Below are 71794 nucleotides of genomic sequence, written 5' to 3'. Positions count from 1 at the left end.
TTTGCACAACAGGAAGGAGATCTGTTTATACTGATTTGGGAGCATGTTGGGGTACTTCTCTGGGAACAAAGGAATTGGCAGGCACTGTGTTCCTCCCCCAACTTCCAGCACCAACACAGAGCCACCTGCAGGACGTGGCACTGCACAGACACTTGCTACCTAACCTGCTAGCACTGTGCCCCGCCCATGAATTCTTCTGAGGTTTGTTCACTCCAAGCCTACGGCCTCAGCCCTGCGCTCACCGCAATTTTTGTTAACACTGCACTTGCCCCACGCAATCACTGCCTCTCTATGCTGCACCCTTGCAGCCTTCCTGGGTCTCACTAACATCACATAGAGCAAGCACAGCCCACAACAAGCAAAGAGTCAGTGCATACATCTGTACTGAAAAGAAAAATGACTCAGACATAATAGCAAGATGTGAGCAATGCACATAAGAGACTTCCCTGAAGTGCCAGACTCTGGTGAACCGGGGGCATTGCACTGCAGGGCACTCCACAACCTCTTCATAAAGCCACTACTTTCGGGTGCCTGGGTGGCTCAGTTGGTTAAGCAACTGCCTTCAGCTCAGGTCATGATCCTGGAGTCCCAGGATCGAGTCCCGCATTGGGCTCCCTGCTCAGCAGGGGTCTGCTTCTCCCTCTGACCCTCCCCCCTCTCATGCTCTCTCTCTCTCTCTCATTCTCTCTCTCAAATAAATAAATAAAATCTTTTTAGAAAATAAATAAATAAAGCCACTCCTTTCAAGAGCGGAAGACCTAGCTGACTTTCCAAACACACAGAAACAGACACAAAGAGGTAGACAGAATGAAGAAACAGAAAAATATGTCCCAAATGAAAGAACAGGACAAATGTATAGCAGGATATCTAAGCAAAAGAGAAATAAATAATAAGCCTGATAAAGAATTTAAAATAATGATCACAAAGAGACTCACTGAACTTCAGAAAAGAGTGGAAGACATCAGTAAAACCCCTTGACAAAGAGATAAAAAATTACATATCAGAGGTGAAGAATTCAATAAATGAAATTACAAATACAATAGATGGAATAAATAATAGACTACAGGAAGCAGAGGAATGTATCAGTGACCTGAAGGATAGAGTAATGGAAAGCAATCAAGCTGAACAGGTGAGAGACCAATACTGCATTATGAGAATAGACTTAGAGAACACAGTGACACATCAAGCATAATAACATTTGCATTTTAGGGGTCCTAGAAGGTGAAGAGAGAGAAAGAGGGGCAGAAAATGTATTTGAAGAAATAATACCTGAAAACCTCCCAAACCTGAGGAGGGAAACAGAGATCCAGATTCAGGCGGCAGAGAGCTCCCCCAAGAAATTCAACCCAATGAGGCCCACACCAAGACACATAGTAATTAAAACAGCAAAAAATAGTGATAAAGAAGAAATTTTAAAGGTTACAAAAGAAGATAGTTACATACAAAGGAAAACCCATAGGATTATCAGCTGACTTTTTTAGCAGAAACTTTCAGGCCAGAAGAGAGTGGCATGACATACTCAAAATGCTGAAAGGGGAAACCTTACAGCCAAGAATACTTTACCCAGCAAGCCTATCACTCAGAATAGGAGAAATAGTTTTCCAGACAAACAAAAGTTAAAAGAATTCATGACCACTAAACCAGCCCTACAAGAAATGGTAAGGGAGACTCTGTGAGTGGGAAGAAAAAAAAAAACCCATAAATAAGAGTAAGGAAAACAGGAAGGACAAAATAAAAGGATGTAAAAGATGATACCAAATATCTAAAACATGAATGGGAGAGGAGTAAAGAATGAGTTCAAAATTAAGCAACCATTAGCTTAATATAGACTGCTATATGCAGAACATGCTATATATAAACTGGTAACCACAAATCAAAAAACAGTAATAGATATGCAAAAATTAAAGAGTAAGGAACCCAAGTATATCACTAAAGAAAACCAACAAATAATAAAAGAGAGACAATAAAGAATTAGAGAAAAAGTACAAAAACAACCACAAAACAAGTAAGAAAATGCCAATAAATACTTACCTATCAATAATTACTTTGAATTTATCTGGACTAAATGCTCCAATCAAAAGACATAGGCTGACAAAGTAGATTAAAAAAAAAAAAAAGACCCATCTATAATGCTGTCTATAAGAGACTCATTTTAGACCTAAAGACACCTGAAGATTGAAAGTGAGGTGATAGAGAAACATTTATCATGCAAATGGATGTCCAAAAAAGCCAGAGTAGCTATACTTATATCAGACAAAAGAAAGTTTAAAATAAAGTCTGTAAAAAGAGACAAAGAAGGACACTATATAATAATAAAGGGGAGAATCCAATGAGAAGATATAACAATTGTAAATATATAAGCACCGAACATGAGAGCACCCAAATACATAAAAGAGTTAATAACAAACATAAAGGAATTAATCAATAGTAGTACGATAATAGCAGAGGACTTTAACACCCCACTAACACTGATGGACAGATCACCCACACAGAAAATAAACAAGGAAACAGTGGTTTTGAATGACACACTGGACCAGATGTTAAATCCAGATACATTCCATCCTCAAATAGCAGAATACACATTCTCTTCAAGTGTACATGGAACATTCTCCACATTAGGTCACATATTAGGCCACAAAACAAGTCTCAATAAATTCAAAAAGATGGAAGTCATACCATGCGTCTTTTCCGACCACAATGCTATGAAATTAGAAATCAACCACAAGAAAAAAATATGGAAAGAACACAAATACACGGACATTAAATAACATGCTACTAAACAATGAATGGGTCAACCAAGAAATCAAAGAAGAAATCAAAAAGTACATGGAAACAAATGAAAATTAAAACACAATGGTCCAAAACCTTTGGGATGCAGCAAAAGCTATTCTAAATGGAAGTTTATAGCAATATAGGACTACCCCAAGAAGCAAGAAAATTTTCAAATAAACAACCTAACCCTGCACCTAACAGAGCTAGAAAAAGAACAACAAACAAAACCCAAAACCAGCAGAAGGAAGGAAATAATAAAGATTAAAGCAGAGGGGCACCTGGGTGGCTCAGTCTGTTGAGTGTCCAACTCTGGGTTTCAGCTCAGGTAGTGATCTCAGGGTCGTGGGATCAAGCCCTTAGTTGGGCTCCGTGCTCAGCATGGAATCTGCTTGGGATCTCTCTCTCCCTCTGCCCCTCCCCCCTGCTCATGCTCTAAATAAATAAATAAAAATGAAATCTTAAAAAAAAGGCAGTTTCTTCAAGGCAAGGTAAAATAAGGTATGGTCTTCATGGCATGACCTTCAAGGCATGGTATTACTGTCCATACACTGGCACCCATTTTGTAATCTAGAATGCAGTGGGGAAGCAGGGAGATGCTAGCATCCCTCCTCCAGGGCCTTTAACGGCAGGGTGGTGATCATAGCGATTTTGTTTGAGGGACAATTTGGGTCACTTTGACACCAGGAACCTCTGACATATCCTGTGTAGGACGCCACCTGGGAGTCGGGGGAGAATTTTTGGCAATGGACCTTCTCTCCAGTTCCCAAGGACTCTCCTTTGGGATATCTTTTAACCCACTGGAAACAATTCAGATTGCAAAATTTTAAAAAGGACTGATCTCCTGTAACATTGCATGGCCTCAGTAGGATCTATCAGTTAGATCTCTTCTGCAGGAAACAGGGCAAATGGATGGAGGTACCCCATGTCCAGGCTTTCAGGGCTCTAAATCAGGACCTGGACCTAAGGGCCTCTTGTAGAACCTGCTTGGTCAGTAACCAGGCCAGTAAACTCTCTCCTGACATATTGGATGAACATTATCTAAATAGACCTCCTCCTAACAGAACCAGGTTGCTGGAGAAAACACAGGCCATCTCTAATGAAGGGGACACCGACTCTCTCACTGTTCCTCCTCCTAATAGATGTGGGGGCCTCTTCCTCATTTCCTGGGTTAATGGCTAAAATTGGAGCCAACTGTGGTTAGTCTACCTTGGGACAGGGACTTTAAGGAATATTCTGAAGCAGCTGCTGAAACTTCTTTGTTCCAGGAAGTTCCCTGTCTTCTCCGGCCCGACACGGACTGCCTATTTCCACTTTGGTGGGGGGGGGGGAAAAAACCAAAAACCAAAAACATGGCGTGTGCTCATCTGTCTGAGCTGAGGAGGTTTAGAACCAGGAACCCTCTATCTCTGCCTTCTGGCAGCACCTCACCTCTTCTGCCTCCCTCTTCCTCTCCTCCTGTTTCTACACCACCTTGGGTGCGGCCTGCATAATTGCTTTCTGTACCGTCCTCTGTGCCTTTTTTTTTTTTTAAAGATTTTATTTATTTATTTGACAGAGACAGCAAGAGAGGGAACACAAGGAGGGGGAGTGGCAGAGGGAGAAGCAGGCTTCCCGTGGAGAAGGGAGCCCGACGTGGGGCTCGATCCCAGGATCCCGGGATCATGACCTGAGCTGAAGGCAGACGCTTAACGACTGAGCCACCTAGGCGCCCCCGTCCTCTGTGCCTTTGGCACCATGGCCCCTCCTCCCACCCTCACCGTCAAGGAGCGAAGAGCACCCTCTCAGACTTAACACAGCCCACTTGAGAGTTCCCCACCAGTGCCCCAGGTAAAAACTGACAGTGAGAAACAAATTGATTGACTTTTGAGTGGACCCAGGTGGAACATAATTCAGTATTTAAACTAATTTAAGTTTGTTGGTTTAAGATACACATGTCTTTCGAGTTATAAGCATTAAATATGAAACCTTTATTCTATCAAGGTTTAGTATAGCTCAAATAAGCTCATGTTATCTCTGTTGCGATTTGTTAGCAAAAAGATGATTTAAAATAATGGTTAATTTTGTCTGTCTCCAAGTTCTCATGGGTAACTGTTAAAATAGCTTTCGACGTCTTTGGTAACCTGAAACTTTAGTGTTTTGTTTGGATGATAAGTTGTATTGAATTCATTGGACATCTAGGTCTTTTCCAAATAGGTTAAAGTACTAAGGCATTGATTACTGAATGTAGGTTTGTGCTTTTGACTTCTTACTGCAAAGAAACTAAGGATATTTGGGTCTGTTGGAAAATATGTTTTGTGCTTAACTGATTCATAAATTTGTCATCTAAAGAATTCTGGTGTGGGGACACCTGGGTGGCTCAGTCCATTAAGCATCTGCCTTCGGCTCAGGTCATGATCCCAGGGTCCTGGGATCAAGTCCCGCATCGGGCTCCTTGCTCAGCAGGGAGCCTGCTTCTCCCTCTCCTGCTCCCCCTGCTTGTGCTCTCTCTCTGACAAATAAATAAAATATTTTTAAAAAATAAATAATTAATTTTTAAAAATTAAAAAAAGAATTCTGGTGTGACAGTTCACAGTTGGTTACTACTTAGTTTTCACTGGAGACTAAGGTTTCTGAGAGTTAAAATCCTGCTAAATGTAATTAAGACTGACAGTAATAAGAGAAATCTTTGGAAAGGAATTTTATGTATGGTCAGGATGGACTAAGGTTGAAATGAATGGATTTTTAAAATACACTGATATTCTGTTTTCTCTCTGTTAAAAAGATGAGTTTTCTTGAATTGTTGGTCTGATCTTGATAAGAAAATGTAAACAAATTTGTTTTCTCTTCTCTTTGCCCAGAAAAAACAGTTTCTATGTTTGCCTTTATCAGGGTTTTGATGATCTTTAATCCTATTTAGGCATGTGCTTTAAAACTTTCTACGGTTTTAACAAACTCCCCCCAAATTTAAATCATAAATGAAGTCTCTCTGACTAATTAGGCTTGTTTATTTGGTATGTTGCATTCTGGTATAAGGTCATCACATGATGTTCTGATTATTGAAGTGTTATGTGTCAGAAATAACTGAATTTCCTCGGCAATTGCATCATAATGAACTCCCATATCAGATCATGAACAATGTCCATTTCAGAGTTTTTGTCATTTATAGTAATTGTTCTGATGCTCTTACAAAAGAGTTTCATCTTCAAAGAAATTCATAAAAAGGACTTTTGACAAATACAGGTATTTGATATCTTTACGATCAAAACTAAAGTGGGTAGAATTTCCAGAACTAAAAAGCTGCATTCAAACTGAACAAGAATTAGTAACAGGGGACTAAATGGACTAAAAAAGAGGATTATAGTTTTGTGATCTTGTTTGAAACATTGCTGATTCTCTAATGTGTTTTCTTCCAGATTAAAGAAACTTTCTCTTAAGATAATCTATGACTTACAGAAATGTGATAAAGTATTCATTTGTGAACAAATTGAAGCATTTAACTTTTCTCTCTAACTTGAACCTTCTGAAATTCAAAATGTCTCAGTAAGTATTCTTTCTCCTATGGCAATCAGTCATTTGCATAAGTTCAATAAGAATCTGTTCTCCTTTTAACAGGACACCATTGGAAACATCAGTTATTTTACCAAGGCTTTGATTGGAAGGCCCTATTTAAGAGACACACGCATGGATTCGGATATGACCAAACAGCTTTAAGGAATTAAGGATGACTTTATGAAACATGGAGCCTAAAGCCCCTTGGAAATGTTGGCCTGATACCTTGCTTAAAGAGTTCCCAGCAGCCTTACCAGGTGAGTAAAGATTGTCATTTCAGGGCAGGTGCAGGAACCCCAGGATACTTTCGGGACCTCATGAAGAGGAATCCACCCACATGTACAGATATTGCAGGCATGTCTGATGGCAAGTACTTGGCTTGGCTTCTGTCCTTGAGAAGCTACTAAAAGTTCAATCCAGATTCCTTATAAAAGTTCCAGCAAAGCAGATTTTAAAAGATCTATATAGTCAATCACTATTCTTGCTGAGCTTATGTAAATAATTAGGCCAAATTTGTTAAAATTGGACTTGTTTTGCAAATGAATTAGTCTTAATCTAGCTATCTCTGGAAATATGGGTGATTTTAGAGAGAAAAAATACATTTCAATAACACACCTTTGCAGATGTTAAATTCTAGTTATGATTGTCTTTGAAAGTTGTTTGCCTAAGCTAGACAACATGAGGTAGACTTCACAGAAATTGCCACAATAGTTCATGTATAGACAATCTTCATACTTATTATTCTGTGGGGATAATAACAGGACCCCATGGGCATATGATTATTTGAAAAACTGGAAAATGGGATTGATTCCCCAACAATTATTTAACTCAGCTATCACCTTAACCAATTCTGTGTGACTGGGAAGACAAAATCACTCCTTAAAAGCTGGAATGTACCCCACTCCGTGGGGTAAACTATGGACTTGAGGAGATAATGGATGGCCCCACTCTCCCTATGATTGGATTAGATGATGCATTTGGGGATGCCATTATCTCTTTTATTATTATGTTAATCACCATACATTACATCATTAGTTTTTGATGTAGTGTTCCATGATTCATTGTTTGCATATAACACCCAGTGCTCCATTCAATACATGCCCTCTTTAATACCCATCACCGGGCTAACCCATCCCCGACGCCCCTGCCCTTATCTCTTGAGACAAGTCTTCTCCCACTTGCCAGTGATTCTTCATAACTAGGATATTATTAAGGCTAGACCTCAAACAAAGAAGGCTTCTTGATGGTTTTATTCTTTAATCATATTTGTCCTAGGAACTACCTCTATTGATGTAAAATTGAAAATAGAGGCTTTAGCCAAGCATACAACAGCCACCTTTAACCAGACCCAACTCATAGTCACCCACAAATTCGAAAGGTGGCCCTCCAGAACTGAACAGCCCTTGATATCCTGACTGCAGGCCCAAAATTAGATGACTGACTCCGAATGGGACCCAATGGCTATGCAGCTCTAATTTGTGGCCATGGCTTCCCCCAGGCTGGATAGGCTGCTGTACTCTGGGTACACAGATACACAGACGCATTATTAAAACCATTACAAGCCGAGCCAACCTTCCTAATTTAAAACAGAGGTGGACACATTCTGTGTTTCATTGCTATGAACATCTAGCATCCATCTCTGTTCCCTCTTTGGGACTGGAGGATGTTGTTTGGCACATGGAAGCTCTTAATAAGTACACGGTCAAAGCCCTAAATGACCCTCAAAATAGCGTTTCTCTACTAAATACTGAAGTAACAGAGATGCATAAAGCAGTTATAAAATTAGAATAGCATTAGATGTCCTAACTTCTGCACAAGGTGGAACTTGTGCTATCATAAAAACAGAATGCTGTGTATATGTTCCAGGTTACCACAAAATATTTCTAGGTTTCTAATTGACATGAATACTCAAATTGGAACTTTAGAAGACCCTTCTCTTTCCTTTAATAATTGGTTAAACTACTGGACTGGAGGAGGATTTTTGTCAACTATCAAAGGACTCTTATTTGGGCTTCTTTTTCTTTTGTAATTCTAATCATGTTTTTCTGTTTTCTCCCATGTCTCTCCACCTGATACCAAGACTCCTTCACTGACATAACTTCAAGCCAACAGATGATCCTTTCCACTTGGGAAGATCCATACATGTGGTCTCCCTTGGATTCACCTGCCTCTGCCTTTCATAACTCCTATATATAAGCTCCCAACTGACCAGTGTTCACCCATACGTAGAGACATCTCTACATCCTTATTCAGCAGGAAGAAATTACAGAAGATGAGATCTTCCACCCTCAGCAACCTTAAAGACTTAAGGGTCAAAACTGTTCAGGGGGGAATGATGTGGGAAACAAAGGCAAAAGAAAAGAATTAAATTTCCTTAGTACCCACAGCCCACTGACAAGTCCTTGAAACAGGCTGAGTGACATTCCTCTAGGAACACAGCTACCTCCATGTTGACACTTTGCTAAGGGCAAAAGGCAATCTTAGCTTATCATTATCCCACCCACCCCCCCACCCCCCCCCCAGGATCCTGTAAGTCTTCTTTAACATAAAAATCCCTTTGGAAACTTCCTGGGGTGCCTGGGTGGCTCAGTCATTAAGCATCTGCCTTCGGCTCAGGTCACGATCCCAGGGTCCTGGGATCGAGCCCCATATCGGGCTCCCTGCGATGCTGGAAGCCTGCTTCTCCCTCTCGCACTCCCCCCTGCTTGTGTTCCCTCTCTCGCTGTGTCTCTCTCTGTCAAATAAATAAATAAAATCTTAAAAAAAAAAAAAATCCCTTTGGAAACTTCCTTTATGTCTACCCTCCAAGATACATATTGGCAATCATCATCCCCCAAGCATATGGCCCACTGATATACATCTGAAGGGTCTCATGACTAACGTTTTAGTAGACCGTAATACATGTCCTTTTCCTAACAATAGCTAGTCCCTCAAGGTCCTGGAAACCTTGCTTCCAAAATTCCTTAGAGACTTATGCTATCCCTAACCCCCTCCCAGCTAGAAAGTATATGATCAGTCACCTCTCACAACCCCAGTGCAGCTCTTTTTGCCCATGGGTCCCATCCCTGTGCTCTAATAAAACCACCTTTTTTGCACCAAAGATGTCTGAAGAATTCTTTCTTGGCCATCGGCTCTGAACCCCAACATTTCCTACATCAAGAGAACTCAAACAAAATCACCAATGAAAGAGGAGAATTAACAACCAACACCACAGAAATACAAACAATAATAAGAGAATATTATGAAAAACTATATTCCAACAAATTAAACAACATAGAATGGATAAATTCCTAGAAATATATAACCTACTAAAACTGAAGTAGGAAGAAATAGAAAATTTGAACAGACTGATTACCAGCAGTAAAAAACTCCCAACAAACAAAAGTCCAGAACAAGAATTCACAGGTGAATTCTACCAAACATTTAAAGAAGAGTTAAAACCTATTCTACTCAAAGTATTCCAAAAAATAGAAGAAGAAGAAGAAAAACTTCCAAATTCATTCTATGAGGTATCACCCTGATACAAAAACCAATTAAAAATACCACAAAAAAGGAGAACTAGAGGCCAATATCTCTGATGAATATTGATGCAAAAATCCTCAACAAAATACTAGCAAACAGAATCCAACAATACATAAAAAAAATAATTCACTACAATCAGGTGGGATTTATTCCGGGGATGCAAGTGTGGTTTAATATTAGCAAATCAATCAACATGATAGAGCACATCAATAAGAGAAAAGGTAAAAACCATATGATCATGTCAGTGAATGCAGAAAAAGCATTTGACAAAATACGACATCCATTCATGATAAAAAACCCTCAATAATGTAGGTTTAGAGAAAACATACCTCAACATAATAAAGGCCATAGATGAAAAATCCACAGCCAACATCATCCTCAATGGAGAAAAACTGAGAGCTTTTCCCCTAAGGTCAGGGACACAACAGGGATGTTCACTCTCACCACTTTTATTCAACATAGTACTGGAATTCCTAGCCTCAGCACTCAGACAACAAAAAGAAATAAAAGGCATCTAAATTAGTAAGGAAGAAGTAAAACTTTCACTATTTGCAGATGACATGATACTATATTTAGAAAACCCTAAAGATTCCACCAAAAAAATACTAGAACTGATACATGAATTCAGGAAAGTCACAGGATATAAAGTCAATGTATGGAAATCTATTGCATTTCTATACATTAATAATGAAGCAGCAAAAAGAGAAATTAGGAAAACAATCCCATTTACAACTACACCAAAAATAATAAGATACCTAGGAATAAAACTACCAAAGAGGTGAAAGACATGAACTCTGAAAACTATAAAACACTAATAAAAAAAATTGAAGACAACACAAAGAAATGGAAAGACATTCCATGCTCATGGATTGGAAGAACAAATATTGTGAAAATGTCTATACTACCTAGAGCAATCTACTCATTTGATGCAATCCCTATCAAAATACCAACAGCATTTTCGCAGAACTGGAACAAAAATATCCAACATTTACATGGAACCACAAAAGACCCTGAATAGCAAAGCAATTTTGAAAAAGAAAAGCAAAGCTGGTGGTATCACAATTCCAGACTTCAAGTTATATTACAAAGCAGTAGTGATCAAAACAGTACAGTACTGGGTGCCTGGGTGGCTCGGTTGGTTAAGCGACTGCCTTCGGCTCAGGTCATGATCCTGGAGTCCCTGGATCAAGTCCCACATCGGGCTCCCTGCTCAGCAGGGAGTCTGCTTCTCCCTCTGCCCTCTTCCCTCTCGTGCTCTCTGTCTCTCATTCTCTCTCTCTCAAATAAATAAATAAAATCTTTAAAAAAAAAAAAAACAGTACAGTACTGGCACAAAAACAGACACATGGATCAACAGAACAGAATATAAAACCCAGAAATAAACTCACATATGGTCAATTAATCTTCTAGAAAATAGGAAAGAATATCAAATGGAAAAAAGACTCTCACACAAATGTGTTGGGAAAACTGGACGGCAACATGCAAAAGAATGAAACTGGACCATTTTCTTTCACCATACACAAAAATAAATTCGAGATGGATTAAAGACCTAAATGTGAGACCTGAAACCATAAAAATCCTAGAAGAGAGCACAGGCAGTAGTTTCTCTGACACCAGCTCTAGCAATATTTTTCTAGATATGTCTCCGGAGGCAAGGGAAATAAAAGCAAAAATAAACTATTGGGACTACATCAAAATAAAAAGCTTCTGCACAGCAAAGGAAAAAATCAGCAAAACTAAAAGGCAACCTATGGAATGGGAGAAGATATTTGCAAGTGATATATCCAGTAAAGGGTTAGTATCCAAAATATATAAAGAACTTATAAACTCAAAACCCAAAAAAACAAAGAATTCAATTTAAAAAATGGGCAGAAGACATGAACAGACATTTCTCCAAAGAAGACATCCAGATGGCCAAGACAGGTGAAAAGATGCTCAACATCACTCATCATCAGGGGAATGCAAATCAAAACTACAAAAGGGGGTGCCTGGCTGGTTCAGTTGGTAGAGCATGCAACTCTTGATCTGAATTCAAGCCCCATGTTGCAGGTACAGTTTACTTTAAAAATAAATAAATAAAACAAAAGATAACACCAAAAGTTACTATTTAAACAAACAACAACAAGAAAGTACACTGGGATATGACCTCACACCTGTCAGAATGGCTAAAATCAAAAACAGAAGAAACAACAGGTGTTGGCGAGGATGTGGAGAAAAAAGAACACTCTCACACTGTTGGTGGGAATGCAAACTGGTGCAGCCACTCTGGAAAACAGTATGGAGGTCCCTCAAAAAAGCTAAAAATAAAGCTACCCTATGATTCAGTAATCACACTACGGGGTATTTATCCCAAAAATACAAAAAACACTAATATAAAGGGATAAATGCACCCCGATGTTTATAGCAGCATTATTTACAATAGCCAAATCATTCTAACAGCCTGTGTCCATCGATTGATGAATGTATAAAGAAGATGTGGTATATATATACATTGGAATATTATTCAGTCTTAAAAAAGAATGAAATCTTGCCATTTGCAATGACATGGATGGAGCTAGAGAGTATAAAGGTAAGCGAAATTAGTCAAAGAAAGATAAACACCATATGATTTCAACAAACAAGCAAAGGGGGAAAAAAGAGAGAGAGAGAAGACAAGACAAGAAACAGACTCTAACTAGAGAGAGCAAACTGATGGTCACCAGAGGGAAAGTAGATGGGGGGATGGATGAAACAGGTGATGGGGATTAAGGAGTGCACTTGTCGTGATGAGCCCTGGGTGATGTATGGAATTGTGGAATCACTATACTGTACAACTGAAACTAATATAACACTGTATATTAACTATACTGGGATTAAAATAAAATACAAAAACACTAATTCAAAGGGATACATGCACCCCAGTGTTTATAGCATCATTATTGACAACAGCCAAATTTTGGAAGTGCCCAAGTATTCACTGATAGATGAATAAAAAAGGTGTGGTATATATACACAATGAAATATTACTCAGCCATAAAAAAGAATGAGAGCTTGCCATTTGCAATGACATGGATGGAGCAGAGAATATAATGCTAAGCGAAATAAGTCAATCAGAGAAAAACAATAGCATATGATTTCACTCATGTGTGGAATTTAAGTGAAAAAAGCAAGCAAAGGAAAAAGAGAGAGAGAGAAACCAAGAAACTGACTCTTAAATATGGAGAACAAACAGATGGTTACCAGGGGAGGGGGACGTGAAATAGGTGATGGGGATTAAAGAGTGCATTTGTCGAGCATTTGTGATGTATGAAAGTGATGAATCACTATATTGTACACCTGAAACTAATATTACACTGTATGTTAACTATACTGGAATTTAAAATGTTGCAGGATTTTTCTTCTCCAGCGGTGCCCGTGGTTCTTGGTCATGCCACTTCAAAGAATGAAGAGGTAGACCAGACAGAGTGGTGGACAGCAAAGCAAAATTTATTGAGCGATAGCAAAGTGATAGTACAAAGCTCCCAAGGAGGGAGGGGACCCAAAGGGGTTGCCACTGGAGTTTATAAGTCTAGGGGTTTTTATGGGCTTGTTGGTGGGCTGTTTCAATCTGATTAACCCTCCCTGCACCTGTCATCCAATTAGGTTTGTCATCTATCTATCATATGGGAAAGGGTGGAGGGCCCCTTCCAGGGTGGTGTAAAATCCTTTTAAGGGTGGTTTCCTCTTGCGGGGGAAGGGGGGCCTTGTCCCTGCCTGCCTGCCTTCTAATTATCCTTCATCATAAAATAAATTTTTAAAGGGTTTCCTGGGTGCCTCAGTCGGTTAAGCATCTGCCTTCAGCTCAGGTCATGATCTCAGGGTCCTGGGATTGAGCCACACATTTGGTTTCACACTCAACAGGGATTCTGCTTCTCCTCTCCCTCTGCCCTCCCCCTGCCCCCGCGAATTGTGCTCTCTCTCTTTCTCTCAAATAAATAAATAATTTTTCTTAAAGATTTTTATTTATTTATTTGACAGAGAGAGACACAGCGAGAGAGGGAACACAAGCAGGGGGAGAGGGAGAGGGAGAAGCAGACTCCCCGCTGAGCAGGGAGCCCGATGCAGGGCTCGATCCCAGGACCCTGGGATCACGACCTGAGCCGAAGGCAGACGCTTAATGACTGAGCCACCCAGGCGCCCCAATAAATAATTTTTTTAAAAAAGCAAAAGCAAGAAAAAAAACAGGTAAATTGAACCTTATCAAAATTATAAACTTTTGTGGGGCGCCTGGGTGGCTCAGTTGGTTAAGCGACTGCCTTCGGCTCAGGTCATGATCCTGGAGTCCCGGGATCGAGTCCCGCATCGGGCTCCCTGCTTGGCAGGGAGTCTGCTTCTCCCTCTGACCCTCCCCCCTCTCATGCTCTCTGTCTCTCATTCTCTCTCTCTCTCAAATAAATAAATAAAATCTTTAAAAAAAAAAAAATTATAAACTTTTGTGCATCAAGGGACAGATAATGAAAGTGAAAAGACAATCTACAAAATGGGAGAAAATATTTGCAAATCATATATCCGATAAGGAATTAAGATCCAAAATATATAAAGAATTCCTAAAACTCAACAACAAAAAGACAAAGAACCTTATCAAAAAATGGACAAAGGGGGCGCCTGGGTGGCTCAGTTGTTAAGCGTCTGCCTTCGGCTCAGGTCATGATCCCAGGGTCCTGCGATTGAGCCCCACATTGGGCTCCCTGCTCAGCGGGAAGCCTGCTTCTCCCTCTCCCACTCCCCCTGCTTGTGTTCCCTCTCTCATGTTCTCTCTCTCTGTCACATAAATAAAATAAAATCTTAAAAATAAATGGACAAAGAATTTGAATAGACACGTCTCTGGAAATATACAAATGGCCAATAAGCACATGAAAAGATACTTGACATTCTTAGTCATTATGGAAATGCAAATGGCAACCACAATAAGATACCACTTCATGTCTATTAGGATATAAACAAATGAATAAATAAGTGAAAATAACGAGGTTGACAAAGATGGGGAGTTGGAACCCTCACACACTGGCAGTTGAAATGTACAAATGGTACAACTTCTATGGTAGTTTGGCAGTTCCTCAAAAAGCTAAATAGAACATTACCACATGACACAGCAATTTCACTCCTAGGTCTATACCCGAAAGAACTGAAAGCAAGGACTCGAAGAGATATTTGTATGCCAATGTTAATTGCAGCAATATTCAAAAGAGCTGTAAGGTGGAATCAAGCTAAGTGTCCACCAACAAATGAGTGGATAAACAAAATGTGGTATACACATGCAACAGAGTATTACTCATCCATAAAAAGGAATGAAGTTCTGATACATGCTACAACAGGAATACATAATGCTAAGTGAAATAAGCCAGACAAAAAAGAACAAATACTGCATGATTCCATTTGTGTGAAATATCTAGAGTAGGCAAATTCATGGAGACATAAAGCAGATTAGAGGTTACCGGGGGTGGCGGGCAGGGTGGGGGGATGGGCGAGAGCAGTTATTGCTTAATGATTGCAGAGTTTCCATTGGGATGATGAGAAAGTTTTGGAAACAATTAGTGGTGATGGTTGCACAACAGTGTCAATGTAATTAATGCCACTGAATTGTAGACTTAAAATGGTTAAAATGATAAATTATATATTTTACCATAATAAAAAGTTCTTTAAAAAGCAACAGAATAAAAAAACAGCAAAAAATAAATAATCCAATTATAACATGGGCAAAAGACATCATTTCACCAAGAAAGGTATACAAATGACAAGTACATGAAAAGATGTTCAACATCATTATCTATTAAGGAAATTCTAATTAAAACCATAATAAGATATCATACCTATCAGAATGGCTAAAGTAAAAAACAGTGACAATAACAAACGTTGGTGAGGATGCAGAGAAACTGGGTCACTCATGTTGCTGGTAAGAATGTAAAATAGGACAGTCACTCTGGAAAACATTTTTGCACTTTCTTAAAAAACTAAATATGCAAGTACCATATAATGCAGCAAATGCGGTCCTGGGCATTTATTCCACAGAAATGAAAACTTATATTCACACAAAAATCTGCACACAAATGTTTATAGCAGCTTTACTCATAATAGTCAAAAACCGGAAACAACCCAGACATCCTTGAACAGGTGGATGGTTAAAGAGTGTGTGGTACATCCATACCATGGAATACCACTCAGCAATAAAAAACAAAGAACTCTTGATGCTTGAAAGAACCTGGGTGACAAAAAAAAAAGTCAAGAAATGGGCAGAAGACATGAACAGACATTTCTCCAAAGAAGACATCCAAATGGCCAACAGACACATGAAAAAATGCTCAACATCATTTGGCATTGGCATCAGGGAAATCCAAATCAAAACCACAGTGAGATACCATCTCACACCAGTCAGAATGGCTAAAATCAACAAGTCAGGAAACAACAGATGTTGGTGAGAATGCAGAGAAAGGGGAACCCTCCTACACTGTTGGGTGGGAATGCAAACTGGTGCAGCCGCTCTGGAGAACAGTATGGAGGTTCCTCAGAAAGATAAAAATAGAACTACCCTATGACCCAGCAATTGCACTACTAGGTATTCATCCAAAGGAAACAAACATAGTGATTCAAAGGGGCACCTGCACCCCAATGTTTATAGCAGCAATGTCCACAATGGCCAAAATATGGAAAGAGTCCAGATGTCCATCAATAGACGAATGGATAAAGATGTGGTGTATATATATATATATATATATATATATATATATATACACCACATTATGGAATATTACTCAGCCATCAAAAAGAATGAAAGCTTGGGGCACCTGGGTGGCTCAGTTGTTAAGCGTCTGCCTTCAGCTCAGGTCATGGTCCCAGAGTCCTGGGATCGAGCCCCACATTGGGCTCCTTGCTTAGCGGGAAGCCTGCTTCTCCCTCTCTCACTCCCCCTGCTTGTGTTCACTCTCTCACTGTGTCTCTCTCTGTCAAATAAATAAATAAAATCTTTGAATGAAAGAAAGAGAGGAAGGAAGGAAGGGAGGGAGGGAGGGAGAGGAGGGAGGAAGGGAGGGAGAGGAGGGAGGAAGGACCTGAGTAAATCTCCAGACGATGATACTGAGTGAAAAAAACAATCCCAAAAGGTTATATACTATGTGATTCCATTTATACAACACTCTTGAAAGGATAAAATAATAGAAATGGAGAACAGATGAGTGGTTGCCAGGGATTAAGGAGAGTTTCAGAGTGCGAGAGAAATAGACATGCCTACAAAAGGGCAATAAGTGGAGTCCTTGCGGTGATAGAAATACTCTGTATTTTGACACCATAGAGGTCATATCCTGGCTGTAACTTTGTACTACAGCTTTGCAAAATGTTTTGGGCAAAGGATACATGGGATCTCTATATTATTTCTTACAATTGCATATTAATCTACAATTATCTCAAAATTTGAAGTTTAACATATATATTTACACTATATATTTAATATATTAATTATTAAATATCATTAAGTCATTAAAATACATCATTAATATATTTAATATCTGTATAATGTATATTCAATGCAGAGAGAGATTTATGTGTATATATTGAGAAACAATACAAATGTCCATCATTAGGAGAATGAATAAACAAATTGTGATTTATTCACTCAATAAATACTACTCAGCAATAAAAAGTAATGAACTGCCTGGACACCTGGGTGTCTCAGTCGGCCAAGCATCTGACTCAATTTCAGCTCAGGTCATGATCTCAGGGTCATGAGACTGAGCCGCGAGTTGGCACACTGGGCATGGAGCCTGCTTAAGATTCTCTCTCTCCCTCTCGCTCTGCCCTTCCGCCTGCTTGCTCTCTCAAAAAAAGAAAAAAGTAATGAACTGCTGATAATGCAATAACTTCAGTGAATCTAAAAACAAAAAAACAAAAACTTTATGTTGACCAAAAGAAGTCAGACACGAGAGAATGCATACTTTTCATTCCATCTATATGAAATTCTAGAACAAGCAGAACGAATCTTCAGTGATAGAAATCAGAAAGTGGTTACTTCTGGAAGATGGGTAAAGAAGGGTCTGGAAAGAGGTACTAGGGAACTCTCTGGGGTGATGGAAATATTGTTTATGTTATCTGGGGTGGCAGTTACACATATACATACAACTGTCAAAACTGATTAAACTGAACATTTAAAATCTGTGAATTTATGCATGTAAAGTATACAAATAAAACAGCTATAATTTCCTCAAAAAACTTTGAGAACTTCTGTTCATCAAAAGACACCCTTAATAGAGTGCCAAGACAAGCCAGACATAGAGTAAAAAAATGGATTTGAGTAACCAACTAAGGGCTCATATCCAGAATAGAGAACACCCACAAAACAGTAAGAAAAAGACAGATAATCCAATAGGAAAATAAGCAAGAGACTTGAATAAGTCCTTCACAAAACAGAACATTCCAATAAACAAAGGGAAAAAATAATTAGTAAGACTAGTCATCAGGGGCACCTGGGTGACTCAGTCGGTCAAGCGTCTGCCTTTGCCTCAGGTCATGACCTTGGGGTCCTGGGATTGGGCCCCACATCGGGCTCCCTGCTCAGCGGGGAGTCGGCTTCTCCCTCTCCCTCTGCCCCTCCCCTCCCCGCTCATTTTCTCTGTCTCTCTCTCTCCCTCAAATAAATATAATCTTAAAAAAAAAAGACTAATCATCAGAGAACTGCAGTCAAACCACAATGAGATACCACTACGGATCCACCAGAATAGTTAACATTAAGGACACTAACAACGCCAAGGGCTAGCAAGGATTTAGACCAACAGAAAGTCTCGCACGCTGCTAGAAGGAACGTAAATTGGTTCAATCACTTGAGAAAATTCAAGTTGAACGTGTGCATCTAGCAGGTCAACTCCCAGGTATATACCATCAGAAATGCAAACACTCTTGCAAGTAACGAAGGACATATATATGTATAAGAATGTTGCAGGGGCACCTGGGTGGCTCAGTCGTTAAGCGTCTGCCTTCGGCTCAGGTCATGATCCCAGGGTCCTGGGGTCGAGCCCTACATCGGGCTCCCTGCTCAGCAGGAAGCCTGCTTCTCCCTCTCCCACTCCTCCTGCTTGTGTTGCCTCTCTCACTGTGTCTCTCTCTGTCAAATAAATAAATAAAATCTTTAAAAAAAAAAAAAAGAATGTCGCAAACAGGGGCGCCTGGGTGGCTCAGTGGTTAAGCGTCTGCCTTCGGCTCAGGTCATGATCCCAAGGTCCTGGGATCGAGCCCCACATTGGGCTCCCTGCTCAGCAGGAAACCTGCTTCTCCCTCTCCCACTCCCCCTGCTTGGGTTCCTGCTCTCGCTATCTCTTTCTCTGTCAAATAAACAAATAAAATCTTTTTTTTTTTTTTTAAAGATTTTATTTGTTTATTTGAGAGAGAGAGAATGAGAGAGAGCGAGTACATGAGAGGGGGGAGGGTCAGAGGGAGAAGCAGACTCCCTGCCGAGCAGGGAGCCCGATGTGGGACTCGATCCAGGGACTCCAGGATCATGACCTGAGCCGAAGGCAGTCGCTTAACCAACTGAGCCACCCAGGCGCCCTAAACAAATAAAATCTTAAAAAAAAAAAAATGTTGCAAACAGTGCCATCCATAATAGTCTGCAACTGGAAATTACTCCAGTATCCATCGAGAGTAGACCAGAAAAGTATATTATGGTATACTTTTACAATAGAATCCCATAGAGCAATGAAAACAAATGAACATGTCGAATCTCACCATCATAATGTAGAATGAAAGCAATCAGTCACAAAAGAATATATACAATGCATATTGTAGGATTCAATTTATATAAAAGTCCACAACTGCCTAAATCACAGTGTTTAGGCATATGTACTTAGGGGATAAATCTAAAAAGAAAAGCAAAGTAGTAATTGCCACAAAGATCAAAATAATAGCTCCCTATGGAGAGAGGAAGAGGATAGTGATGAGAAAGGGGAGCTTGGGGGCTGGCAAAGTTCTATGTTTCTATCTGGGCAATTAGCTACACAAGCATCTGCTTTGTAATGATTTATTAAGCTGTATATTTGCTTGATGCATTTTCCTATAGTGTATTATGTTATATTCATAATAAAAGCAACTTTAAATGAAAAGAGAATATGGTTAGGGCCTAAGGGGCTAGAAACTTTGGATACTTCCTCTTTTCTGTAGCTCTTTTTCTCTAACAAGCAATTAGGATAAGAACAGGGTGTCTGGAGTCAGATCTTACCTGAACTCAAATCCCAGCTCTCTTTTATCAGCTATATGACCTCAGGCAAGTCCATTAACTCTGTAGGCTTCTGTTTCCTTATCTGTGAAATGGGGATAATAATAGTAACTACCTTATTGGGCTGGTGTGCACACACAGAACGGTGAGTGCCTGGCTCATCAGAAGCCCTAAGCGTCCGCTGTTATTGTAATAAGTCTAAATTACCTTTACCATGAAGAAGCAAAAGTGAAATCCAGTTTTTAGCCTTAATACTTCACTGTGATTTCTTAATTCATTTCTTCTCTGCCTGACAATGGGCACCATGGGGACAGAGACCGTACCTATCTTGACCTACTGTCATCCCTGGGGGGCAGCACAGGGTCCGACGAGAGGAACTCAGGTGTTTTGCTTTTAACACAACGCTCTGGTAATGGCAGAATGTGGACACCTGAGAGCGTACCCTGGCGCCCACGCCCTACCTCGGTCCTTGTTCCACTTCACATGCCTGAGCTCTCTGGGGTCCTGGGTCCCACTGCCTCTAGGCAAAATTTCTTAGGAATAGCCAGGGCAGGGTGGGAAGGACCCTTTGGCCTTGTTACAGGGAAAGGATGAGAATAGGGAACTGGGAATGGGGTTGGGAGGTTCCAAGCAAGCCCCATATGTCACCTAGCAGACCAAACATGCCTGGATGATTTGGGGTAAACCCTGCTGATAAGCTGCATGCCTCAAGGGAGCTGGGAAGGCAGTCCCGGTGATATGATTTTGGAATATAGGTGAGGTTCGGTGGGGTGAGGTCCGGAGCCAGTGACCAAGAAAAAATTCTTGAGATGTCTTTGGTGCAAAAAGGTGGTTTTATTAAAGCATTGGGACAGGACCTGTGGGCAGAAAGAGCTGCTGCACCGGGAGTTGTGAGAGGTGGGGCTGATTATATACTATGGGATTGAGGGAGGTAAGGAAAAGGGAGATTTCAAAAAGAACTTTTTTTTTTAAGATTATTATATATTTTTTTTTGAGAGAGAAAGCGCACGAGCAGGGGGAGGGGCAGAGGGAGAAGCAGACTCCCTGCTGAGCAAAGGAGCCCTGATGTGGGGCTCAATCCCAGGACCCTGAGATCAGGACCTGAGCCGAAGGCAGACGCTTAACTGACTGAGCCACCCAGGCGCCCTCAAAAGAACTTTCATTTATTAAGAACATAGTATATGCCAAGCATTATTGGAAACATAATAGATATTTTCTTCCTTCAAGTTACTCAGTGTAATGAGGGAAACAAACAAGGAATTAAATTTTTTTTTTTTAATTTTATTTATTTATTTGACAGAGAGAGACACAGCGAGAGAGGGAACACAAGCACGGGGAGTGGGAGAGGGAGAAGCAGGCTTCCCGCGGAGCAGGGAGCCCGATGCGGGGCTCGATCCCAGGACCCTGGGATCATGACCTGAGCCGAAGGCAGACGCTTAACGACTGAGCCACCCAGGCGCCCCAAGGAATTAAATATTTTTAATATTTTATATGGTGTGGTGTAATTAATCCTATACACAATACTGTGAAAGCAGTTAGCTTAGGCGGACAGAGCAAGGAGGGATGTAGGGATGTAGAGTGGTGCAGCCACTGTGGGGAACATTGTGGAGGCTCCTGAAAAGATTTAAAGGGCCACCATGTGATCTAGTAGCTCCGCTGCAGGTATGTATCTGAAAGAAATGAGATCACGGTCTCGAGGAGATATTTGCACCCCAGATTCACTGCAGTTTTTTTCACAGTAGCCAAGACATAGAAACAACCTACGTGTCCATCATTGGATGAATGGATAAAGAAAATATGGTAAACACACACACACACACAAACACACAGTGGAGTACTGTTTAACCACAAAATGAAGAGGGGAAAAAGAGAGAAGGAACCCCTGCCTTTTGTGATAACATGGATAGACCATGGGGGCATTATGCTAAGCGAACTAGATCAGACAGAAAGACAAATCCTGTACAAGCTCCCTTATATGGGGAATCTAAAAAAGTCAAACCCGTAGACAGAATACATTGGGGGTTACCAGGGGCTGGGGCTGGAGGAGGAGCTGTTGGCCAAAGGTACGAATTTCCAGTTATAAGATGAATAAGTTCTGGGGATCTAATGTATAAAATGTTGACTATAGTTAATAATACTGTATTGTATACTTGAAAGTCCCTAAGAGAGTAAATCTTTAAAAGTTCTCAACACACACACACACACACACACACACACACACACACACACAATAAAACTACATGAGGTGATGGAGGTGATAACTAACCTGATTATGGTAACATTCTATAATATATACTTGCATCAAAAAAAAAAAAAAGGTTCATATGCTAAAGAGGACCTACAAGATAACCAGATGCCTTGCCATTGTCAAGGTAAGGTTGTTTGTCCCTCTAGCAAGGTATTAACATTAAGATAGTTGGGAGCTTCCTGGAAGAATGTCACACATGTCCCACCCAGGAGTGGGGGGTGGGGGAAGGTTGCAGGCTGTCAGCTTATGCTTTGTCTTCAGCTAGCCTTCTGCTCCCTCATCACCAGGACTGTAGGGAGCTCCTGAGTGATACTTTCAAGCTCTCATTCCTTGGTGGTCCCAAGCCCTGAGCTGGCTCTTCCCTGGTGAGTGACGTGTTGGAAACTCCTCTCTCTACACAAAGTCCTTCCTCCAACATAAATCCATTTTCTTTTCCTGACAAACCTGTAAGCTACTCAACTGCCAATTTTACAAGGTAGGAGACTGATTTAAACATAAAGAGCTCAGACCAAGGTCATCCCGGCTTGACCTCATCCCACTCCTCTTTCCCCTCCACTTCTCCCCAGGTCTGTCTTCCTAGAAGGGCAGGTAGGTGCAATATGGGCCAGGTCATCTTAGCCCCAGCAAAGCCCAGGGCATTCAAGTTAGCCCTCAAGGCCCCAGGCCTTTTCTCACATCCAAAGGTATCAGGAAATGTGTTTGCCCTCTCCCTAGAGGCTGCAAAATGGGGAGGACTCAGCTTTAAAGTCAGGCCCGGAATGTTAATTCAACCCAGACCTGTCTGATTCCAGGGCCTACCACGGTTAGTAGTTCTAACCCACTGCAAGGCACTGTCTCCTTTAGAAGGGTCTCACATGGGAGTGCCATCCAACCCACATGCCACGGGGTGGCCTGGCAGAGAAGCAAGCACAAGGAACCCTATGAGAGGGATGTGCAAGAAGTAAAGGATTCCCAGAACATGCTGTCATTACCCAGCAGAGAAATGAGGCAGTTTGAGGGCTGCGACAAAAAGAAGCCTAGGGTTTTAAAGCGGGAGATATTAGGGTATCAGGGGGAGAAAAGCTTCCTAAGGAGCGGGGGCAGAGGAGTCTGAGACTCCTGAGGAGGGAGCCGGAAAAGAGGCAGGCTTAGAACTTAAGGCATAGAAGCTGCAGCTTACTGCTCCAAAATCAGGCTCCCTGAGTCACATCACCCAGACAGCAGGTCCCCACCACCGGCTTACTGAGATGGGAGTCAGAAATGACCCCAGGTCTCTTTGCAGAATCTGTCCCAGCAACTTCCTCCTCATGTCAAAGTAAAAACACAAGTGAAACGAATGGTGTCCACAGACTGACTTCTAACCTCAGGACAGCCTCCTTTCCCACTCCCTTGGAAGACATTAGGCCCTCAGAATACTTTTAACCCCTTGCACTTCTGCTAGGAGGGATGGAACTGCTCACCGCTGGACCCAGAAGGGAGGCAATCTATCTCACCAGCAGACCAGGCTGAGAGAAGGCAAAGTCAGCCAGAGAGAGAGAAAGAACTGGACACTTTGGGCAACTGCACCAGCAGTGGCCTCCTCCATCCCCTTGGCCTTCATGGACAGCAGCTGCTCTGATCAGAACCTGGGGTTTGGGGGAAGGGCTATTATGTGACGCCATGGAGGAATGTGGCTGTTGGGATAAAGCTGGCACGCCGCATCTGGGTTCTCCCGCACTGTGTGCGGTGCTGGGTCCCGAATGTCAGTAGTAGTATTAGACCATATGCCAACTGCGTGAGCCGGTGCTGTGCCTCATTTGTCTTGGTTTTCTTCTTACCTAATTTCACAAACACATCCCTGAACAATTTCAAGGGGCCTAGTAGGAGCAAGGCAGGGCTGAATATGGGGCCAGAGATGAGTAAGAGCCAGTCTTCCGTTCTCAAGCTGACGTTCTGGGGCAAACTATAGAGAGGGCCGCCCCCTGCACATGTTCTACAGAGACTGCGCTCACCCTCATGAGATCACATCCAAAATCAAAACCCCAGTCAAGACATTCCCGCCGGAACAAATTCAGTTTCCATCTGCCTCACCAGTTTCAAAACATTCCTTTTCAGGTAAGACACAAAAACAGAACCAAAAGGTAATCTATTATGCCATTAGTTCCCACATTTGGTGCAGAGCACCTCATCTACCCAGAATGGCATTGAGAGAAGGGAGCAGACAGCACACGGAGGTCGGCTACACTGGTGCTCCAAGACTCAAGTGCGGGTCTCCTCTGCGCCACTGGGTCCTATGTCTGCCTCCTCTGCCTCATGTAACCCAACAGATTCCAAAACAGAAATGTTCATCACATAGAAATAGAACCAAAAATTGGAAACCACCTAAACACTCAACAGGAAAATACCTAAATAAACAATGTAGCTATTAAATGTTTTTAAAGAGTATTAATGATGTGGAAAATATTCATGATTTGTTAGGTAAAAAGCAAGATACAAAACTCTTGGGATCAAATTCACTTAAAAATTATAATGTATACCTCTATGTCTGAATTATATACATATTTATAACCCAGAAGCACAGGTGCCTCTGTTAAGACTTGGACAGCTTTTTTTTTTTTTTTAATATTTTATTTATTTATTTGTCAGAGAGAGAGACAGAACACAAGCAGGGGGAGAGGCAGGCAGAGGGAGAAGCAGGCTCCCCGCTGAGCAAGGAGCCAGATGTGGGACTTGATCCCAGGACTCTGGGATCATGACCTGAACCGAAGGCAGCCGCTTAACCGACTGAGCCACCCAGACGTCCCGACTTGGGCAGCTTTTTAAGATTTATGTTTTTTAGGGGCACCTTGGGTGGCTCAGTCGGTTAAGCGTCTGCCTTCAGCTCAGGTCATGATCCCAGGGTCCTCGAATCGAGCCCCAAGTCCCAAGTCGGGCTCCCTGCTCAGCAGAGAGTCGCCTGAGATCCTCTCTCCTCCTTCTGCCCCTCCCCCACTTGTGCATGCACACTCTTATAAATAAAATCTTTAAAAAAAATAAGATTTATGTTTTTTAAGTAATCTCCACACCCAACATGGGGCTCAAACTCACAACCCCAAGATCAAGAGTCAGATGCTCCACCAACTGAGCCAGTCAGGCATCCCACTGGCATCAACGTATGATGTGACGCTCCAAAAGTCAAAGACTACTTGATTGCAGCACTGGGTGTGGAACACAAAGACTGTGCCATCAGGAAAAGCCCAAGAACCCTAGATCCACTAAGGGGGTATGAGCTTCCTGATAGGGGAACCTTCAACAGGGAGACAACAGGGAGGCCAGAATGCTAGGAAGTATTAGAAAGTATAGTATAGAAAGTAGAAAGATTTAGCTGCTTTACTTTTCTTTGCAATCCTACTTTGCCAGTTTTCAATAAACTTCAGTACCTAGCAGAAAACTGGACCTGAAGTAGGGTTTAGAAATCTGAGAGGATTCATAGAGACAGAGTACTACTGCTAAAAGGAACAAAAACAAGCTAGTCGGTTTAGCTTCCTCCCAACAAAACATAACCCCTCTATCACCACCCAAAGGAAGGACTCCATGCCATCATTAAATGAAACACACTTATAAAATCATAGATTTATATCTTTGCCATTTATTTTTAAAATCTTATTCAAAATATTAAATAATACAATTTCAGATATGAAAAACTACTGCAATAAAACAGTTCAGGTGTATTTCCACTGTGCTCCCCTTCCTTATCAGGACAGTACGTTGTCCACCTGAAAGAAATGGTGGATTGCCCTACTTCTTCCATCTTTACGCAAAGCACATGCCCACTGGCTCACCCAGGCTTTCCGAGTAGGTGTTTTAACATAAATATTAAGGGCTATGTTTTCTAAAAAGCTGCAGTGACATTTGTAAGTCAACCATGGTTCAAATCACATATTTACATACTCATCAACTCTTTATTATATAAAGACAGGCTAAAATGAAATACAGTAAATAATTTCCAGTTGCTGTGAAAAACAAAACAGAAGAAAATAAAACAAGTACGGGGGGAGAAAAAGTCAGTGTACACATTTGTCCTTTATGTATACAAACAACTTCATTCAGGTATAATTTTAATTTGAAAGGCCTACATACAGTATTATTTTTTTTTTTTTTTTAAGATTTTATTTATTTATTTGACAGAGAGAGACAGTGAGAGAGGGAACACAGCAGGGGGGAGTGGGAGAGGGAGAAGCAGGCTTCCCGCTGAGCAGGGAGCCCGATGTGGGGCTCGATCCCAGGACCCTGGGATCATGACCTGAGCCGAAGGCAGACGCTTAACGACTGAGCCACCCAGGCGCCCCGTATACAGTATTATTTAAGTGATAATGGCCCCTAAGATTTACTCAAACTTACTATGAAGTAATAAAGTGAACAAATCTGATACAATTTTAAACTCTGCTCCTTACTTGAAAGCTTGGAGGAACCCATGCTACAATCAATTGCTAACTAAAAGCAATTGTATGTATATTTAGTATTTTCCCACAACTTCTACCTCTAAATTTAATTCAGTAATTCAAGCCAAAATATGGTATCTCTGTAACATTTTATCTACGTCCACTGCAAACTAGTCTCTCTACTGCCAGAATTTCTAGAGACATTTATTAATGTGTTGCCTAAAATTGTGGTCAGATTGAGCAATATCATTATCTTAAATTATATTTAAATTATCCAAAAATATCCAAAGTAATTTTCCTGGAAGAAAAAAATGTTACTCTTATGCCAAGCACTATTACACACATCCTTGTAGATTACAGTTTGGGAGCACAAAATGTGGCTTAAAAAATAGTACTTGGATGGCAGAAAGAGAATCTGAGCCAGCAGTACCAGATATGTTAGGATTTAGTTAAAGGCTGGGATCTTTTAAAACTAGTATTACTAATACTTCCAGAAGAAGTACAATAAAGAAATCTAAAACAAAACTAACAGATAATGCTTAGCTCCACATTCTGAACACCTGATTAAATTTACCTCTAAAAGTGTAGATAAAAAATTATATATTCCTTGTTTGTGACATTTCATTTCCAAAGCACCAAGGCAAAATAAAGAGAGACCCATCTCTCATTTAAGTACCAACTGCCTATGGCAAACATCTGCACAATATTATATAAAAAAGTCAAGCAAATAAAATTACATAATAAGCAAACTCAAATCACAGTGCTTTAAAAAATATAATCATTGGTAATCTTCAGAGAAGGCATTGCCTCATTAACATTCTGGTCTAGACGATGATATTCCACTGTTTTGGAGCAAAGACCATCACGCCATTTCCTGCTTTGAACCAGAAGGAAAATCTGGAAAAAAACAAAATAAATTAGATATGCAAAAAAAGCAAATAGAGGATATGCTAAAAGTATAACAAGTGCACTATCTCTCTCCTAGATTCCCAAATTCAAAAAGTAAAAAGACAACAACAAAAGGGCTTTATTTTCCATCATATAAACAAAGTTAAACAGTGCTACTCAAATTTTAATGTACAGAGTGCTTGCTGAAGACTGATTCTGGGTTCTATCTGCAGAGATGAATTAGTAGATTGCAGTGGAGCCCAGGAGCCTGCCTATTTAACAAGTCCCTTAGGTGTTTAGATCAGAGATAGCCCAATGTTTCAACACTGGGAGAGAATATCACTGGCAATGAAAATAAATACGTAACGATTTTACAACCAGGAAAAAAAAAGTATTAAAATACTATTGGGGGGGCGCCTGGGTGGCTCAGTCGTTAAGCGTCTGCCTTCGGCTCAGGTCATGATCCCGGGGTCCTGGGATCGAGCCCCACATCAGGCTCCCTGCCCAGCGGGAAGCCTGCTTCTCCCTCTCCCACTCCCCCTGCTTATGTTCCCTCTCTCGCTGTATCTCTCTCTGTCAAATAAATTAAAAAAAAAAAAAAAATACTATTGGGGCGCCTGGGTGGCTCGGTCGTTAAGCGTCTGCCTTCGGCTCAGGTCATGATCCCAGGGTCCTGGGATCGAGCCCCAAGTCAGGCTCCCTGCCCAGCGGGAAGCCTGCTTCTCCCTCTCCCACTCCCCCTGCTTGTGTTCCCCCTCCCGCTGTCTCTCTGTCAAATACATAAATAAAATCTTAAAAAAAAAAAAAATACTATTAAGTTCAATGCTTACTTAATTAAAAGTATTAAATTAACAATTCTTCTCCATAGTATTCCCACTGAAGTAACAATGCTAACTTAAGATGTAATACCTGTTTTTCAAAAACCACTAGGCTTTGGTTTTGCTCAAAAAACAATTTGACTTCTTTTTTTAGAAGCACTCAAGCTAAAGCATTCTGTCTGTAATTTGTTAAAATACACCATAGGTTCATAAACCGATAGACATCTTGATATTTTACCATCAATTTAAACTTGACTAAAAAAGAAAAAAATTCTGAATCATCAAAAACATTAGTAAGAAATATGACTGAGATAATAAAGGGCAATTAGAGGGGCTGAAAACCCCAAACATACCTTCCTTTTGTTGTGATATGTAATGTAAACAACAGCAATACAAAAAGCAAAAATAATAAGATGAAAAAAGAAATGGCTATCTTCCTCTTCAATATTTGAGGATGGGGTCTTAAAAGATCTCACTGACTGTTCAATTTCCATGTAGTTCCTGTTTTCTTCCAGAGCCTCACTGGACTCATCATCCCTGGGGCTGGTGGTCCAGTCATAGTCTGGTTCTCCATAGTCTCCATTGTCCAGAGTGTCTTTGGCAGTGGATGGAGAACTGTTGAGCGTGAGAAGATCCTCCTCCTCCATGCTGGGATCTTCATTGTTATCTGTTTCCTCTTGAGACAGAGAAGTAGTAGGTGAAGGATGAGGGGCTACAGCTGCCCCTCCACCTTTCTCTGTACTAGCTGTGGGTTGGAGAGTGGTGTTGATTTGGAAGACAGAAAGTTTGGTTTGGTTTTCATGTGTTAAAGCACTCATATTTGGAGGAGAAACATCTGGCAGGAGTACAGTGTGGCTCGGCAAATCAGTATTTGGTAGAGCTAAAATAGTGAATAAAGAACATTAAACTGAAATCTCCAACTTTATCTCTACCAAGCTAGAAGGATATTCACCTAAATTTTTCACTAAGCATTTCTCTTTGCCAAATTCCTCTTTCCCTTGAGAATTTGTTAATAAGTCTCAATAGCCAACAATCAGTTACATTTCTTCTTAGTCAATTATTCATCAGGTAATAACTCTTTAGCCAGAAGGTAACAAGTTTAGCACCATAAAAGACCTACTACATTATGTAGCCTGTCAGCAAAAGAAAAAGGAAAGAATAGAGAGGGGTAACTTTAGGTCACAATGGTGACATTCACACAAAGCTCTTATCCATCCCCTCTGTTTTCATTTCACAAAGGGGCTGGACTTCAATAACCATTGTCCAGACTGCACCCCATCTCCAGAACAGTAAGACTGGCGGCTGATCCTAGCTCAAGTAGGTCACAAACTCGATATAGAATGTGAACCTAACGGGCGCCTGGGTGGCTCAATCGGTTAGGCGTCTGCCTTCAGCTGAGGTCATGATCCCAGGGTCCTGGGATAGAGCCCAGCGTTCTGGCTCGCTGCTCAGCAGGGAGTCTGCTTCTCCTTCTCCCTCTGCCGCTCACCCTGCTTGTGCTCTCTCTCTCTCTCAAATAAATAAAATCTTTTTTTTAAAAAAAAAATGTGAAACTAAATATTTTCAATACAATACAACAAATTCAAGAGAAGCTATAAGCAAGCTGTAGTCAGCATTTCTAAGTGATACTAAAACCAGAAGACCTCCTCTCCCAATTTCCTTTCTTTTTTTCTTCTTTTCCCTTTTTTTTTTTTTTTTTTTTAATTTAGGTATTCTTAGGGAGAAGAAAGCAAAAACTCCTAAAGGGGAAGAAACGGAAATTGGATTGGAAACTTGAAAACTAAGTGTGAACTAGACTATTTTAAAGATTGGGGAAGGCAATCCAGTATGGGAATGACACCAAACACATACAAGCTCTTATTTCCCTATGTTCCTACCCACTCAGTGTGGTTTACTGAAGTAGTTTAAATTATTTACAGAAGTAGCTCTATACACCAAAAGTTCAGAAGAATCCTGCTGAAATTTAACAGTGTTTCTAATATACAATCTAATGTAGTATCTGTTGAAAAGCTTCATGAATATCCATTATACTTGTAAAAAAAGGAACTGTCTGGGGCGCTTGGGTGGTGTAGTCAGGGTTAAGTGTCTGACTCCTGGTTTCGGCTCAGGTCATGATCTCAGGGTTGTGAGATTGGGCCCTGTGTCGGGCTCCACACTCAGCAAAGAGTCTGCTTAAGACTCTCTCTCTCAAAAAAAAAAAAAAAAAAAAGACTCTCTCTCTCTCCCTCTCCCTCTGCCCCTCCCCAATGCTCATGCTCTCTCTCTCTAAAAGTATATAAATCTTTTTTTAAAAAAGAGGAACTGTCACATCAGATCTAAAAATACAAAAATACTATTTTAAAGTCTATCAAATTAAAGTAAAATATTTTATAGGGGTAAGATTAAACCAAATCATTCCCAGGCTTTCACAAACATGTGCATACACGTAAATTAACAATAACAGACCACTCTTTGTTCAAACATGTAATACTTGAATACATGAATACACTCTGGTTTGTGTATCATAGTTGACACCTATTTTGTATAGAAAAAATAGCTAGTTTCAGTTGGACTGAATGAAATCTCTTAGAAAAAATAATTTAGTAAATTGGTAAAAAAAGAAAAATTAGTAAATTAGTAAAACTGCCTTAAAGTATTTTCAACAGTTGGTTCCTTGAAACTTTCCATTGAAAGAAAAGAAGAAAACAGGTCCTACAATTGAGTACAGCATTCAGAAAACTATTAACAGGAATTTCTTAAAAGAATTTTTATATTTGCAATAGTATTATAAATTGCTATTTCTCTGATATATTTAACTTTCCTTGGATCACAAATTTAAATGTAAAATGTAAGGATGCCTGGGTGGCTCAGTCGGTTAAGCATCCAACTCTTGGTTTCAGCTCAGTCATGATTTCAGGGTTATGAGATCAAGCCTACCTCTGGCTCCACACTCAGCACTGATTCTGCTTGAAATTCTCTCCCTCTCCCTCCCCCTCTGCTCCTCCCCCTGCTCTGGACGGCAGGGCACATAGTAGATTGCTCTCTCAAATAAATAAAGCTTTAAAAAAAATAAAAATAAATGTAAAAGACAAAGGGAAAAAATCTTTAGAATCTAGGACTAGACACAAATTTGTAGACCTGACACCAAAAACACAGTACATAAAAGGAAAAAATCCATAAATTTGATTCTATCAAAACGAAAAACTTTTGCTCCATGAAAGACTTTCCTGTGAGGATGAAAAGATAAGCTACATAAAGGAAGAAATATCTGTGAGCCCCAACCCAAAAAAGGACTAGTATCCAGAATACATAAAAAATCTGAAAACTCAAAAACGAAAAAGCAAACCATCCAATTAGAACACAGGCAACAAGACACAGAGGCACATTTCACCAAAGAGAATATACAGATGGCAAATAAGCACAGGAAAAGATTATTAGCCACTAGGGAAATGCAAATTAAAACCACAATAAAGATATCACTGCACACCTATCAGAATAACTAAAATAAAAAGTAATGACAACACCAAATACTGGCAAAGATGCAGAGAAGCTAGATCACTTAAATGTTGCTGGTGGTAACATAAAATAGGACAACTATGCCAGAAAACAGTTTGGCAGTTCCTTAAAAAAATAAATATGTAACTACCATATGACCCAGCTATTGCACTCCTGGGCATTTATCCCAAAGAAATGAAAACTTACAATCACACAAAAAATCTGTACATGAATGTTTATAGCAGCTTTAATCATAAAAGCCAAAAACTGGAGCAACCCAGTTGTCCTTCAAAGGATGAATGGTTAAACAAAGTACAGTGTATCTATATAATAACAGAATATTACTCAGCAATAAAAAAGAACTATTGACACATGAAACAATTTGATGACTCTCCACAGAATTATGCTAGGTAAAAAAAAAAAAAAAAGCCAATTCCAAAAAGTTACATACCATATGATTCCCATTCATATCACATTCTTCAAATGATAAAAATAAAGAAATAAATAACAGATTAGCGGTTGCCAGGATTTCAGGAGGGAGTGGGGATAGGAAGGAAGTGGGAGTAACTATAAAAAAGCAACACAAGAAGTTGATGGAAATGCTCTTTATCTTGACTGTATCCATGTCAGTATCCTGGTTGTGACAGGGTACTACAGTTTCTTAAGATGTTACCACTGGGGAAACTGGGTAAAGGGTATGCGGGATCTGTATTATTTCTTAACAACTGCAAGTGAATCTACAATTATTTCAAAATAAAAAATTTAAAGAAATATATTTTTACTTCCCACTCCCCAAACAGTAAGGCCTTCTGAATGATCTGCCTGCTTCTACTTGAACTCCTACTGTCCGCTCTCCACACAGCAGCCAGAGTCGCCCTGTAAAAACTTCAGTTCAATGATGTTACTCCTTCAGCTTAAAACCCTCTGGGCGCGCTCCTCTTCTCTCAAAAGTGAAATTCAAAGTCTTTGTAATAGCCTACAAGATCCTACATGATCTGGCAACCTCAATCTCATCTCTTACTAAACTCCCAAACTACTCTGTCCCTGCTGCCTACTTAACAGATAGCAATAAATGTTTACTGAATATGCTCTTGACCCGATTCTCACCACAAACCCTACACCACTTCCCAAGTAGCATCTTTGCACCTATCACACCCTCTGAAAAGCCTTTTCCATAGTTTTCAGCCAGGCAAAACCCCACTCATTCTTCTAAGGGTATCTCCAATGTCACCCCATTTGTTGTTATAACTCCAATACCTAGCACCAAGTAGAAGCAAAATTAATCAGTATTGTTCAAGGTGTAAAAACTTGGACCTCCTGGGCCTCCACTCCTTCAAATCAGAGAATTTGATCTAGTCAGAAATGAAGAGTATTCAGAACAAAGTGACTTTGACTTTATGGATTTAATTGTTGAGCTTCTACAGCCATATGTATTACTTTAGACTTCTAAATGTTCCATTTTTACCCTTTTCTATTTGATATTTCCACTCTAATTAAAACAACATTTTAAAAATAACATTCTACATTTAATTCCCTTTAAAAAACTGTCTTAAAATCGACTACATCGATATTTCTTAAACAAGAATGCAGAGGACCCTGAGAATTCATTCACATTGGATTGGGAAACATGGCCTCAAAAATTAAACGCACTACACATTAAATTTAGGTGATCATTTGGGAGCAATTTAATGACAAACACAGAAAGTAGGCACTTTTGAAATGACATGGCAAGATTAAGGTGATCATCCAGTGATCCAAAATAATGCTTATATTATTTTTTATTCTGTCAAAATAAAAATTTAAAATCCTTACAGATTTCCAAGAATACACCCAAGTACTGAAATTTTAAGAAACTTAATATGGAGCAAGTTTAAATAAATCTAATGTAGTAACTTTCTAACTTTTTATGCTTACTTGAAGTTTGGAGCTCAACACATCCTATCTAGACTGTTATTTTTTTATTAATAGAGTAATTACTTTGGGGCGCCTGGGTGGCTCAGTCTGTTAGGCGTCTGCCTTCGGCTCAGGTCATGATACTGGGGGTCCTGGGATGAGCCCCGTATCAGGCTCCCTGCTCAGCAGGGAGTCTGCTTCTCTCTTTCCCTCTGCTCCTCCCCCTGCTCGTGCTCTCTCAAAATAAATTTAAAGATAAAAAAAAATAAAAGAGTAATTACTTTGAAATCACTCTACCATAAGGTATGCTTAAAAAAACACTTCTCTTAAAGTTTTACAAATGCCATGCTGTACTGCAATGTAGCTGCTTCCCTCTTAAGAGCATACGTATTACATTTAAATTATTTTTAGAAGAGAATAATAAGAATTTTAAATTGACAGAAAGACTTAATAAAAAAAAAAAAGATTGGGACGCCTGGGTAGCTCAGTCGGTTGAGCATCTGCCTTTGGCTCAGGTCATGATCCCAGGGCTCTGGGATCAAGTCCCGCATCGGGCTCCCTGCTCAGTGGGGAGTCTGCTTCTCCCTCTGCCTGCCACTCCCCCTACTTGTACTCTCTCTCTCTGACAAATAAATAAATAAAATCTTAAAAAAATAAAATTAAAATTAAAATTAAAAATTAAAAAAAAAGATTATCTAAAATGTCCCAGTTTAGCTGGAGAACTATTTATGGCACTCTAATAAATAAAAAGACAAGACACCTTAATACTCCACACTCCCCCCTCGCTTGCCCCTCCCTACAAAATTTTCAACCAGGGGGAAAGGCTGTTTCTGAAATACAGTTACCAGCTATCGATCCCTCAAACTGTATGTCTTAAGCATTCCAGTAAGAAATATAAATGCTTAAATGTCAGGTTTTTTCTTAAATGATTAAATAACTAAACAATCATGCTACGTAAGCACTTTAGGAACAGGAATATCTGCATCAACCAGAGAAATCCTCGTTATAGTTTACTCATGATGAAAGGGCCTTGGGAAAATGAACCTCAGTCCTTCCCCACAGACTTACAAATGCTTCTGGGACGGTGGCTGCCCTACCCTCATTGCTGCTGAGGAAACCTAAGGAAGTAACCACAGCACTGTAATAGATGAATGTATGGCTAGACAGCCCCTGTCGGCAAATAAGAAAACACTATCCCATTCATACTGTTTTTCACTGAAAAGTCAAAAAAGATTTAAGGAGAAAAGCAGGACTGTGTCTTAGCCTAAAGAAAAAAAGGAATACTAAACAAAATACTGCTTAATCATTACAAATTCTTATTAATGGATTTGTTCCCCCTAAGTCTCAGGCCCTAGGTTACATATTTCTTTATTTCCTGATAAAGCCTTCAATATCTTCATTCACAATGTAACATTTCTAGGAAAAAAAATACTTAATCATGCAACATTATTTACAAGAGCCAAGATATGGAAACAACCTAAATGCCCATGGATGGATGAACAGATAAAGATGTGGTGTGTATATACAATGGAATACTACTCAGCCACACACACACACAAAATGAAATACGGCATTTGTGACAACATGGATGGACCTTGAGGCATTATGCTAACTGAAATAAGTCAGACAGAGAAAGACAAATACCATATGATTTCACCTGTATGTGGAACAAAAAAAATCAAAACAAAACAAACAAGTCAAACTCATAGAGAAGAGACTGGTGGTTGCCAGAGAAGAGGGAATTAGAGGTTGGTGAAATGGCAGAAAGGTATTAACTTCCTTGGGGCGCCTGGGTGGCTCAGTCATTAAGCGACTGCCTTCGGCTCAGGTCATGATCCCCGGGTCCTGGGATCGAGCCCCGAATCAGGCTCCCTGCTCAGCGGGAAGGCTGCTTCTCCCTCTCCCACTCCCCCTGCTTGTGTTCCCTCTCTCACTGTGTCTCTCTCTGTCAAACAAATAAAATCTTTAAAAAAAAAAAAAGTACTAACTTCCAATTACAAAATAAGTCATAAGGATGTAATAATATATAGTATGGTGACTATAGTCAGTAATATAGTAATGCATATTTGAAAGTTGCTAAGAGAGTAAATCTTAAAGGCTCTCATTACAAGAAAAAAAAATTTTGTAACTCTGTATTGTGATGAGTGCTAACTACACCTACTGTGGTGATCAGTTCCCAGTGTACACAAATATCAAATCATTATATTGTACACCTGAATCTAACATGTTATATGCCAATCATACCTCAATAAATAATAAAAAGAATTTTAATAACAATTTTTAAATGAAATAATCAAATCCTACAACCCCATTAAAATGAAGCGGTCTTGTCCGGCTAAGCCAGGACACGGGGAACCATGTTTACCAAGAATCTCCCTTGTCGCCTTCCTCCTCTCCTCGTCCCAAGCCCCTCAGGAGCCCAAAGCCTCAGTATTCTGGCTCTTTACCGAGCACCAGTACCCTAAGATAGCTTTCTCCCCTTCACTTTTGCTCCCCAAAATATTCCATCAGCTCAGTCTGGTCAGTGCCCCTGCCCACCCTGGTCTTACTACTTATCTCACCCGTTCCGGAAACCGCCCACACTCCCTTGGTCCTGCTAGACCCCCGGGTGCCTCCCCCACCTTGGGACCCTCTCTAGACACCACACCTCCTAACCGCGGCCATCTCCTCACCGGTGATCTGTTCCCTCTGTCCCCTCACCACTCCCCCCTCCAAGCAATTTCGGAGATCCTACCACCGCCATTGCCTCTGGCAACCCATTCTTCAAGACTCTCTAGACAACACCACCACTCCTCCCTCCACGCCCATCTACAGACTCTGCTCCCTGGATCCCCGCATCGCTCCTCCCCACTTCTCGGGCTTCTCAGAGACCCCACCTCCTCAGACTCCCTCAGACAGCCTACTGTCCGTCCTCGCCCCTAGAGACCCTGCCCTATCTACACACAGCCATCTGCTCCGGACACTCGGAAGCGTCCTTTCCCTGGCCGGGCCTGTCTCCCTGCCCGTGCCCGGCCCTCCGCGTCTTCCCGCGCCCGCCCTGCCGCCGCGCCCCCTTTACCGCTGGACATGGTGGCGGACGCAAGCAGGAGCCCCAGGACCAGCGGCCGCGCCAATACTTCGGGGACCTGAAGGCCCGGCGAAGGCCGCAGTTTCGCTTGCACGGTTCCCCTCATCCTCCTCAAGGCTGCAGCGGCCATAACGGACTCCGCCAGGAGCCTGCGCTGTTGCTAGACTCTACGTCATGACATCAGACACTGCGTAAGGCACCACAGCCTGAGCCTTCTGCGTCCCAACGTGATGACGTCGCAGCCTATCGTGAAGGGCTCAGGAAACCCGATAAGGAGGAAGGGTATGGAGCTGCAGGAGGGGGCGGGTCTCACCCAAGCCCCTCGCGGGCTGAGGCTGTAAAGTGTTTTGTTGTTTGGGGTTTTTTTTTTTTAAGATTTTATTTATTTATTTAATTGACACAGAGAGAGAGCAGGAGAGGGAACACAAGCAGGGGGAGCAGCAGAGGCAGAGGGAGAAGCAGGCTCCCCGCTGAACAGGGAGCCCGATGCGGGCCTCCATCCCAGGACGCTGGGATCATGACCTAAGCCGAAGGCAGTCGTTTAACGGACTGAGCCAGATTGAGCCACCCAGGCGCCCTGAGGCTGTAAAGTGTTAGATGAAGAGAGGGTCAGAGAGAGCCCCTCCCTTCCTGCCATGTGATGGGATACTATACAGTTCAGGAAAGTATTTTAAAACATTGGGGTTTTTCTGGGGCGCCTGGGTGGCTCAGTCCTTAAGTGTCTGCCTTCAGCTCAGGTCATGATCCCGAGGTCCTGGGACTGAGACCCGCATCGGGCTCCCTGCTCCGCGAGAAGCCTGCTTCTCCCTCTCCCACTCCCCCTGCTTGTGTTCCCTTTCTCGCTGTCTCTCTGTCAAATAAAATCTTTAAAAAAATAAAAAAATTTTGGGTTTTTTTTTTTAAAGACTTTATTTTTCAGTAATCTCTATACCCGAAGTGGGGCTCGAACTTACAACCTTGAGATTAAGAGTGGTATGCTTTATGGACTGAGCCAGCCAGGAGTCCCTAAAACATTGTTAAAAGAAAGGGGTGCCTGGATGGCTCTGTGGGTTAAGCAGCCAACTTTTTTTTTTTAATTCAATTAACATATAGTGTATTATTAGTTTTAGAGGCAGAGTTCAGTGATTCATTGGTCTTTTGTAACACCCAGTGCTCATTCCATCAGGTGCCCTCCTTAATGCTCATTACCCAGTTACCCCATCCCCCCCTTCCCCCTCCAGCAACCCTGTTTATGATAAGAGTCTCTTATGGTTGGTCTCCCTCTCTGATTTCATTTTGTTTTATTGTTCCCTCCCTTCCCCTATGCTCCTCTGTTTTGTTTTTTATATTCCACATATGAGTGAAATCATGTAATTGTCTTTCTCTGATTGACTTAATTTAAGCGGCCAACTTTTTTATTTTGGCTCAGATCGTGATCTCAGGGTGGTAAGATCCAGCCCCGCCTCCTCCACCTCTGTGCTCAGGGGGGACTCTGCTTGGGATTCTCTCTCCCTCTGCCCCTCCTCCTGCTTTCTTTCTCTCAAATAAATTAACAGGCTGATCCCAAAAGGGAAGTAGCTGCCCCCCCTCTCCCAAAGGCAAATGAAACTCAACTGTTCAGTGGCCATATCTAGGTGGTGGAATTATAGGTAAAAGTTTTACTTTTTATATTTCTCCTAATCATTTATTACTTCAACAACTATTTAGCACCTTTTCATATTTCAGTATACAGCAGTTAACAAAACAAACCACATACCTTTGTGGAGTTTATTTTGTGAGGAAGACAATAGTGTAAAATATACACTATACAATGGTGAAGGAGTAATGGAGAAAAAGCAGGAAAGCGGGATAGGAAGTAGGGTGCAAACAGCCTCCACATTTCCTACAGTAAGTTTCTGTTACTTTTTAAATTTTGTAACTTGAAACCCCCAGTATATGAAAATGCAGATTTAGAGTTCCCTTACAGCCTTGACACACGCTTTGGTCTATGTGTTCTGCGAATGTTTTTTAAATGTCCGTAGGCTTAAAAATCATAGAAGTTCCACTTGATCGATTTGCAGGAATATCATTGTGGCATGAAGCAAGACATTTGCTGTACCCATAGCTTCCCCACTCTGATCTCCGTGATTCCTACAGAAGAATCCTGCAGAGACACAGCTGAACTGCCCTTCTAAGGAGAGAAGGGCCCCTGTTCTCTTGAATCTGGTTTCCCTTAACATTTATCTGGCCCCAGTGACAGCTCAGAAACACACAAACTCTGTGTTAAGAAAACTAAGAGGTCATTCATGTTGGTTTCTCTAAGCCCACCACAAGCCTAGATAGACTGAATGGTGCCCTTATTGCAAACCCTCCATGGTAGCCAGGATACAAAGTCTTCCCACCCTTGGAGCTTTCCCTTCTCTGAGTACACAAACCACCACTCAGTTTAATGAATAAGCCTCTCGGTTCCAGCTTCTGCTTGTTGGCAGATTCAGACATAGGCCTTTTTCTATAATAAACACACCTTCAATCTTCTCTTCTTTGTCCACTTTCTTCCTTTTGTCCCCTTACCAGTGTGTTTTGGATATCTTACAGATATCATGAACTCAAGGAATTTTGCACAATATTCTGACATGCTGCATCCAACAGGCAGATTCCTTAAGTGGGGAGGGAAATATACCCTCAATATTCAGAGGGCCCTTTGTACATTTCAAAATACCAGCTCACTGGATGTACCCAACAACCATTATGAGCCAAAATCTCTGGACAAATTCAGAAGTTCACTTTGAAACATATACAGATCCTCATGAACCCAATGAAGACAGTATGACAAATACTGAGGCCAGCAGGTTTTGGGTGGCACAAAATGGTTAAGTAAACCTGATACTTGTTTGGTATTCACTTCCAAACATCCATAAAAAGGAACTCTGCCTAAAAATATGTATTATTGAATAGGAAAAAATGTTCACATTTACTGAAGCTGGTTTACCCTTCTACTTTGTAAATGTTTGAAATTTACACCTTGTCATTTTTTTTAAATCTAAATTGCAGAATTCTAGAACAAACCCCAATGATCCATGTCTTTGTATGATCCCCTGTCCTTGAGTGTGGGAGGGACCTATGAATATGATGGGATATCATTACTGTGATTAGGTTATTAAAGGGCACAGTAGACTTTAAGGGGAGATTTTCCTCAGAGGCCTCACCTAGTCAGGTGAGCCCTTAAAGGGTTGGGGCAGTTATAAAATGAGTAAGTCCTGGGGATGTCATGTACAGCATGGTGACTATAGTTAATAATACTGTATTGTATATTTGAAAGTTGCTAAGAGAGTAGATCTTAGAAGTTCTTATCACAAGGGGAAAAACTTGCAACTGTGTGGTGACAGACGTTAACTAGATGTATTGCAGTGATTATTTTGCAATATATACAAATACTGAATCATTATGCTGTACACCTGAAACTAGTATGTTCTATGTCAATTATACCTCAATAAATAAAAAATAGGGGCACCTGGCTGGCTCAGTCAGTCAAGTGTCCAACTCTTGATTGTGGCTCAGGTCATGATCTCAGGGTCATGGGATCATGCCTTGTGTTGGGCTCCACGCTGAGATTCTCCTCCCCCCGCATGTATGCGAGTGCACACGCGCTCTCTCCCTCAAATAACTAAAATCTTTCTTAAATAAATGAATAAATACATAATAAAGTTTTTAAAAGGGTAAGTTGTGGCTGGCACTCTTCCTAGAGATTTCAAGTGTGAGAGGAATTTGACAGTAAGGGAATTCTTCCATTCCAGCTTTGAAGATGGGAAGGGACCATGTGGCAAGGAATGCACTGGCCTCTATTTGCTGAGAGGACCCCCTACCTGATGGCTAGCAAGGAAATAAGGACCATTATCCTACAACAACTAAAAGGAGTTGACTTCTGCCACAACCATGTGAGCCTGGAAGAGGACCCCAAGCTCCAGACGAGAACACAGTCTGGCAGACATCCTTATTTCAGCATCATGAGAATCTTAACAGAGAACTCAGTCACACCGTGCTGGATTTCTGAACTACAGGCCTGTGAAATAAATGAGTGTTGTTTTAAGCAACTAAATTTGGCTAATTTGTTATGCAACAATAGAAAACTAAAAGTCTCACACACACACACACACAGTGCAAACACAAATGCCAAATGCCCTGTTTACTTACACTTTTATTAATAAAGACAACAGAAGAATGAGGTTTCAATATTTTATTCAAGTTTTACTTTAAGTGATGTTAATTACAGCATTTGAAGGGGAGGATCTAATTCCACACAAAATGGAAGACTCTAAAATGTACCCATTAAATGGCTAAAAAATAAACCAAGTGGCGAGAATAGAACAAGTCCAATTTAGATTCCGAGTGTTGTCACAATGTGATTACAGTCACAGAGACTCTTCCCAGCTCAGAGATGGGACTTTTAGAAGCTATTTCATACTCTGGTGCAGGGGCAGAAAACCACAACATGAGAGGGAATTAAGTCCTGAATTATTGGCTTCATCACATCCATCTTCCCAAAATGGCACAAAAGAAACAGCTACCACACCCTGCAGACTACTTTTGGTGTAAAAGAGGTGATGGACTGGGGTGAAACAGGTGAGGAAAATCTGTCTAAAAAAGTCTCTTTCAGATGGGTTTACACACCATCAGTGAGTCTCTCCTTCCTTCGGGTAGGAAACCCAGCTCAATTCTCAGGAAGTCATAATTTCATTCATGTACTCCATACCAATTAACAAAGTGCCTATAAATTATCAGCTTCCATTTGCAGCCATTTCTAGATAAAAAAGAAACCTGAACTCTCTGGAGGGGCCACCAAGCTCCCCCCAAGTCTACAGCTGAAAGGACTTTTCGTGGACTTGGGTTTCTTTTGTACCTCTGAAAGGGTAACACCTTAAAGCTGAATCATCTTTAACCTGGAGGTCTAACATGATACTTAGCAATACTTGCATCCCAGACATACAACATTAAAAGGTACACTAAATTCTGAAGGTAGCTATGCTCAAAATAGTTTAAAATTAAACGACTGTACAGTATTCATTTATGCCTGAAATTCCAGTCCTAGACCAAGCTTGTGGCCGCCAGCATTGACATTCTTGCCATCCAGCAGAGCTGATAGGGTCAGTTTGATACCTGCAGGGGGAAAAGTCCCAGGGAGAGGAAAAAGGGAGGGAGGGAGGGAGGGAGGAGAGAAAAGATAAGAAAGGTCAACACAAGAAGAAAGGTTAACACACGGAGGCATGCTAAAGCACACTGGCAAGACCACAGCGAAGTCAGAACCCGCTTCAGCTGTGTGTGATCAGCAAGGCAAAACCACACGGCCCATCTTACTGATCACCATCGGACTAATTAATCGGTAGCCTGGAAGGAGCTTATAAAACACTAATTATTATTCCACAGCCTCCCCAAATCCACTTTCAGGAGTCCACTTGACTTTGTCCTCTCATCGTCCCCGGCTACAATAATCTCTCTACCACTGGTATCAGGCAGTAAACTTCTTCAGCAAAAATGCCTTGAAACGAAACCCAACCATGAATCAGACTCCAAGGTCTCCCAATCAGCGTGCACACAAACACACATACATGCACACAACTAACTGGTATTTACCCTACAACAGCTTGATTCTACCATCATGTAATCTTAGAATTTCTAGAGCTCAAAGACCCAATTTGACCAAACTAAACCCAAGATGGTACCATCTCCGTAGCTCTAACATACCAGGGGCTGGTCTAGCCAACTGTGCAGAGGAAATCTGCACGACAGTTGTACAGTGAGGATGATCTATGTGCTAGTTTTAAGAACCTGCTGGAAATAAGTATCAAGCATTATGTACACACTGGAAAAACAGATAAAAAAAAATAACCAAAAGTGTAATGTATGTTAGCCTTCGCCTTTTTCTCTCCTACTTACTACTTCTATTCTCCAAATGTTTTATAATGACTCTATACCCTTTTATAAACACTTCATTATAAAACTTCATATACGCTCATCTATAATGTACAATACAGGCATTATATAAGCAGTTAACATAAAGCAGCAAACCAGCACCCCAATTTTTCTTTAAGGCAAAGAACTAATTTCACTAATTTATAAAAGCAACACATACCTGGCTTTAGGGTCTGAGTGTATCCTAAACCTATCAGGCTGGAGTTGTTCACTTTAGCCTAGTCAAGGAAAAGATAAGAGAGAGTGAAATTGTTAAGTACTTCATGTTTCCATCTCTAAAACAAGTAAGAGCTTTGTAATCAACCAACCCTGGACTTCAGGATCAAATTCTTTTTCATGACCACTTTGTTTATGGGATTCATTAAATTTAACATGAAATATATCAAATCTGAGAGCTAAGTCTCAGAAAAGAAACTCAAAGAGTCAACACAACTGTCAGTTAAAAGGAAATTATTATTTAATTGATTCCTGAAGGTATGAATGCCCAATTTCATTTATACTGATTAGGTCTGTATTTAAGTTATAACAGGTGAAGACACTTTCATTTGTGGCCAGAGAAATAAAAGCCTTTCTTATATGGAAGATTTCTTCAAAATCTATTTGTTAGGATAAGGGAAACAGAGCCAATGTCAGATGGAGTATTGAGGCTTTTTTTAAGGCATAACACTGTTAGAATTTTCCCTTCATAGGGGCATCTGGGTGGCTCAGTCAGTTAACCGTCTGCCTTCGGCTCAGGTCATGATCTCGGGGTCCTGGGATGGAGCCCTGCATCAAGCTCCCTGCTCAGTAAGGGAGTCTGCTTCTCCCTCTGCCCCTGCTTGTGTGCGCTCTCTCTTGCTCTCTCCCGCTCACTCTCTTTCTCAAATAAATAAAATCTTTAAAAAAAAAAAGAATTTTCCCTTCATGAACAGGGGAAAAATCACAGTAATGGGGCGCCTGGGTGGCTCAGTCAGTTAAGCGGCTGCCTTTGGCTCAAGTCATGATCCCAGGGTCCTGGGATCTAGCCTGCGTCGGGCTCCCTGCTCAGCGGAGAGCCTGCTTCTCCCTCTCCCTCTGCTGCTCTCCCTGCTTGTGCTGTCAAATAAATAAATATTTAAAAAAAAATTCACAGTCACATGAAAAAGGTTCAGCATTGCCATGCCTGAATTTAAAATGTGTATTAGAGCAAAAGAATGACTTAGCCAAGTCACCTAAATTTCAGCAGTGAATGCTGATTAATAATTAAGTTCAGGGGTGCCTGGGTGGCTCAGTCGGTTAAGGGTCTGCCTTCGGCTCAGGTCATGGTCCCGGGGTCCTGGCATCGAGCCCAGCAACAGGCTCCCTGCTCAGCAGGGAGTCTGCTTCTCCCTCTCCCCCTGCTTGGGCTCTCTCTCTCTCTCTCTCAAATAAATAAATAAAATCATTAAAAAAATAATTAAGTTCAATAAAGCAGTTGAGTCAATAATAATTTTGCCCTCATTCTTCTGTCTGAGTTGTAGGGAAATCTGGGCCTCTCTCTGGCCCCTTTCTGGTGAAATAAGGAGAGGTCAGGAACAGAGCCATCTCAAGCCATGAGAACACCAAGTCCTGGAAAAAGCTGAGGCTACTGCGGTGCATGTTTTCCTGCTTGAATGCTGTTTTCAGACCTGACAACTCCCATGAGAAAGAACAAAGCAATGGGTAGGAAGATCTCCCGGCAGACAGTGCCCTATCCGGCTCCTCCTTTTTGCTTATCCCATCTAATTACTAAGGCCCCTTTTCCTTTGTTTCTAAGGGCTTAATGTGAAGGGAGCCAGATTCGTTGCCATTTCAGACTTCAAATGGCCCGTTTGTAAATTACGTAAGGACCGTCCTGCAACATGAGATTTCCTCATTCCACCCCAAAAGGGATGCAGCCAGCAGTGCCCTCTGACAACAGAGATGAATTCAACAGGATTTAATGCAAAAATCGTGCAGCAATTCAAAGGTCTGTGAGCAATGCCACTGAGTCTGCAAGATTAGATGCCAACTGCTAAATGCCAGGGCCTGGTTTCTTAATATCCAATACAGGAGCTGGGCAAGAGAATGAGAAATGAGAAGAAAAATGAACATTTAAAACCTTCAAGTTCAAAGTAAACCTCTTTACAGTCTGCAGGAGGAACAAGGGCTGATTAGAGGAGGAGGCTCCCCAGCAAACCATCAAGTCCAGGCCCCAGCACTTACCAACTGTCTGCCCCATCTGCCCTCGACCTCTCTGAATTTCCAGTTCCTCATTTGTGCACAGAGGGTTGGGATGATTTTTTTTTTTTTTTGAAAGGCACCTACCTCAAATGGACTGTGTAAGAATTAAATACAGTAACCCACATATAACAGGCTGCACACAGCGCCTGGCACCCAGTCAGCGGTATTACTATTAGCACTTTCCTCATTTCAAACTCTTTCCACAGGGAGAAAATCTCTAGCCCAAGCATGCAACCCCAGCAATCCAGAAGGATTCCAACCCCACCATCAGGTGGAGCCTGGGCAACGCATGATTCCACAGGTACTCACCGAGAAGCAGGCGTCAGGGTCGATCTGATACTTGGCCGCTATTCCAAAGCGAGTGTTACTATTTCCTGCTGTCCAGGCCAGATTGACAGCAGTCTCTAACTTCTTGTTCACCTTCTGATAAATGGAGCCACCAAATTCTGTCCCATCGTTTCTGCAAACAAGCACAGCACAGATGCTAATCCACCCCCAAAGGCAGGCTGCAACTGGGCACAGCTGTCCAAGTCTAACAGAGGACAGGGATGCTGTAAATGAACCAAAGTGATCATAAAGCAGGTACCCAAGTAGGGAAAAGTCTGACAGGAATGGAACAGACACCAGCGTTGGGAAGGTTCAGAGAAAGGGAAAGGCTATTTGAACCATCACCAGCAACACCCAAAGGCAGGAAGCTCAGGCTGCATGGAATTTGAAGCTTGCTTCTAAAATATTCTTTAAAATAAAAGCAACGGGGCACCTGGGTGGCTCAGTCAGATGAGCGTCCAACTCTTGATTTCAATTCAGGGCGTGATCTCAGGGTCGTGGGATGGAGCCCCGAGTTGGGCTCCCCTGCTCAGTAAGGAGTCTGCGTGGGATTCTCTCCCTCTGCCCCTCCCCTGTTCGTACTTTCTCTAAATAGACAGATAGATAGATAGATAGATAGATAGATAGATAGATAGATAGATAAATAAATAAAAGCAAGTAAGACCTTGAGATTCTGGGGTGTTTTTTGGTTTTTTTGCTGCTGCTACTGCTAATGTTATTGCTTTTATAAATGTGTCTATCATAACAATAGTAAGGACACAGAAGCAAATGAGAATACAGTCAGAAATGGTAAGAAAGGTTGAGCCACTCGTATTTTTCAGAAGGCAGGGTATAGCCCTTAGCACCACCAGCTGCAGCCACTGCTGTGAAGACACAGTCAAAAGCGACCTGGCCCCGTGGAGGTGCAGTGATGACAAAAGAGCTTAACCTGCAATTCAGACTTGTCCACCTGTGCGAAACCCTTGGCCCAAACTGCCAATATCTCTACAGTTCTGATGCAATGAAAGGAGCTACTTGGTGCATTACAAAATGTCTCTATCTTTCAAAAACAGAATGAAACCCAACTGGGACAAACTCGTTCCTCTCTTCCAAACACACCATATTGACTCCAGCCTCTGGAAATATCCCCTTCCCCTCCTTCACATTCTTAACATGAAACAGTGTCAAAGTTCTGCCTCATCACTTTGGGTGTTTCAAGCAGAAATGTCATCAGAAACTGGTTAAGGCAGAGCCCATGTGCTTTGGAATTCAGCAAAGAGCTTAGAACTCACTAATCCAAGGACAAATTGTTGCTGATTCATTACAAACTCCGATCCTCACCAATACACTCTCCCTGAAGTAGATGCTCTATATAAATACATTCCAAATGCTGAAGTTTTCCCCTGAAATTCAACCATATAGACATTGTGCTTCCAATAAGTACAGGTTGAGCCCAGGCAACCCGATTCACAGGGAATCCTAACTTCTTCAGAAAATCTGAGTACGCTACAAAATAGCAGCTTGTCACAAAAGATTTTTGAGTGACTTTAGTATAAATGAAATACGAATATTTTGTTGGGTTCACATGTTTGTCCAAAAAGTGTCAGTTTTTTTCAATATATTCTAAAACCAGCAACACTGCCTTCCTGTACTGAGCTCTCAAAACTATAAACCGAGGGAAGTCATTGCTCAAATTCAACTATATAAAGCACAAAAGATGTCTATTACACATCAGGGCCTCCACAAGCACCAGGGCAACGCAGATTAGCTGTGTCAGCTGTTTCTACGCCAGCTAAAAATAAACCATGTACACGTATTAAAAATCAGGTATGTGGGGAAAACAGCTAACAGCCATTGTTATTCCTATAATTGGTGCCAATTTCCAATTCCAAACCAAGAAAGACTCTCCATTTCAGTCAAAACTCTAACTTAAAAAACCCTTCTATTGATTGTGCTGTTTTTCCTGTGACATTTTTATGTTACCTTTTTTTGAATTTATATATCTTTTTTTTTTCTACTCTTTTGGTGTACATTTCTATGGATTTTAACACATGTACAAGACTTGTGTGACCACCACTAAAATCAGAATACAGAACAATTCCACCACCCCCAAATCTCATACCACCCCTTTGTAGTCACACATTCCCACTCCCAACCCAGGAAAACCTGGGCTGTCCTTCACTATGGTTTTCCTGTGATTTTCTAGTTTTAAAAATTTCAAAAATTATATTAATATCTATTATATTAATTCCGTTATGTTAATTATATTAATTACAGTAGTCCTCCCTTATCTGCAGGAGATATGTTCCAAGACCCCCAGGGGATGCCTTAAACCACAGATAGTACCGAATCCCTATACATGCTATGTTTTCTCCTATACATACATCCTTGTGACAAATTTTATAAATCAGACACAGTAAGAAATAAGCAACAGTAACTTCTAATTTATTATTTTAATAAAATAGAACAATTAAAACAATATACTGTAATAGAAGATATATGAATGTGGTCTCTCTGTCTCTCAAAATATCTTATTATACTGTATATACCCTTTTTGGTTTTGTTTTATTGTTTTTTTGTGTGGGGGGGGTGTGGGCAGAGGGAGAGAAAGAATCTTTTTTTTTTTTAAGATTTTATTTATTTGACAGAGAGAGAGAGAAGGAACACAAGCAGGGGGAGTGGGAGAGGGAGAAGCAGGCTTCCCGCAGAGCAGGGAGCCCGATGTGGGGCTCGATCCCAGGACCCTGGGATCAGGACCTGCGCCGAAGGCAGACGCCCAATGACTGAGCCACCCAGGCGACCCGAGAGAAAGAATCTTTTTTTTTTTTTTTTTTTTAAAGATTTTATTTATTTATTTGAGAGAGAGAGAATGAGAGACAGAGAGCATGAGAGGGAGGAGGGTCAGAGGGAGAAGCAGACTCCCTGCCGAGCAGGGAGCCCGATGCGGGACTCGATCCAGCGACTCCAGGATCATGACCTGAGCCGAAGGCAGTTGCTTAACCAACTGAGCCACCCAGGCGCCCCCGAGAGAAAGAATCTTAAGCAGGCTCCACACCCAGCACAGAGCCCTACACTCACTCAATCTCACGACCCTGAGATCATGACCTGAGTTGAAATCAAGAGTCAGATGCCTAACAGTCTGAGCCACCCAGGCGCCCCCGTACACAACCTTCTTGGGATGATGTGAGATGACCAAATGCCTACATGATGGGATGAAGGTGAGGTGAATGACAGAGACATGACACAGCGCCAGGCTACTACTGACCTTCTGACAATACATCAGAAGGAGGATCATCTACTTCCAGACCGTGGTTGACTGTGGAACTGTCAACTGACATCGTGGAAAGTGAAATGGCAGATATGGGGGAACTACCAGATAAAAATTCCTCAAAAAAGTTTGTAAATGGAAAGGTTACTAGATCTTTAAGAAATCACCTCTTTAGTGACCTCTAGTGGAAAAAAAGAAAATTGGTACAGTTGTCCCCCACTAGTGCCACAGATTAGTTCCTCATGCCTACGGGAAGTTTAGGGTGATGTGTATTTCCATTCACCTAAATCAACAGCACTCCACTTGAACTCCCAAGGTTGATTTACAAGGGGCTCTCTAACCTAATCTGCACTTTTCTCTCCCCTTCACTGTACTGTCCAGTAATTAATAAACTTTTGCATGCTAGGCCATGTGGAAAAGACACTATGCAACTGAGCTCATCATCCCCTAACTTGTCTTTCAAATCTGCATTTCATTAAGCGCAGCAACCTGACCTCAGGCATCACACAGAGAAAGACAGCAGCACCTTTCCCCGCCATTTTGTTACCAAAACCCAAAGGTGTTCAAATGTCCACAAGAGGACACTAGCAGGGAAGGGACACTCCTCTGGATGGACAACATGCCACTGCTATAACTGATCAGTCCTTCTGTATGTACCAGCGACAACAATGACTGTTTCTGGAACACAAAGAACCTAAGCCACTTCCGGAAATGGGCTGGTGGGAAACAGAAAAATCCCAGCAGGCCATTTGGTTCATCTGATTCCAGCACACTCACTTTAAAGTGATTAAAAATTGAGCTTGGAAAGCAATCTCCCTTCTGCACACACTCACACACCACCCCCACGTACACTTACACGTTAGTGTGGAGCTGGAATTCGTCAGTCTTGTAGCCAACCGCGAAGTTGCTCTGGGTCACTCGAGACTTTGCAGTCTCAAAATTCATCTGGTAGCCAGCCAGCCAGCCTTCATATCCCAGCACCACAGCACCCCGGACTGAAGGACCGGCAATGTCGAAATCCACGTCACAGCCCAGGTTGATGTGCTCCCGCTTATACCCTGTCTTGATTTTAGCATTTTTTTTCCTGAAGGAAAAGAAATTATATTAAGATCACAAGCTAACTCACCTTGCAACAACCATGCCAAGGAGTGTAAAAAAATTTGTTTTAAATCCCAGTTTACATAGAGGGATGGGGGGCAAAGTCGGGGCCCAGATCTCCCTTACACAGCTGCTATACCACAAGCTCTCTAACCAGAATCCAGTCTGCAGAAATGCCACAATAATGAAGTGAGAACAGAGACAGGAAAAGCTTGGGGAAAAAAAGCACTAAGTAATTTTCTTTTACTACCCTCTCCCTATGCTTAATGTAATGGCCTACACAGGCATTTATTAGGGAGAATGCCACCATGTAATTATGAAACAGGTGTTTCTTCGCTATTCTCCATGTATGAAAAAGATACGGTGTATCTGTCATGAAAGCAGCTAAAGAGCAACTTTTTTTTTTTTTTAAGATTTTATTTTATTTATTTGACAGAGAGCGAGAGAGGGAACACAAGCAGGGGGAGCGGGAGAAGGAGAAGCAGGCTTCTGCAGAGCAGGGAGCCCCATGCGGGGCTCGATCCCAGGACCCTGGGATCATGACCTGAGCCGAAGGCAGTCGCTTAACGACTGAGCCACCCAGGCGCCCCAACAGCAGCTTTTAAGGAGATGGTTGCTTTACTTTGTGACTCAGTTAGTAAGGAAAGAAAGAAATACTAGATAGATTCCGTCTAAGTAAATATAACAGATAGCTTTTAATTCAGTATTCATGAGATCCCAATGAGAGACCTGGATACTGATGTGCAACCTGGGGCCCTGCAGGCATGGGGGCTGGGAAGCCCTGCGAGACAGAACAAGTCCACAGGTCTTGTCTGCTAATCCCAAATTTGCATATATGACCAGATCAGTGCCTCCTGTGCCTACTGCTCAGGAAAGGTAGGTGAGTCATGTCCCCTGCAAATATATTACCCTGCCTTTACCAAAGGTCAACACGGGAGACAAGACCACACCTATCAAATAAAATTTAGACTATTTTCTGTTATTCAGCTACAAAATGGACATCCTCCCATAGCAAGGTGCATTCTCAGCAGTGATTGGGATCTACACAGCCTTGTCCATCCCAATCTCATTCACACTGAGATTAAAGCTTCATCCCCAGCACCCAGACTCTGGACTCTAAATACCATTCTCTCCTAAAAGGCACAGTGCCCCTTGAAGAAACAGCAGACTACAGGTCAGGACAGGAAATGTGCGAGGTGAGCTTGAAGCATTTATCAAAACTATCAAAGAATACTGGGGTTGGCGCACAATGACTTGAGAGCTAGCCTGAAGAGATTCCTAAGGGCTTCAAACATGAAACAATGAGTTCATCTTTAAGAATAACACCAGCGATGGATTGAAACATAACAAATATGTATAAATCTATGAATTCATTCATACTGACACTTAAAACACACACATCAGTCATCTTCAGAGACTAGAAAACCAAAGTGTTACTTTGAAACAATAAATTAAAAAGGAAGCAAACATTTATTCCACCTTTCCTACACTAATTCTATCTCAAGGTAACCAATAGTTTATGAGAAGTCTCTTTTTATTGAAATAGTCTAGCTAATACATGAAGAATGCATGATTAAAGTAGAATTATCACCAATTTATAATCCCTAATGAATGAATTGTGAATAGCACTAACTTTAACATACAAAGAACAAACCAAGCCTTCTACGTCCAAGTCATGGAAGCATAGAGCACCACTTATATTTTACCACTACTTTACCAATTCACAGTAAACATGGGGGACAGAGGAACAAGTTAAATGGCACCACAGAGATGCAAACAGCAAAATTTAGTCTATATGTACTCTTACGGGACAAATGATCTAGTTTCAACAAATAAATTCCAAGGGGGGTGGGGAAAGGAGGAGAATCTAAAAATTAAAGAGATTTAAGGAGCCATATGAACTGCAATTCTGCATGGACAATTTTTGATTCTGTAAAAAAAAAAAAATGAAATCATGTAAATTTGATCAGGCTAGAGATTAATTTTTTACAATGTAATCATATTGTGGTTATACTTTTTTAAAAAGGAATCAATATTGTGCTTGCTTCAGCAGCCCATATGTTAAAATTGAAATGATACAGAGAAGATGCGCATGGCCCCTGCACAAAGATGACATACAAATGCGTGAAGCGTTCCATTATCTTTAACTCTAGGGCACGAACTGATGGTTATCAGAAGGGAGGGGGGAAGGGGATAGGAGGGCACTTGTCATAATGAGCACCAGGTAATGTATGGAATTGTTGAATCACTATATTGTACACCTGAAACTAATATTAAGACTATATGTTAACTAATTGGAATTAAAATAAAAACTTAAAAAAAAAGAATCCTATCACTTAAAGATGCATATTAAAATATTTACAGACGAAATTATGTGATAACTGTTATTTACTTCAAAATAATCTGAGGGAGAGATTATGAATGTATAAATAAAACATAATTGGTTATGGGTTGATAATTATTCAAGCTGGGTGATAGGAACATGATGAGGGCTTAACATACTATTCTGCTTTTTTTTTTTTTTACTGTTTTCTTTTGTATGTTTGAAATTTTCTATATTAAAAAATTTAAGGTTAAACATTCCAAGTCGTCAATGACAGAATTTCAGACATCATAGCTGAAAATAAAGCAAACACCATTCATAAATGACAGCAACACTTGCAACTTTTGTTCAAGTTGCTTGGGTGCATTTTCTCAAGCTTTGAAGGAAAGGAGTAACAGCCAAACAAATTCTCTCTCAACAGGAAAAACTCAAAATAACCTATTCTGATCTGCCTGCTCTTTGGAGGAAGAAGCCTAGGTTTTGGCTTATCCAATTGGCACCATGCTAGTGGGGTGATTGATGAAAGACAGCTGCTCAGAGGCTGACATTTAGAAAGAGAAAGAGACCAAGAACTATAAAAACCAGGCATCTTATAACCACCAGGTAAAAAGCCGCTGCCAACCACAAAGTGTGCTGCCTCTGGCAGGACCTCTGAACAGTGGTGAGCACCAGCCACACCTGACCATTTACACAGGGCCTCCCTTACACTGTTCTCAAAGAATTCTGGCAGGAGCACAAAGTCCCCAGAGAATGGACAGTGCTGGGGCAGTGACTCAGGTTTCTCTCCAGGTTCCTACTCCCATGTTAACACTCCACACCTTTGGAGTTTTCCCTCTTTCAAATATTACTGGGACTTTTTTTTTTTTTAAGCTATTTCATGGTGCTAACTTGACAAGCACCTGAGCAAGGCATGACTCTGATTTCTGGTTAACAAGCTGGCTTTTTTCTGTGGTGCGTACCCAGAGTGGGTGCTGGTCCGTAGATATCTGAGTCTGCAGCCTCATCCAAAATGTGGTCTATGCTCAGCTCCTTATAGAAGCCAGGATGCTTTCCCAGGCTATCCCCCTTAGTAGCTTTGGAAAGCCAGCTTTCATTTCCAATCTCCATCAAGTCATCCAAAACCTGCCTCAAATACCCAGGAGCAATATGGATACAACCTTGGTTTCTAAACACCATTCTTCAATAAAAGGAACTGAAGCTCCTTGGAGAAATGCCTGATAGCAGGACTAGGGAAGAACAAGCAGAAGATAAGCCTGGTACATCTTCTGAAGTAGAGCTCAAAAGAAATGATAGGGGATTATAAAAAACACAGGATGTCAACTTAGGCATGCCCAATGGCCATATCTAAAACAAATGAGTATAAAATATATTATGGTAATGGATTATAACCCACAGAATAAAACAAATGTTGATGGATCCATACTGATATAAATAATTGATTAAATAAATAAATGGAGAAGAAAGAGCTCTCCCTTACAGTAGAATCCCAATTAATAAATGCAGAAGGAATGATGGGAAGAGAAAATCACCATCTGCCAAACATAATTGTTGCAGGCAAGAATCACCAATGGATACTAACTTAGTCAAAGGATAAGAAACAGAATATTTGCATAGTCTCAATGTATCTCCCAAGATAAACTTATTTACAAAGAGAAAAATAGCTTCATAGAGAAACCTCGCAAACACCACTTTAATCAAGTGATCAAAGTTACCGTCACTACTAACGAGGCATACTGGCATCCATGCCCTGACATCACGCACCAAGAAAGACACGACACAACATCACTTCTGTGGCTGTGAAAAATGCATAACCTGAGTTTCACCATGAGGAAACATCAGACAAATCCAAATCGAAGGATTCTACAAAATAACTGGCCAATCCTCTTTAACACTCAAGGTCAAGAAAGACCAAGAAAGACAAAGAAAGACTATGTCCCAGATTAGAGGAAACAAAAGAGATTTTAACAATTAAATGTGATCTAGTATCCTGAACTGGATCATGGACCAGAAATAAGACATCAGTAGGACAACAGACTAGTTAACTGTATGAAAGCCATATAAATTTCCTGGTTCTGATCATTATACTGTAGTCATGTAAGACGTTAACATTAGGAGAAGTTAGATCTAGGAAATAAGGGAACTCTACACACTACTTGTGCAACATTTTTATGTATGTTAAGTATAAAATTATTTCAAAATAAAAAGTTAAATTAAAAAAATGTTCCTCTTATGTATATTACTGTAGGACCTGGAGACTTCTCTGCAAACCTCCCAAACATAATGGGAAATCCCTTACAAATTCCAAAGTGTGCCATCTCAGGGCAGCAGGCAAAGTCCTAGGCAGCAAATTTAAGCATGTGAGCACATCCTCCTGCCTCGCATGGTATCAGAGGGTCTCTCTGGGTAACCTCTCCCATCACGGCAGGGTGCCTGGAGGGAAGTAGGCAAGAAGAAAGCAACGCTCCTGCGGGAGAAACTACAGCAGAAATGAGAACAAGAGTAAATGCAACTCCTGCCCAATGGTCTTCACGTCATCCATAACAAAGTTACAAAAAGACTATAACCTCCAGAGACAGAAGCCCTGTCTGCCCGGCCCTTGTAGTTACCCACATGCAGTAAAGGCTCTGAACTCAGTAGACCCTTCCTCTGAAAGATATTTGTCAGAAGGGAAGAAAAGAAATAATATGGAATGACAAAAGATGAAATTCATAAGGCCACTGAATGTACACTTAAAGACTGCTGAGATGGTAAATTTTATGTGTGTATTTTACAATTTTTAAAAACTAACAAATGAAATTCAGTATATGCCCTTGAGCCTGTCAGCAGTATGCAAAACAACCTTCCCCATGTTTGAGAAACCTACTTATCTGAATGGTTAAAAAAAAAAAAAAGTGTGCCCCTTGTAGCCACTTTGAAAAGCACCCAGGAGCTGAGGCAACCAACATACCATCTTGCCTCCTAATGAGCCCAATAACTGTCAAGCCTAATTGCTTTGTGGCGGGGCGGGGCGGGGCGGGGGGGGGGGGCACAAAGAGCAGCCTCAGGAGCCACCCTATAGTTAGAAGCCACACTCTCTCAGTGCTCCGAAGTAGAAAGCTGGGGAGAGGACCCTCCCAGCCTGAAAACTGGGGGTGGCAACAGTGATCGCTTAGCCCCTGCTTCCAAACCTCACCTGCTACCCTACAGCCTTGGCCATTTGCACTAGCAGCAACCTCACTCACATGAAACAGCATGATTGGACCCCAAGTCCTATAGCCCTCCACAACTGAGGCTAGGAGAACCACAACGGGCAGCCCAGAGCCTTACTGTAACACACGGCTGTACGTCCTTGCTTTAAAAAAAAAAAAAAGAGAGAGAGAGATTCTTACCCTGTGTTTGGTGAGAAGGATGAATCAAAGGTCAGCTTCAGTCCATGTGCAAGCTGAACGGAAAAGAAATTTGCCAGGTTTAGTCAAAAGGCAGGGAAACAGATGTCAATGAATAAAACAATGTCTTTTCCCGGGTGACCGTTACCTGATCTTCCACAGTGATCTCTGTGCCCAGTGTGTTGTCCGTGTTCCATTTCTCCGTAAACGTCAGACCATATTCGGTCCATCTGTACTTGGTTTCCAGACTGCCTGTCACTTTGGTGGTCTCAGTGTTGGCTGAACCTGAGCTTGTAAATTCCTTTAAAGGAGAGAGAGAGTCACAGCCTATATGCTGGCAGGACGCCACCCTGAACAGAACGTACATCCACTTATGTAAGGATGTGTGGGGGCAAAAGCTATTCCTATAATTCTATTCAATATTTAAATACAGATGAGGCTAAAGAAGTCTGTTGATTAAAGGACTCTTGGGGAATTCTTTGTCAGGAGACAGCTTCCTTCCTCCCTGGTAATGCTTTAGTCTAGAAAGGAAGGCAATCCCCCTTCCATCCTATTAGAGAGAAAAAGCACTGAGCTAAAGATGACACTGCAGGGGCGCCTGGGTGGCTCAGTCGTTAAGCGTCTGCCTTCGGCTCAGGTCATGATCCCGGGGTCCTGGGATCGAGTCCCGCATCGGGCTCCCTGCTCAGCGGGAGGCCTGCTTCTCCCTCTCCCACTCCCCCTGCTTGTGTTCCTGCTCTCGCTGTCTCTCTCTCTCTGTAAAATAAATAAAAAAATCTTTAAAAAAAAAAAAAAAAAAAAAGATGACACTGCAGTAAATTAACCCCAAAACTTCCTCCTTCTTAACAATTGCCACACGCACAATCTATAAGGGACTACTAAAGGGGCGCCTGGGTGGCTCAGTCAGTTAAGCATCCGTCTCTTGGTTTCGGCTCAGGTCATGATCTCAAGGTTGTGAGACAGAGCCCCACCGTCTTTGGGCTCTGCTCTCAGCGGGAGTCTGCTTGAGATTCTCTGAGATTCTCTTCCTCACCCTCTGTCCCTCCCCAGCTTGTGCATGCACTTTCTCTCTCTAAAACAAATAAATAAATCTTTAAAAAAAAAAAATAAAAGGAACTACTAAGATTTTTTAAAATAATTATGTGGCATTGAAAACAGGTCAATTTTTTTTATTAAAGATTTTTATTTATTTACTTGAGAAAAAGAGAGAGAGCATGCACAAGTGGGGGGAGGGGCAGAGGGAGAAGTGGGCGATACAGGGCTCGATCCCAGGACCCTGGGATGATGACCTGAGCTGAAGTTAGACGCTTAACTGAGCCACCAAGGCACCCCGAAAACAAGTCAGTTTTAAAATAAGAAACAAGGAAAAATAAAACTGAGGCCTGCCAACTGAGTATTAAAAGCTGTTAAATTGGGGACCTGTCGGCAGGGTTCCCCTGGACCACCCATCCCATAGAGGATGCAATGAATGTGACAACCACAGCTCTCCATAACCAAAAAGGGCCTTTCATCTGGCTTTGCCACCCAGGACATGGCAGCTATTTACTGATCTACAATAAACACCCATACTCCATGTCGGTCAGACAACTTACCAGTCCATTCTCAGATTTTGTTTTCAAGTCAAGTTTTATTAAGCCAAATCCTAAACAAAGAAGATGGTAACTATTAATAGGTGAAATAACTAACTTGAGAGTAGCATCTCTGCCTCCCTTCTGCTGTTCCAAAATGCCATGAGTGTGTAGGGAGCCCGTTTCCGCTGCTGCCTGCCTACGTGTGGAGCTCAGGTGCCACCAAACGGTAGCAGAAAGAAAAGGCACAGCAACCCCCAGGGTCCCACCTGCACTCCCAGCAGAATGTGAGAAAAAGGTACACGACAGCATGAGCACGTGCCTAAGAATGTGCTACACTGAGAAATCATACCCTACCGCAACAGCACACACAGAGCTGCTCCCACCCGTGGGAGAGAAAATCAAAATGTCCACTTGTCTATAGTAATTCACGAGCCTGCCCCTACCGGGTGCACAAACCAAAACTACTTTACTAGCCATAGAAAGCTTGTCTTATTTTCCCTAACATGAAAGTTCTAAGAGCTGACTGACCCGCGTCTCTCAAAATGTGATGGGTCAAATCCCAAACATGCCAACCCAGCCGGTGAACTGAAACACTCACCATAACCCTTGGTGAAGACATCCCTGGCAGATTTGCCAAGATCAGCATACGTGGGAGGCACAGCCATCTTCTGCTACAATAAAAGAATCACCAGAAGAAATACATCAGTAATTAGGGAAATTAGTTTTCCATCAATAAAAATTATTAGCTGTAATTAACAACCAATAAAAACCATCGGCGCATTGTTCCAGGTGTGCACAGGGAAGCCTTACTACCTCGTGCTTCTCCTTGTATCCAGAGGTTGACATACCTAATAAGTTTTTGTTGATAGCCGATCAGCCTGCCTTTAGATCTCTTCTCCTTGGCATCCCCAGGACCAAGTACAAGCTCAGAATATAGCAGGAATCAGTTAATATTTGCTGAACGAATTAATTGTCAAAGACACATTCCCATGAGCCAACTACTTAGTGAACTGCAGGACTCTTGCCAATAAAACATATCTTCTTACAAAATGTCGGCTGCTATGACATTAAATGCACTGAAGAGATATCAGAGCTTTTTCAGGCCAAACTATTTTCCATACGGTTCTGATTTCATTCATTCAACAAAATATTTACAGAGTACCTACTATGTGCCAAATGAATGTAACTTTTCAAAAAAACTTTGCATTTCAGGGGAACACATTTTTTGAGTATCATATTCCTCACAGAGAATAGAGTAAAACCAAACAATTAGGCAACTCTTCACCTGGAAGGAAACGAAACTACACACACCCCTGAAAATTTAATGTAAACAAACATTTGTTGAGCTGCAATGGGACTTTATTTTTAAAACCAACTATCAGGGGGGCGCCTGGGTGGCTCAGTCCATTAAGCATCTGCCTTCGGCTCAGGTCATGGTCCCAGGGTCCTGGGATCAAATCCCACATCGGGCCCCTTGCTGAGCAGGGAGGCTGCTTCTCCCTCTGCCCCTCCCCCTGCTCATGCTTTCTCTCTCTCTCTCAAATAAGTAAATAAAATATTTTAGGGGCACCTGGGTGACTCAGTCGGTTAAGCGCCTGCCTTCAGCTCAGGTCATGATCCCAGGGTCCTGGGATCGAGCCCCACATCAGGCTCCCTGCTCAGCAGGAAGCCTGCTTCTCCCTCTCCCTCTCCCACCCACCCTGCTTGTGTTCCCTCTCTCGCTGTCTCTCTCTGTCAAATAAATAAAATCTTTTAAAAAATAAAATAAAATTAAATAAATAAATAAATAAAACCATCAGGGGCACCTGGTGGCTCGGTTGAGCGCCCAACTCTTGATCTTGGCTCAGGCCATGATCTCAGGGTCGTGAGATGGAGCTCTATGTTCAGCAGGGAGTCTGCTTCTCTCCCTCTCCCTCAGCCCCTCCCCCTCCCCCTGCTCGCCTTGCTCTTTTCTCTTTATAAAATAAATAAATAAATCTTTAAAACCAACTATCAAAGTACTACTTGAGATTGTTGCACATCACTAAGTCAATCAACAAGCATTTATTAAACACCTCAGTGTTCAAGGAAGGTAAGTAATTCAAACAGTCTTTGCCCTAAGGCTTTGCTTTGACGTATTACAACACAGAATTAAAATCCTAATCCAGGGCAGCACACACAGTGTGCTCCATCCAGGAGGAGAGAAGCCATGAGAAAACAACCATCGCCTACATCTTCTCCATTTCCAGAATCATTAGCTTCAATTAGCAGAAATTCAATAAACCCACAGATGGCTCCATTAATTTTTAAAATACAGTTTACCGGGGCACCTGGGTGGCTCAGTCGTTAAGCGTCTGCCTTCGGCTCAGGTCATGATCCCAGGGTCCTGGGATCGAGCCCCGCATCAGGCTCCCTGCTCCGCGGGAAGCCTGCTCCTCCCTCTCCCACTGCCCCTGCTTGTGTTCCCTCTCTCGCTGTGTCTCTGTCAAATAAATAAAATCTTTAAAAATAAAATACAGTTATACCTAAATTGCCAAACTGAATCTGCATATACCCCATCTGAAGTCACATATGTATGTATTCACACAAATAAACATGGCATGTTCCCGGTAAGTGGGAACCCAATGAAAAGTGGTTCAAGTGACCCCAGGGGGACAGTATCCCAAATGGAAGCCGCATTGCTGACCTAACCTTCCAAGACACCGCAAGAAGCCCACGGAAGCAATGAGTACACTAGAAAATAAACAACTGGGGTGCCTGGGTGGCTCAGTTGGTTAAGCATCTGCCTTCGGCTCAGGTCATGATCCCGGGGTCCTGGGATCGAGCCCCACATTGGGCTCCCTGCTCTTTGGGAAGCCTGCTTCTCCCTCTCCTGCTCCCCCTGCTTGTGTTCCCTCTCTCGCTGTGTCTCTCTCTGTCAAATAAATAATAATAAAATCTTTAAAAAAAAAAAAAAAGAAAGAAAGAAAATAAACAACTCTAAACTTCCACCATTTTAAATTATAAAATTGTGGTCCAAGTCCTATTTTACTTTTTGCAGAGGTTTTGCTAATTCTGCCTCAGCGCACTTTTGTGTCAGCGCAGAGCGGAGAAGCAGCCAGTGAGCTGTTTACGCTATCCTATTTTTGTTGCTCTTGTTATTTCTTGCACATGATCAAGCTAGAACCAAGGATAGCTCAGTCCGCATTAGGGTCAGGGCACGAAGAACATGGGGGAAGATTCACTTTAGGCTGTCCCCATTGGCTGTTTCAGGTCTGGGGACTCCCCTCTCCTGACCTGTTCCCCTCCCACCCCAAACAAACCTCACAGACACACCCACCCCTGGGACAGACCAGGAAGCCATCCACCAGGTCCTCCAGAACAGAACAGCACCAGCCTAAGGCATATGTTCTGGCCGCAGACGGCCCTGGTAACTCCCAGGAGAAGCAACGGACACAACCCTGTGTCAAAGGCTGAGCTAATGCAGTCCTGAGGAAATCTGCACAACATCTCAGCGAAGGGCCCACAACATTCTCCACCCCAAGCAATGCTAACAGGAATCCGTGAACTGAGCACCCCTCTTCAGTGCTGCCCTTCCCCAGCTGGCCACAAATGCAGCCCCAGGGTGAGGGGAAGAGCAGCACGATGGCAGTATCTCCCGGTGAGCTAAGACCTCCCTGTACCTCAGGCACCAGGCCCTTCCCAAGTACCCTCTGCTGGCTCTAGGGCCCACCTCACCAGACAGGAGCAGCTTTCATATCTGGGCTGGTCTGTCCCTCAGGGAAAAGGCAGATCACTCATCATTTAACGCTCCGCCAAATACCCTCACTCATCACTAAGCCCCAAAACTGAACAAGCAAAACCACCTGTCAAAAAAACAAAAACCAAAAACAACACACTCCACTGCCAGCAAACGTCACCCTAAAGTACCTGGCCATTCAAGAGATTACCATCTAAGGACAAGGGAATTGGGGCCGCAGAGGGAGCTTGGATAAGGCCAGGCTCTCCGTGTGGCTCCCGCTCAGCACCCCGCAGGGAAGACGCACAACCACCACCCGATGAGTGCGGAGCCAAACCCACTCCTGGACCTGAGGAAACCCCCACCAAGGAAGGCAAGAGGATGACTGCCCCTTCACTAAAGGCCCCCAAATGCTGTGCAAATGTAGCTTCCCCCCTGCTTTTGGTGCAGTCTTCTGCTCTCCCCACCCAGTCTCCTTCTGCATTTTTTTTAAGATTGATTGATTGATTGATTGATTTGACAGAGAGAGACACAGCGAGAGAGGGAACACAAGCAGGGGGAGTGGGAGAGGGAGAAGCAGGCTTCCTTCGGAGCAGGGAGCCCGATGCGGGGCTCGATCCCAGGACTCTGGGATCATGACCTGAGCCGAAGGCAGACGCTTAATGACTGAGCCACCCAGGCACCCCTCCTTCTGCATTTATCTGAGAACTGAGGCAAGGCCCGAGGCAATCTGTCTCTGAGCTCAGCTTTCTTACAACTGCCAACAGCACCCAGGAAATGCCCATTTTTACACAGTTCTCAGCACCCACTGCAAAAACAATTTTAGTGTAGAAATAAAGATTCCCATTCATGGTTTCTCTGGCCAGGACCAGAGGGAAGAGAGCTTGGCATCCTGCTTTCTCACGTAACCTCCTGCCTGTGCTGAGGCTGAACGCTGGCCCCAACCCCTACCTCCACCCAGATCAGCTCCAAATCGCTCACCATCTGTCTCTGCGGCATCCACCCCATGTGCCTTCAGAAGCCCGGCCTCTAGAGGCTGAGCACAAAGCGGGGCACTCTGATATAGGAAGGCAGGCAGCCAGGCCTGGACAGATGGGAATCAGAAGGCTGCCTGCGAAAGGCAGGAACCCATTTGTCTTCAAGGCAGAGCCTGGGAGCCTGGTTCCGGAGGATACATGGGACACAAGGGATGGACAGGACTGGGCTGAGCAGACCCGCCCCCAGTCACTGATGACTTTGAGAAAGCCAGTAAGTCACGGTAGGAGACAGGAGTCCATGGTATCCCTCCACAGCCTGCTAGCCTACCTACCCACCCATACCCTGGCTGACCTTGAACAGATTATGCAAGCTCCATTCCAGCTGAGGAATGAAAATCCAGCCCATACTGGAAGCTCGAAGGGTGGAGATAGTATATCGCCCAGCGTGGCCTGCATAACACTTATGTAACCTCCACCTTGGGGAGACTCATCAGTAGCCTGGTAGTGACAGCGGCTCTGCTTCCAGCGCCCCCACCACTCCCCTGGTGCACACCTACCCCCAAATCACACCCTTGAACTCAAAGCATCCCAGAGCCTGTCATGCCTAAATTTATCCAAAATATGTAAAAAGCTATGTGTCAAAGATGACAAGCCCTGGCACGTAGCAGATATTCAATATAAATGTCTGTTTAATGAGTAATGTGCAAGGAGCATGAAAGTATTTTTACAGTAGGAGGAAAAGAAATAGAAACTTAGTATCTGACAAGAGGGTTTAAGTAAATGACAATGTAGCCAGGCAGTAGGCTCTCGCTCTGCAGGAAAATTGCAGCCCGACCAGGGATTGGGGGTGGAGAGATCCACAACCAGCACCCTCCACCCCCACCATGGCCTAAGGAGAGCTTAGTTCCGGCTGAAGAGACCCAAGTGCCTTCAGAAGTGATGACTGCCACTTCTGACCTCAGAACAAGGCGTGGACTTTATTCTAAGGGCCTCAGGGAGCCACTCTAGAGTGAATGACACATCTGTGTTTGAGAAGCTCACTCAACAAACAAATTGGTAAAAACGTAAATGAAAACATCCACCATTGGTGTGGAAAATGGTCACTCCCGCTCACGCCAGGTGTTAAGTACTTTGTACAGTACAGCCCCTTTGGAGACAGCTGCTGGCCAGTGCCTAAGTGGGCATACGTTAACCTAGTGGCAATTCTACTGCTAGGAACCCACCCAAGGCACCCAAAGATGTATACATGAGGATGCTCACTGCAGCATTATTTATCATTTTTTCTTAAGATTTTATTTATTCATTTGAGAGAGAGAGAGAATGAGAGAGCATGAGAGGGGGAAGGGTCAGAGGGAGAAGCAGGCTCCCGGCTGAGCAAGGAGCCAGATGTGGGATGAGTCCCGGGACTCCAGGACTCCAGGATCATGACCTGAGCCTAAAGCAGTCGCTTAACCAACTGAGCCACCCAGGCTCCCCCGCAGCATTATTTATAACACATAAGCCAAAAGCAACCTAAATGGCCAACAGGGAAATGAATGAATAAAATTAGAATACTTGCAAACTAAGGAGTATCACGTGGTAATCAAAAAGAATGAGATGGATTTATGCATGGTGGCAAAGAAAGCTATCTTTGATACACAGTTGACCCTTGGACGACAAATCTACTTATATGCGGATTTTTTTCAACAAATTCAGTGTAGTACTGTAAATGTATTTTCTCTTCCTTATGATTTTCTTAATATTTTTTCTCTAGCTTAGTCTACAATAATATAACATATGTAACATATAAAATATGCGTTAATTGACTATATATTACCCGGAAGGCTTCTGGTCAACAGTAGGCTATTAGTAGTTAAATTTGGGGGGAGTCGAAAGTCATACAAGGATTTTCGACTGCGTGGAGGGTAAGCACCCCTAACCCCCATGCTGCTCAAGGGCCAGCTGTAGTTAAATGAAAAAAGCAAGTCACAGACAATGTGTAATTTCCCTGTTATTAGAGGAAAACCCTTTTACATGCACGTCTGTATGTTCATACATTTGCAAATGATGGAAAAGCTGTAAGCCCATCTGTAAACTGTGGCTGCCTGGGAACTGCTTGGAAAGGAAAGGGGGTTTACAGAAGGAGTGGAGTTAAAATAGGATTTTCAGTGTTTATTCCACTTCATTATTTAAGTTGTTGGTATATACTGGTAATTTTTTTTGAGGGCAGAAAACTAAAAGATCCAACCAATGTGTGTGCAATTGAGCTACGCTGCCTTCACCACACTGCAGTAAATCCCATTCTAAAAGGCTGTTGCAGTGCAGGTGCCAAAAGGAAAAGCCATGTGGAAAGTATCTATCCTGGTTCCAAGAACGGTTCAAACTGCACTGAGATGGCAGGGCTAACAGGTAAGGCCTAGAGGGGGCACATTCTATTCTCAGGTGACCGGGAGGCAGGAGAAAGAGAGGATCCCCTAATTTTAGCATACATGAGAATCGCCTGAGCCACTTGTCCAAAAGCCTCCCTCCCTCCCTCTCGGCCTTTCCCAGCCTAACCAACAGGCAGCGCAGCACTTTTGTCTGCAGAGGGCTTAAGGATCCAGGTGCCTGACGACCAGTGCAGTGGCCGACACAGGGAGCAGGGAGCCTTAAGCTCAGTCAGGAAAAGACTTCTGCGCAAGGCAACACCCAATGGGTTGAGAGACACCACCTTCAAGGGCAAAGGCACAACAGGGCTAGGACCTAACCCCAGGAGCCTCCCTGCCACAGCATTTCCCAGCCCATCTGGGTGCCCAGGCCGCGGGGTGCAGTGACTAGAAGGAGCTATAAGCCTGGCAGAGGTTCCACCTGCCCCAGCCTGTACTAGCTGTGTAACTCTGGACAAGCCTCTGATAAACTCAGACTCCCAGGGTCTCATTTTGCTCATCTATAAAACGGGGCTAACAATAGTGCCTTTCTACCAGAATTACCGCAAAGATTAAGTAAGCTAGGTAGGCAGAGCACGTGGGAACGTCTGGCACACAGTGAGGACTCCGTAAACGGCAGTGCTAATCATAATCCATTATTCTGGATATTCTTTTTTTTTTTAAGTACTTTATTTATTCATTTGTCAGAGACAAAGAGAGCATAAGCAGGGAGAGCACAAGCAGAGGGAGAAGCAGACTCCACGCTGAGCAAGGAGCCCGACAGGGGACTCGATCCCAGGACCCCGGGATCATGACCTGAGCCAAAGGCAGATGCTTAACTGACTGAGCCACCCAGGTGTCCCTATTCTGGATATTCCTTGTTTGCCCCTCCAGATCCACTTTGCACCTCCATCCTGCTCTATGCCCCAAGAGCTGATCATTATGGACTGCTATCAAAGGCTATGGCTGGTTTTGGTCAACAGGAGGTACCAGAAGAAGATGGGAGAGCGAGGCCGGGGTACTCATTCCCCAAGCTCCCTCCCTGCTGGGGCTCAGGTGGGCACTGACTACTTTCCAAGGCCACAGCTCCTGCCAAGGGGCCCCGCCCAGGTTCTAAAAGACCCAGAGTGGGGGGTGGGGGGGCACACATCACTTGTCAGGTGCTCCACACTGTGCTCACAACTTTGCAAATGATCCCTTCATTATGCTTTCTTTGATTACTGCATGGAAGTGTGCATCTGATTCCTGCAAGGACCCTGACCAACAGAGCAATCACCTCCATCACCATCACCATCCTGAATTTCCCTTAGAAAGGGAATATTGTAGGAAAGCCTTTGGTTCTGCTGTTTCTCTTAACAGCATTAGAGGTGGTTTGTCTGAGCAGAACTAGGCCAGCATATAGGAGGAGCATCAGGCCAGCCAGGGATTAGAATCAGAGCACCTCCCCCTAACTCTGGGGACCAGGAAAAGCAAGTTCCCCAGTAGAAGGCCAGCCCAGCTCTGAAAGCCAATATACTGGGCCAACACCATGAGAAGCCTCCCCACAGACCCCCATCCCACACTTTCTCATGAAGAAGGCAGGCCCTGGTTAGGTCTACAGGATGCTGGCAAAGCCAACGTCCTGCGCTCTGGTAGCAAGTCTGTGTTCCCAGTGCAGCTGTCCTTCCCTCCCACTCCACGACAGTCTCACACCGGGCAGCCCAGCTTCCTAGGCTTGCTTCTATTTTAAAACACTCTGGGAGGTAGGCCACCACCAGCAAAGCCTTCAGTAAGAAGCTTCAAAACAATGTAACTGACTTGGGGGCACCCTGCCTGCCTCCCCACCCATCAAGGGAAGAAAGGCCTGGGCTGGCAGGCAGCATGCCAAGGTCTGAGTCCCAGGCGCACCCAGGGCTCCTTCCTGGCCTCAGACTCCCCAAGTTCCCTGGAGCCTCGCTACCTGGCTTGACCCAGTGGGGTTAAAATAGACAGTGCTTGGGCAGGTAGATTTGGGAGTCAAGCAGCCCTGACCCAGTGGGGTTAAAATAGACAGTGCTTGGGCAGGTAGATTTGGGAGTCAAGCAGCCCTGAGTTCCAATACCACTCCACAACTCTCTAGATATGTGACCTGGGCAAGACAAGTCTCACTTTTCTTCAGCTCTAATATGGGGAAAGAGTACCTGTCTCAGCATCACTGTGAGAACTGAATTAGACTGTTAACATAAAATACTTAATACAGTGAATGGTACCTGGGAGGCATGCAACAACCACAGATAGTATTTTGTTAGAGGTTTACATTTTATATATTTCTTATTATAATTACCGGTGCTATGCAAGTTATCAAAAGGTCACCCTCAACCACAGGGTCCAGAGTCCTCCCTGACCACAATGAGGTACTGTTTAGCTGAATATTCTCCAGGTAAGTCCTAGAACGCCTCCTACCTCATTCCAGGAAAAGCTGACCTTTCTCCTGATAGACACCCAGGGTCACTGTCCTTGCAACGAAGAGGGGTGACTCCACTGACTGCAATCCACTGACAGCTAGCCTACACCCAGCCAGACACATGTTCACTCTGATCAGCGTGAAAGAAGAACACTCCCCGGCTGAACAGCAAATTCTACCCTATTAGCTCATCACAGTGGCCCCTTGGTGTGCTACCTCGGTGTGAAACTGCCAGCCCTGGGTCCCAACTCTGTGCTCAAGCCTCCTGACCCATGAAAAGGAAACAATAGTACCTCTCTCCCAAGGTTTGTAGGATGGTGGATTCAACATCACAGAACGTATGTTAATCCCCCAGGAGGGTGCTGAGCAGGCTCTCAAGTAAGAATGACTGTTTTGATGATGATGATCACACAGTGGAGAAACTGAGGAACAAGACAGTGACTTGACCTGTACTAGATCCAGTGGCTCACGTCAGAGACGTGTTGTGAACTCAATCTGCGTTCCAAGACTCTCTCCAGCACAGTTCTGGGTAAAGGGCATAGATACCCAATCACCCACACCCCCCGAGAGCAAGCAGTCAAAAGGAGGAAGGTGCCCAGGCCCAGCTGAGGATCCCACTGGTCACATTTCCTCAGTGGCTACCAGAGGAGTCTGTAAGAAGTCCAAGGCCACAGACCCTCTGAGTCCCCTGAGGGGCTGCCTGCAGGCTTGGGCTGGCTCTCAACCACAGACATGCTTCTCTCAGTCACCACCAACAAAGAGGTCAGGCCATGAGAAATTCCACCAAAGGCAAAGTGAACTGCAATGCCTTGGGAGCATCCTACTGGTAAAGGTGAGGGTCAATGACCAGCTTGAAGGGTACTGCCCACATCTGCCCAGTGCCCATCAGTACCAGCAGCCCACGGCAACTCCTCACTGTACGGTCCCCCTAAGCCACTGTGTTTGTGTCTACAAATAGCCCTGCTTATAGAATGGAATACAGAAATAAAACTAAGTAATCAACTGACAGCAGGGTCAACCATTTTACTCTGGACAACTCCAGTGCTGAAGTTACCAAACCACCCACCATCAGAGAGGGGGGGAAAAGCACCAGGCCCAAAACTTTAGCAGAATCCCATTCACCTGGGTCACCCTCCCCCGCAGGCCCAGAAACACAGTTCTACAGGTTTCCCACAGGAAGTGAAAAAGTCACAGAATGAAGGTAACATGTTTAAAGCAGTTATTTCAAATTAGGAAACCATTCTGCCTCTCAGCGCTCTAGGGCTGTACATTCCCCTGCAGCTCTTGAAACATGTGTGACTCTCGCTAAGCAAGGCTATTTTCTGGAAGTGAGCGAGATGTGCGTGCCCCTTAGAAAGGATGTCCAAGATCAAGAGACTATGGTCTGGGCCTGCAGCCACTACATATGCCCATTCAATGAGCACAAATACTTAATGAGCACCTACTATAAGCCATGTGCTGCAATGCTAAAAACTATCCTTCTATCAGGAAGGGTGAGTTGCCTCTTGGATAAAAAGCAAGAATGCATTTACCCCCAAAGACCCTTCTCAAGTACCTACTGTGCGCCAAGTGGCCCCACCCCAGGCACTGAAAACAAAGCTACATAGGGCTTAAGCCTAACCCTGCAGACCTCAGTCCAGAGCTGGGGTGGAGAAACAAGGCTAGCCCTGGGCAGTCTGCCCTGGCCTTGCCAACTGAGTGTTAGGCAAAGGAGGGGTCCATTCCCTATCTCCCCCAGAGAGGTGAGGCTGGTCAAGGACTAGGCTTCCCTCAGGTCCAACAGGGCTAGGCTTCCCTCAGCTCCGCACCCACACGCAACTTCCTGCTTCAGCCTGACCTTGTCTGTCTATAAACTTACAGGATTTTTCCTGAAGTATCCTGAAAATTACTCAATGCCTGGCACACAAGTGTTTAATAATAATGTTTAAAATAACAGTGGCTGTTTATGTTTATTGAACCCTTTCCAGAACACCACGTGGAGTAAAAATGGTGTGCAGAGGATGGGCTAAATCCTCCCAAAAAGCCTCAAGGCTGTCAAGGTTTCTACCGAAGGCTCTGAGTTAACCAACTCATTTCATTCTTCCCAAAAACCCAACGAGGGAGAGCTATAATTACTCCTATTCCACAGATGAGAAAACCCAGGCCTGGTATCGTCCCGGCTGTGTGACCTTGGACAAGTCACTGGGACTGCAGCCCTGAAATCCAAGGGCCCTGAACCAGTTCCGTGAAAGCACCGCCACACTCGGTGAATGAATGAGCACAGGAACCGGGAATCCCCCCTAAGGCCAAGGAGGCCACATCCGCTCCCCGCCGGGCGTCCTCTCCCGAGGCCTAGCCTACTGCCCAGGGCCCAGCGGCCTAGGTCGACTCTCAGCCTCCGGTTCCGCCCCGTAAGGAGCTGGCACCCGCGGACAAGTGCCGGGCGCCAGCTTCCCTGGGCGTGGACCAGACAGGCCGGACAGGGCGTGTGGGGCTGGGAGCGAAGGGCCACGGCCGTCCCAGGAACTCATCCCCGCGGCGACAGCATGGCCCGCACAGGTCCGTGGGCCAGGCCCGGCGAGCGTGGGTGGCAGGCGGTCCCCCGCCCGACCCGCGCTGGCGGGATCCAGGGCCAGAGGGCGCCGCCGGGAAAGGTCACCTAGACCTGCAGCCGGCCTGGCCTTCCGCGGCGGCGGCCCGTGCCCTTCCGCCCGCAGGTCCCCCCGCAGGCTGGAGTCGCCGCCGCAGGCGCCCCCCGGACGTCCGGCCTCCCGCTCCCCCGCCCGAGCCCGCTTTGCCGCCGGCCCGCGCGGCCTGCTGTGCCAGCCGCTGACCGGCCAGGCCCGTGCGGGGTGCTCCCGCTCCCTCCCTGGGGCCCGGCCCTCAGCCCCTCGCCCACGCCCGCTTCCCCCCGCACCGCCTCCCCCCTCAGCTCCGCCGGGCCGATCGCGGACCCGGGTCCGAGGCGCCTACCTCAGTGGCGGTGGCGGCGGGCTGAGCGGCTGCTACCGCGGGGGCTGCAGCGAGAGGAACGCAGCGAGCTGCTGGGCCGAGGGCGGGACGGCGCGGACGGCGGCGGCGCGGACCCGCCCCGACCCTGCGCGCCCGGACCGGCGAGCTCCGCCCCTGAGCCCGCCCCGGACACCGACAAGGCCTGGGCCCGGGTCCCCAGCCCCTGCGGGCCCGCGCCCTTACCTTCCTGCGCTCTCAGTGCCCGCCGCGGATGCGTGTGCCCACCGGGTGTGCGGGCCCGCGTGAGAGCTGCGTGCGCCCGGGCACGGGGACGAGGCGGCGTGAGGGCTGACGTGCGCAAGCTGTGTGCGTGCGCGGGGACACGCGTGCCGGCCGCCCGTGCGGGTCAGTCTTGGCTGGAAATCCTCCGGGTTGAAGCTTGCGGGGAGGGGGGGAGGGTCTTCCGGTTCGCTGAGCGGTGGCCGGGTTGGGGGGGGTGGGTCCTGCGCTAACAGAAGACGCGCGGGATCCTGGGCCCGCATCCTGACCTCGGGGCTGGGAGACAGTCGCCCTCCCCCGGGAGATGATGCGGCGAGCGGTGCTGGACCAGCGCCTAGCCCGGGTGGCCTAGGTGACCCCCGGGACCCCTACCCGGGCAAAGCCCGCACGGGATGTTAAATGGGGCTCTGTGCCCCTGGGGGTAGCCCCAGGCCTGGCTGGGGGACTCGGCGCCCGGGGCGGCGCGGATACGAAGGAGAGGCCACGACTGTCGCTCCCCGGCTCCCGGCCCCCGGTCCCCGGCTCCCGGCTCCGACACAATGTTTCCCAACTCTGACCCTTGCTTGCACTACGCCAGGCTCGCCGAGCCCCGCGGCGGCCGAGGGCAAAGCGCTGAGAAAAACCCCTGTGCGCCGAGTTTGCACTCCAGATTTGCAGATACTTTTTCCCTGGAGCGAAACTGCTAGTAGCCATTTTCGGAGCATTTTGAGAAGTGCAAAAAGTAAATTGCGTTTCGCCAGAATATCTCCTGAGTCTCCCAGCGCGCAGACGTAATGCAGGTTCTGGCCAGCCGGGGGCCCCTCGGGGACCCCGCGTCCAACAGGGGCCTGCCTACCCCGGTAAGAGTGTGGCGTCTCCCCGCTAGGCCTGAGCCGGTGGTCTCCTTCACCAAAGAATTACCACTGAGTGTTCCCAAGAATGAATCACTTCGTGGCTGGATGAAGATTCTGCACGTCTTTCGCCTCAGCCAACAAACGTTCTCCAAGGCTTGGGGCGTCTGGGGCCCCGGTGGGGGCGGTGCAGGGCTACGGAATCAGGACCCTCGCTAGCTGTGGCTAACACCTGTGGCACAGATTCAAGGAGTAGGCAACTGGGGCATGGGCAGAGGCAGTCAGGACAGGCTTCTGGAAAGAGATGGCAGTTTAAATGGGAAAGGGCAACTGGTGTTCCAGTGGGGGTGGGATGTTGAGGAAGAAGGGCGCTAGCTTATGGGGGGGCGGGGCGGGGTGCAGACAAGGTGCACTGGGCTCTGTAGAGGGCTCAAGTCTGATTGAAAATGTGAGCAAGCACAGCTAAACCCCTTGAGGTCCTGGAGCGTGGAGGACCGATGCTAGAATTCTCCCCAAGCCCATGAGCTGCTCCATGGCTGACTGGGAGACTCAGAGCTTCCCAGCGTGGTCATCCCCACTCTGCACACAAAGGTCCCAGCACACTGCTGGAGAGAGTGAGACAAGGAAAGGCCCTGATCACCCATGAGTGCAGTACAGCGGAGTTTGGGAGGACAGAACCTCAGGGAGGCAGGGCAGAACCAGATGGCTCTACGGGAAGATGGGGTTCTGGAAACCTCACATGAGCTAGGAGCAAATGCCCCACCCTGGGTCAGTGAAGCCCAGGTGTGATGCTTGGACCAAATGTCCTAGGGGCTCCCTCCTCTCCAGCACTCCTTTGCCAAACCCCCTTTCAGGACCCCTCAGCATGGGAAGAGTTCCCCATGCCCCACCTGCTCTGGGTCCCTTCTGGGGCTCCCCTAGGTGCTGCTACAAGATTAATAACATGAGTGCCCTTTGACTCACTGGCTGTGTGACCCTGGGCAACAGGGCTAACTGCTCGGCTTCAACTTCAGAGGGCTGTGGTGAGTTTAAAATGGGAGAGAAAACAGGTAAGCACTCAGAAAACAGTGAAGAAATCTGGTGAGACATGGAATCCTCAGACCCTAATGTTGACCCCTCCCCACCACAGCCCCAAGGGAAGAACTGAACAAGGCAGCCTGTCATGCCAGGCTTAGCAACCCCACCTTCACTCTGTCTTCCAGGGGTTTGAGCTGGGAGTGGGCACCTGACTCAAGACCAGCCAATCAGGTCCTCTCTTGCAATGATGAACTAATAAACCCAGGTCAGGTATAACAGTTTTTCTTTGGAGGAGATGACCCTTCTCCTCCTCCTGTCAGTCCACAAGCTCTGATGGAACTGACTCCATCCCTGACTCCAGGGACTTTCTTGGACCAATCAAAGCACTGCACGCTACTGG

At 43.6% G+C, this 71794-nt stretch overlaps 2 protein-coding genes, 1 long non-coding RNA gene and 1 other non-coding gene across 5 annotated transcripts; 2 read left to right on the top strand and 2 right to left on the bottom strand.

The window, feature by feature from the left end:
- Positions 1 to 25849: 25849 nt before the first annotated feature.
- C2H5orf15 (chromosome 2 C5orf15 homolog) lies at positions 25850 to 36932 on the bottom strand. Its single transcript, XM_036089062.2, has 3 exons — positions 36794 to 36932; positions 28722 to 29248; positions 25850 to 27559 (listed from the first exon to the last, which is right to left on the bottom strand). Exons 1-3 carry the CDS (start codon positions 36930 to 36932, stop codon positions 27428 to 27430), a joined length of 798 nt encoding a protein of 265 aa, XP_035944955.2. The 3' UTR covers positions 25850 to 27427.
- Positions 36933 to 36978: 46 nt separating this feature from the next.
- Positions 36979 to 40856, top strand: LOC118533686 (uncharacterized). Its single transcript, XR_004916342.2, has 2 exons — positions 36979 to 37084; positions 40555 to 40856. It is a non-coding gene; the product is annotated as an uncharacterized LOC118533686 (long non-coding RNA).
- A 123-nt stretch (positions 40857 to 40979) lies between these two features.
- VDAC1 (voltage dependent anion channel 1) lies at positions 40980 to 69640 on the bottom strand. Of its 2 annotated transcripts, none has more exons than XM_036088948.2 (9): positions 69512 to 69640; positions 57456 to 57528; positions 56879 to 56928; positions 55435 to 55587; positions 55290 to 55342; positions 49357 to 49584; positions 45236 to 45386; positions 42888 to 42945; positions 40980 to 41914 (listed from the first exon to the last, which is right to left on the bottom strand). In XM_036088948.2, exons 2-9 carry the CDS (start codon positions 57520 to 57522, stop codon positions 41823 to 41825), a joined length of 852 nt encoding a protein of 283 aa, XP_035944841.1. In that variant the 5' UTR covers positions 57523 to 57528; positions 69512 to 69640; the 3' UTR covers positions 40980 to 41822. The 2 variants fall into 2 exon arrangements, with proteins under 2 accessions (XP_035944841.1, XP_035944847.1); XM_036088954.2 differs by lacking the exon at positions 69512 to 69640 and adding an exon at positions 69290 to 69439.
- Positions 51636 to 51742, top strand: LOC118533868 (U6 spliceosomal RNA). The gene has a single exon (XR_004916403.1). It is a non-coding gene; the product is annotated as a U6 spliceosomal RNA (small nuclear RNA).
- Positions 69641 to 71794: the final 2154 nt, after the last annotated feature.

The sequence above is a fragment of the Halichoerus grypus genome, chromosome 2, assembly GCF_964656455.1.
Source record: "Halichoerus grypus chromosome 2, mHalGry1.hap1.1, whole genome shotgun sequence".
Classification (NCBI taxonomy): domain Eukaryota; kingdom Metazoa; phylum Chordata; class Mammalia; order Carnivora; family Phocidae; genus Halichoerus; species Halichoerus grypus.
The sequence above is the reverse complement of the archived record's forward strand: the minus strand, read 5'-3'. Positions and strand labels throughout refer to the sequence as shown.

Excerpts from the sequence above, each read along its gene's own strand:
- C2H5orf15 (XM_036089062.2), bottom strand. The coding sequence starts at position 36,932 with ATGGCCGCTGCAGCCTTGAGGAGGATGAGGGGAACCGTGCAAGCGAAA. Across the intron at positions 29,249-36,793 it reads GTCCGCCACCATGTCCAGCG|CTCTACCAAATACTGATTTG; the intron begins GTAAAGGGGGCG and ends TCACTATTTTAG. Across the intron at positions 27,560-28,721 it reads CATATCACAACAAAAGGAAG|ATTTTCCTTCTGGTTCAAAG; the intron begins GTATGTTTGGGG and ends GTTTTTTTCCAG.
- VDAC1 (XM_036088948.2), bottom strand. The coding sequence starts at position 57,522 with ATGGCTGTGCCTCCCACGTATGCTGATCTTGGCAAATCTGCCAGGGAT. Across the intron at positions 56,929-57,455 it reads TGTCTTCACCAAGGGTTATG|GATTTGGCTTAATAAAACTT; the intron begins GTGAGTGTTTCA and ends TTCTTTGTTTAG. Across the intron at positions 45,387-49,356 it reads TTCCAGCTCCACACTAACGT|AAACGATGGGACAGAATTTG; the intron begins GTAAGTGTACGT and ends GCTTGTTTGCAG.